Raw genomic sequence first — 67830 nt, 5'->3', positions numbered from 1 at the left:
TTGTTGAACGAAGAGAGAAATAAAGAACAAACGAAATCTTTGATAAGCGACAGTGAATGCTAACAGTGTTGGAACAATTGAGACAATGCAAAAGTGGCTAAAACTTGCAATCAAAACCAACAATGCCCAAGTGAAAAGAGGAATAGAATTGCAAGCACGGAAACAACAATTCAATTTATTGTTTGCAATTGAATTTCAAAAATCAACGTGCTTGCGCATGTGGTGCGAAATAAATAGGAAAATTAAATAAAATAATTAAAACCTAATTTTTATCCTACTTTTAACTTTTAAATATATAAAAGAGTTATCTTAAAATAATTTTAAAAAAATAAATAAAAGTACTAATAAATTAAAAATATTATCCTAATAAAAAATAACAAAAATATGAAATAGGGAGACGTGAGAGAAAACATGGAAAATTTTGAGAATTTTTTTAGGGATTTCTTTATTTTCAACAAAATAAAATAAAATAATTCAAATAACTTTTAACAACAACCAATCAAATATATATATTTAAAAAAACAAAAATAATCCACACTAACGTACACAAGGATTTGAACTTGAGACCCAAGGAAAAGTGTCGCTTAACCACTAAACCATTAGACTCATCATTAACTTTAAAACGTAAAAACTCACTTAAAGGTTCATCTGAATTACTGACCCTAACCAACCAACATTAATTCTTCTAACCCTAAATTTTGAAGTGTTACAACTCACCCCTCCTTAATGAAATTTCGTCCCCGAAATTTTCCACCACATGATAGTTGCTAACGCACACAATTTGCTACCACACTTCTGCTGCGCACTCTAATTTCAAAATGCACTATCAAACAAATACCTAACCTCTTACGAATCTATCTTACTAACATGCAAATACCACACAAACAACCAACAACCCAATCATAACCAAGGCAGTACAACACACAAAATAAAGTATTCTATATCAATACCTATCTCGGTATTGGTTCCAGCTCTTTCATTTCGAATCTTCTTCGAGGCTTGCTTCTAAGCAGGTGTTCGACAAGAGTAATCCTTAATTCGATGCTCTGTCGATCCACATTTAAAACACGCTCCAAACTTCTTCCGACACTCACCCGAAAGGCACTTCTTACAAACCCACATAACAACACGTCTGAACCGCTACTAGAGCCACACGCATTACTATTCCTAGAATTTTGCAGGAATCTAGCCTGCTTCATAGTTTGTGGACCTAAGCTAGATAGACTAATAATACCTCTCTTATTTCGATGCTTACCCTTCCCTTTACCCTTACACTCAACACATTTACTCTTTTCCTCTTCTCTAGACCTCTCCAACATGGTCTTGAAGACCATCTCAAGAACCCTCAAAACTGACTAGGTCAACGAATCAACACCAATCTTCGAATTACTACCTCCAGCAGCTGGTGTAACCACAGTAACCTCCGATTCATGAGCAAACACAGGCCCAAGAGACGCAGAAGACTCATCTAAAGTCCCACTAGACTGATTCTCACGATTTCTCTTACCGTCAGATTCCATTACAGTTTCTAAGTCTAATATCTTAAGGTATCTACAATTTTTCAAAACACAATACCAATAATTATTCAAAAGCTTTACAGATCTAATCTTACAATTTCAAAGTTCCTATGGACCAACACCGGAGTCTCAGACACTTTGTTTAAAGAAAACAATTCCAAACACTGCAGTATGCTTTTGGCAAAAAAAATTTAAAACCATGCACGCAAACACATTAAAAACACAGGCTGAGTTTTTACAAACCTTGCTCTGATACCTCTAAATATAACACCCCAAAATCCAGCCTAAAAGTTTCGACCGAAACCTGGAGGTCACATTGGCCACTAAAGTGGCTCTAAACAAAATATTATTCGTAATTTTAAATTTCTTTTTGAAAATCGTTTTCATCTTATGTTTAACAAAATTTGATTTAAGTTAAATTTCCGTATCGCAATCAATAGTTTAATTATAGTTAAGATTAAAATAAAACCAAATTGATAATTATTATTTGGGTTGCAAATAATTCAAGTTTTTCTGACCGTTAACTAAAATGTCAAAATCAATGCAACAATGAAAAATCCATCATTTATTTTTTTAACAGAAACCATAAAATATCTCTTGAAAATCGAGTGCTTTTTTAAAGAAGATAACTAATAGATCAACTAAAATACATACATGGAAACACAAATTCAGTTTAGAAACAAAAGAAAACCCAAAGTTTTACAAAAATCCCAAAATCAAAAATCATACCACAGCCCATAAAATTTACTTGCAGTTTGAATAAAATCAGTTTATTAAAACTTATGAAAGACTTTATTAATTCAAACCAAATGTGTCGTTTTTGAGACCTCCAGTTTGTCGAGTCCAACACCTAAACTCACGAATTACCTGAAAGGGAAAACTAAGGGAATGAGCTACGAAAGCTTAGTGTGAGTCTAAAACAAACTAAGTGTTGCTTGCTTATTGAAATTGTATCAAGTGTGTGGCGAGAACTTGAGAAATCAGCAATAGGTTAAAGTCAAAATTTGGGCTGTCGACGCCACATGACCGTGTACCAGGCCGTGTGTGACACACGACCATGTGCACAGCTTGTGTAAGTCACTGACTTAAGTTACACGGCCATGTGTCAGGATGTGTAACTCACTGACTTGAGCCACACGGCCTTGTGCCAGGCCGTGTGAGGTACTGGTTTGAGTCCAACACCTACGTCATTCGGATCGAACATAGGCCTTCCATAGGGTCCGTATGGTCTGGATTAAGCTATAAAACTCAATACCTGATGATTTGTTAGTGAATAATCTATTTTTTGTACGTATTTCTGATATGATATATGTCAATTAAGTACTAACTATATTATTCGAATATGATCTGAATCTGTATCACATGTACACTTTTGATATCTGTTAGTTCTGCATCTGCATTAGGATGGAATTTATGTTAAAAGAGGAAGTGTGGGCAGTTTAATTATTTGTCGGTTCTGATGGCTAAGCCATAGACATATCTGATTCTAGCGAATTATCGCACTTTGATCCAACAGCTAGTCTGTAAACATTCTGAAATGTGACATTCAGTCACTATGCGATGTGTAGGGATGGGCAGGTACTTGATACCCTATATGGTGTGTAGGGATGGTCGGAGATAGTGTGTAGTGGATAGGGGTAGGATTTTGGATCTGTATCTAATATACTCCGCATCTGTATTTGATATGCTCTGCATCTGTATCTGATATGCTCTGCATCAGTACTTGATATGCTCTGTTTCTGTTTCTGATTCTAAAATCTTTCTGAATAATAAGAAAACTATAAACATGTCTGATATCATTTCTGCTTATTTGGTTACATGTTATACACTAAGCTCGTAAGCTCATTTTGTCTGTTTGTTTGAATTTCAGGTAACCTTCAGACTTAGGCGGGTCGGTGCGTCCGGAGCTCAGTCATTCTGGTATCTGTAATTCTACCGTTCTATCTAGATTTATACTGTGCAGACTATTTAAAATGTTGTTTTTAAATATTGGATTTTACTGTTTGTTTTTATCTGTTAAAATGATATTGGTTTGTTTGAATTTTAAATTATAAAAAGTTGAACTTCTTAAAATGGATCATAGTAACTCTCTAGATTTGACTATAACATCTAGATCGGGTTTAAGGTGTTACATAAGGCATGAAGTTAAGGTGTATACTACATAACTTCTATATACACGCTTCAATGTTGTTTATGTAATTTCTCACAAATTTGAAGCATTAATATGCTTAAAAAAATGTTACTTTGGTGGAAAATCAATTATATAAAAAGTAAAAACATCAAGGGTCAATTGAGGACGTGAATATTTGTCTGGTCAATTCAAGAAATTGTTATGGAAAAGGGATAAATAGGTAGTAAACCATTCAGAGAACTCCACAACAAGATGGTATTACGGAGAGAAGAAATGGAACACTTCTGGAAATGGTCAAGTCCATGATGGCCCAAGCAAATTTTCCTACCATCTTTTTGGATGATGTTTTATTATTATATGCTTATGTGTTGAACCAAGTACCCTCTAAAGTAATCGCGGAAATATACCTCAATGTTGTTTCGACTTAGAGAGAGAAGCATTCATGATTACCCAAAAAAAAATATAAGGAACTTAGGAATGTGACAAAAGCTCTTTCTTTTGATGCAAAAGATAAATGGATGAAGGCAATGAAAAAAAATGGAGTTATTGTTTTCACCAAAAAAAAAAATATTGGTTGGTCTCCCAAAGGGACGCAACACAATTAGGAACAAATGGGTTCCTAGATTAAAGTGTGAGTCTAATGGGGCGATCAAGAGTGACAAGGCATGACTTGTAGTAAAGGAGTACTGTGTAATTGAAAAAAAATAGTTGTCCTCAATTTGTGAAATGAAGGAGAAGGGAGAAGCAATTTACATTCTTGGAGTAAAACTTATTCAAGATAGCTTTAGGAGGCTAATAACTCTTACACAAGAGTCATACATTAAGAAAAAATCTTGAAATGATTGTAAGTAAATTGATACTCCTGTTACAAAAGGCAAAAGCCTAAGAAAAGGAATACGCAAATTTAGCTAAAAAAACAGAATTAAGATTAAATTGAAAATCTAAACGTTATATTAATGGTTAGTTTTTCTTCTGTTAATTATTCTTATAATAATGAATTCTGTTGGAACTGTTCAGAAAAACAATTATAAACCCAATCAACATTAATTGCACATAATTAAATAAAGATGTTGAATTTAATATTTCATAAAACATCCTATAATTAAAGAGATAAATGTTTTAATTAATATTTACCTATGCCCGTAGTATATTAAGAGCTGAAAATATTTGTAAAGTTCTTCTTATTAAATTAGTACTTTTATTATTAAATAAATCAATTTAATCCATAAATTAATAAAAGGAACCAAATGAGATTAAATTCTAACATTTGTTGTTTAAAAAACGACATGTAAACTACACTGTTAATAAAAGTTTTCAAAATAATTTGTTGAGAGTTAAACTATAAATGAAGAACATATTTTTCATGTTTTTTTTAAACAATAAATGTTAACTCTGTTAAAATTTAACTTATTCAATTCTTTTTACTAATATAAGAACTAAATTAATTTGTTTAATATTAAAGAAATTATATAATCTGGTTCCTATAATAAAAGGGCCTAGTAGAGATTCACTTATACAAGGCTTATATAAAAAGGGGTTTTGAAGTTGAAAATGTGCTAAATAATTTGATTTCAAAAATGAAGAGACAAAAACGACTTTTAGTCTTTTAGTAGATTTAAGTATGAAACAGTAACATGTATTTTTTAGAGGTGTTTATAAGTTAGGTTAGGGGTGAGCGTTCGATCGAATCGAATGAAAATTGGGTTAATCGAGTTAGTGAATCCTATTTTATCATTCTAACTCGATTTGAAATTTTCTTGAATTGAGTCGAGCGATATGGAATTCGAATCGAGTCGAATCGAATATATTTGTTTGAGTTAAATTTTTTTTTAAAAAATGACTTTGGGTCTTTGTAACCACTATCACTCACTGTAATCAAATTTATTATTAACTTTCATCTCCTCATAATTTATTTATTAATATTTTATATATGGGTTAGCTTATTTGCTTGGTTGGTTGTTTTAATTATCTTTTGATTTTCGTCACTATGTATTTTGAAATTTAAAAAAATATTAAATATAAAAATGTAATTTTTTAATAAAAGTTATCTTAAAGATAAAATGTGAAATTGATATTAACATAACATTTTAACACGAATATTTTATGGCATCATCAATAATTCAATTTTAATAGGAATTTATAAAGATTTAATATGATTAAACAATTCAATAATATAAAAAGTAGAAAATGTGAAATTTAATTTAACAATATTAATAATAGATATAAATAAAATTATTACTATTTAGGTTTAGAGTTTTTTGGATGATTTTTTATTTGGGGGTAAAGGGTGAAAAGTAAAAATTTAGGGGGAAAATAAAAAGTTGAGAGATGGGGGAGTAAAATTTTGGGGGAAAGTAAATGGGGGGAAAATATTCAAAAAAAAATTAGGGAGAAAATGGGTTTGGGGTAAATGGGGGGTGAGATGAGAGAGGAGTAAAAATTTTGGGGGGAAAGTGGGAGGGAGTAAAAGTATTGGGGGAAAAGTAAAAAAGCCTGGGGTAAAAATGTAAAATATTATAGTTTAGTATTTAATTTATTTGAATTATTCGAGTTATTTGATTTTGAAAATTAAACTGAATTCGAACTTGAAATTCAAAAAAAAAATTGAGTTGACTCGAATAACTCGATTCGTTTAACTAAAAATTCAAATTCTTTTTCGATTTTTTTGAGTTGAATTGAGTTTTGCTTACCCCTATGTTAGGTTGGGTTGAAGTTTAATTCTAAAATATTTTTCAAATTCAAGTCCATTTTAAAATCGTTTAACCAAAAAGTTTGTTTTATTATTAAAAATTAATAAAATATTATAAACATATTTTAATTGTTATTTATATTTTTATAATTAAAATTTAATTTAAAAATAGTTATTATTTAAATTAAAATTGGACTAAACTGAACCAAATCAAAGTATAAAAATCATTATTCAAATTCTACCCAAATCAAGCTGAACGGACTACCATACTCTTAGGCAGGTCTATCCTTCCCTAATAAAAAATGTATTTTCTTTTCTTGGATATATTTGTATAAAGCAAGTCATCGAAGTATTCAGATGTTCCTTGGACAAGTTTAATACGGGCCAGGTTTGGACCCACCTATAAACTCCAATCACTATTCATAACATATTTGTATCAACTTTTTTTATACATTAGGTTTAACTTTTTATTTAGATTAAGCTAGACTATTGTTTCTTTTTTATTCTTTTTGTCCTCCAAATGCTCCCTTTATCTAAAAAATTCATTCCTAAAAATTCCTTCTTTTTTTCTTTTTTGCCAACCACCTAAAAATATCCAATAAACGTCAAATTTGTAGGAGGAAACAATAAGAGAAAAATTTATAACAAGAATAGAGTAAAAATCAAATAATCCTAAAAGCATTCATCAAACAGGAACAATAATAAAGTAAAAATCAGAGGACATCAATGACTTAAATCAAACTACCTCAAATATATAATCACAAAATGTAAGCCAATGAATAGTGTTTAACTTAAATATATTGCATTTCTTTTATTTATATTTGAAACCTATAAACAGCAAACAACATAATGAAATGCCATTAAAAATGAAACTGTTTAAATCTATTTTTAAAATTATTTCTCATTAAGTAATATGTAAGTTTATATCTTTTTGCATTAATTTACATCAGAATATGGAAATTTACTCCCTTAAATTACCAATAATACAGATGATTCAAAGCTCTCTTTTTTTTCCTGCTCTTAATTATTGATATAATGGGGTTCAGATAGAAGCAAAGAAATCAGCCCAAATCAAATCATTGAGAACCTGATTTCAAAATAATATATATATTTTTCAAACTCCTACGAGTAAATTCAATAAAAATTCTTATATTTACGTGCGAGCTAAGATTTTTCAATACTAGTTAAAATTATATTAAAAACCAATGCCCGGCTAGATCTGCAAACCACCTCGACCAAGGCATTAAGCCCTTTAAACTCAGCTTTCCTCGAGCTTCAACTCGGCTCAACAAAACTAATTCAAATATTTTTCATACCGAACCCCGTAGCTAGTAAGAACCACTGTCTCGTTTACACCCTAACCTACATGGCGCCAATTTCAGAACATCAATTCAGGGTGGAAAATTATTTCTTCAAACATCCGATTATAAAATTTGCTTAATCAAAACTATCATCAATGAAATTAATAATAATAATAATAATAATAATAAAGCAAAGACTCGGCAGAAACTAAACTATATAACTCTGATCAACATTGCCTATGAAATATCCAAATTTTTTTTGTGAAAACAAGATTAAAACAGGGAAAAAAAAAAGAAAAAGAGATGCATCATTAAATTGAATGTTCTTGTATGGTGGAAAAGAATTACCATAATTGTCACCCTCTTAACCAAAATCCCGGAACTGGTATGCTCTGTCTCCTGAGATATCCCTCTGTAAATCAGCTTGAGTCGCTAGCGAACCACAAAAACACCAGGAAGCTATTTTTGTCTCCCCTCAGATTCTTGGAAGCAATTTACTTGATAAAAAAGAATTGGAAGAATAGAATGTCTTGAAAGCTGTTAGATTTTAACTCGCCTTCTCTTGTCTGCAGTCATTTTTCCGGCTTCCCGGGTTGAGAAAAGAAAAAGGGGTTCAGCATTCGTGTTAGGAGTTCAGTGTTTCTAGGTTAGACTTAGAATACGGTCATCTGAATTAGCTTCTAAGTATCCTATAATCCAAGTGGTCTCTGCCTATACCCATTTCTCATCCTTTCCAATAATTTCTCTTTAGTTTTCCTCTTTTTGTCCATCTTCAACCGGTATCTTTCTTCCCTCTCCCTCTCATAAATTCCTTGCCAATGCACTTCCCCGGTCAATGGCCACAACCACACCTTCCTCGGATGGTCAGCATCGTCCGCAGCCTCAGCTAGATCTTCATCCATGGACTTCAATAATGTGAAGTTAAAATATCTAGCCCACATAAATTCTTTCCGTTGTTCAACTGGATGTTGCTCTTCAAGCAAACCAGAGTGTGGCTCAATGTAGACCATCCTCCGCCCACTATGGTAAACCCAAACATTGACCAAGAGTTCCAGTACCCGACAGTAACATTGTTTTTTCTGCCAAATAAACCGAGAAGAGCAACATTAGATTAGACTCTCAATGGAATTTTGGAACCTACAAATGTTATAGGAACAAGGATTTAAATTGCTGCTGTTGCAGGCATAATGAATTATTTACCGTGAATATCAATGGCAGACAGAGCCGAAACAGTAAAATAATGGCCATAATGTCATGTTGCAATGCTATTTAAATCCCTTGTATGAACAAAAGGGCTTACCTCAAGATATGTGGAACCCAACAAACACATATTAGCCTCACTAGAATTGGACTGCAAGGCATCGAGAGAATCAACAAACATCCTGCAGTTGAATCATCTAGATTTCCAGTCATCACTCACAGTACTGTGCTCTAGAAGGATTTTGAGAGATAAGATTAAATAAAATTAGAAAACTCAGTAAATTACCGTGAAAACATAACAAACTCCAAGAAGGACTTGGTTGGCATCACCCAGCTGTGCAAGGAAGACCAGTGACCTTCATCTTGGGGCATGGGAGGAAGAGCTTCCATATCCAATGGTAAGTTGTACATCTTGCGGAAGGCATTTTCAAAAGCAGTTCTGCAGGCATTTAAAGCATCAAAGTCACTCATATACTTTTCATATAGTAACAAGAGTCATCTACTACGCACACAAATCTATTGCAAGTTAAATCACAAAGAAGCAGTTGTTTGTCGAATTAACTAAGTCACTGACCAATGTAGATCCAGCCTCCTTGAATGTACGGGAAATCCATCTAGGGTTTCTACTGACTTGAGCTATCCCATTCTAATATCTAACTTCTAAATTGTGGTTCTCCTAAGGTTCAAATCAATTGACATCAGAGCTATCCATCATATCCCTCAAATGCAATCATGCAATCCACATGGTGATGCCGAAATAGTAGTGTTTGCCTGGGGTTAGAATAAGCAGCACAAAGCCATAGCCCAAATAGGCACCAAGTTACAAGGTATGAGACTTCAATCCCACATAAAAAGTACAGGATTTTCTTGTGAGGTTTATTTGGAACCAGGCTCTCCCATCCTAATAATTAAGCTTCTGAGGTGTGGTTCTCCTAAGGTTCATATCAATGTTCACCTTCAAGCCTATTAAACCTGACTGCCAAGTTCAAAAACAACAAATGTTGAGCTTTGAATAGAACAGGCATGAAGCAAATCCCGGCCAATCCCCTTTGAGCATCTTCTCACCCGTTGAACCTGATCTTGGCCCAACAAACAGAAAACAGTGCTGTCAAGGCGTGCACCTAGCTGTGCCTGCCTTGTGCCTTCGCATTATTCAACAAAATCACCTCAGACCCTTCCAGGGAAGGCCCTTTCCATTAGGTACACTAGGCATGTGCCTAGGCACACTTTTATGTGCACCTGATTGAATTTCCCTTAAATTTCTTTTATTTTTCACAATTCTCCTTTGACATATCTTTACTAGGAAGAAAGGGATCATGTCAAACTATATACTTCTCAATATTTGAGCATTCAGCAACAAACATTGCATATTGATCAATTAAAAGATGGCATGTTCCGTAGAAAAACTAGACCACCTTAAGCTTTATATAGTATAGATATACACACACAGACTTGCAAAATCTCAAACATACAAATATTGTACTTTACTTCACTCGGGCAAGCGCATTTTTTGCGCCTTGCACCTGAGGCAATATAAGGGTTCTAGCATTGTGGCCTTGACAATACTGACAGGAAAAAAAAGGAAATGTTGAACTTTAGTCAGGCCAGGCCTAACAGCTGATAAAATATGCCAAGGATCAGGCCCAAATCACAGCTAATGATTGCCTCTTCACAACCCCATCTATCTTGATGATGCTTTCCTTGGTTTCATATTTATAAGAGAAATAAAAAAGGTACCATGATGGCTTCAGGAAAAAAAATTGACAAATTTGATTCAAACATCATTTTAATAAGAAAAAGAAACCTGGGAGAAAGCAACTTGTTGTAGAAGAGAGAACCTCTATATAGACAACATCAAAAGATAGCAAGCACAAAGACCCTCACTCGACTTGTAGAAAATTGAGGTGCAAATCTTGGCATCAGCAAGGTGTAACAGATAAATCTGTCACCAAGTATGTTTAATAATTATGTAGCCAACCAATATTAGGAAAAACCAACCTGCAGTGTCCGGCATTTAATATGTCACACATCGACCAAAATGTGAGTGCATCACTGCTTCCCTCACCTCCACCATCAGCGTCAAGGTGTGACCAAAAGTACATTGCATCTCCTTTACTTCTTTGTATTGTTTCTTCTAGAACTTTTTCAGCTTTTGTGGACAATGAAACCTATTTCAAGAAAAGACTGGGCAGTCAATAATTGTATACTCTAAACATTGATACTTGTAGCCTTGAAGCAATAGATGGCAAAAATGGTTCTCTTTAGTTTTAGGAACTTTTTCAATTTTTTTGCTTTAAACAGTATATCAGCATTTTAAAGGTAAAAGACGGTAAACAGATGGGAAGATGATAGCATGAGAGTGAACAACTATTTGTATATTTATTTGAGTGTAGTGGAGAAAAAAGCAAGTGAAGTTTAAGCCATCTGCAACTTGAGATGGTATGTTAAATATTGAGGGGTATAAGACGGAAATAATCAATCAGAATACCATCCTCTAAAATCCTCCATGCTTGAAGGGATTAAAAAATGAGATCATTCAAACCATCCCCAAATAACCGCAATAGCCCACATTACCTCTTTCCAAAGGTGAGGCACGCACACACACTTTTAAAAAGGACAGTTACCATTAACTCCCTTCACTACAGTCTGTTGAAACTCCCCCCCCCCAAACCAAAAAGAAAAAAGAAACAATAAGAAAACAGAAAACAAGAATTGGTTCATGAAACTCCAGCTAATATTCAACATATGAACGCCATGTTAAATATCAATATAAGGAATACCTTCCTACCAGCAGCTTGCCACGATTGAAAACCAATCCAAGGTCTCTTGTGAATGCTATCCACCCTATTTGCAATAGAGAACATTCCTCCAACTTCACATAATAAATCCCTATAGTAAGTGCTATTCAAAAGCGGAAGTCGGCCAACTGCATCCACATCATCTGATGTCAACCTCCTTGCTCTTCTAGACTGGCATATAAAATGAACAGTTACAAAAAGTAGAAAGTACGTATTTCACATACGTCATTTTTCAGTAGACAGACAAAGTAAAAGAAAAGCTCCTATAAAATGGGAGAGGAGACTAACATGAAGTACAACAACTACAGGAAGTCAGTCATGAATAGAGAAGTAGACTACATTAAGGAAGCAAAAAGGAAAGAGGTGAGATAATGTTGACGGTGGGGAACTATTATCTGTACATAAGGTTTTCTCCAGTAGCAAAATTGCATGTCAGACTCTTGAACAATCATATGCATCCCACCCTTTTCAAGAAGACTAAAGTTACCCAATAATTACAAAAGAAAACTAGAAGCATTTTCATCAAGAACCATATGAATATATTGTTCATACAATAATTTCTGCAGTGGAAGTTAAAACATAAATTTTCCTCATCACAAATAACAAAACACTTACAAGAAGGTGATGAAGTATAAGAAAGATTGATAAAAAGGTGAAATGTCAAGTATGGATTAGGAGAAACTCACAAGACTTAGCCCACGGTACAACGATCCATGGTGCAAAAATGGCCAGGCCCCAGCTCCACTATAGATCTCATATATGCATACAGGTTGACCTGTCCTTTCTAGCTCTCCTTCATCTCTTTCGTTTGCCTCAAACCTCAGCTTCTCAGATTTCCGAGCATTCCGATATATCTCATCCCATACACCAAGATGTCTCTCTGTTCTTTCATTAATCTATAGATTTAAGGGGAAAAAGAAGCATGTTCACATCACAGTTAATTTTGAGAATGTTCAGTAATTTTATGGGAAAAAGGTGAGTGGGGAGAGATCAAAACAAGGTACTCTAATAGTGAAGTTCGGTATACCTCCTCCATTTCAAGTCTTTCATAATCTTCAAAGTTCTCTATTTCTGTCACAAGGTCCAGATCTTGTCCAGTAAGGGCATCCTGATCCTGAAGCTCAGTCCTATTCTTAGACGTGTCAATAATGTGTTTGGTCAATTCCTCCTCAACGGTATAAACAACACTAGAATCTACAGAAGTATCAAAATTACTGTGTTCTATTTCCTTCCTGAAAAGGTTCCACTCCCAGGATGCCTGCTGAAGTTCAGAAACAGGACCTGGCAGCAAAACATCTGATGGGAAATAGAGTAAATTCACCAGAAGGCTTGCATAACCAGTTATGCATTCAGATGCTAAAATATTCTTAGCAAGCAGTCTTCCAGAAGAAGCAACTGTTTCAGCAAATTTAGATAGTCTGCCATTCGAAATCAGAAGCGAGAAAGCCCTCAATAAAGCATCAGGATCATGTTTTGGGAAAAAAACACAATGTGCTCCATCAACCACCTGCAATATAAGAGCAACTTAAAATGTAATACAAATAGAAAGTCCCTTCCCTTCCCTTCTCTTTTCTTTCTCTCTCTATCTCTCCCTCTCTCTCTCTGACACAAATCAGGAATTATGAACTAGGAGGAAAAAAAATATTAAATGGACCTACATATTTTTTGACGATAGGAAAATCAGGTGTGATGACAGGGATTCCAAAGGTCATGGCTCGGATAATTAAAGGAGGAAAACCCTGTTCTTCTTGGGAAGAACCATATAGAACAATGTCAGCCATTAATATAACTCCATTGGTATCACCATCCAAGCCATAATGCCTAACAGAGCCTTGGGGAAGTCCTAACCTTGATGCAACTTGCTGCACAAAAGCACAAGGTATGACATAACTCTTGAAAATAATACTAAGGCAGCAAATTAACCACAATGCAGTGTGCTGAATACATCATATATGGTAGAATAGAGGACAAAAGGAAAATTACATGACAGCATCTTATGCTATTCTCTCCAGGTTTAGCGGTCTTATTAATATTTCTGAACCTCTATCCTTCCTTCTAGCAATACATAAACTAATTGAAAAGGAAAAAGTTCAGGCCATACTACAATTTATAACTGTGTAACTCAAAAAAGAAGCATCTGAAGTACGAGAGACAAAGTACAACTGAACGACTTAGATATCCAAACTAAATAGCAAAATCAGGTATCCTCATTTAATCCATACAACAAGAGCAAGCATATTTCTTTCTTGTCATTTTAATGTATTATTACCCTTTTCACATTAATTACACAAGTTTAGGCCATAAAGACTTCAGTCAATTCAAAATGGGGGCATCAACAAGCACAAGGGAAAGGTATAAGGAACTTATAAATATACATTATATATGGTGCACCTATCAACAGCTGGCTACCTGTAAAGCATCATTATATCCATCAGTGGAGTTACCACTCAAGAAAATAAATTTAAATGACCCTCCCACATCATTTCTCCTTGTGTATCTCTGGAGGAGAGGTCCAATAGTTTGCAGCGCAACAGCATAATCCCACGATAACTCATCGTAGAAGAAAGAACTTCCAACAACTAGAACCACCATGTCATCCATGCTAAACCCATTGTCTTTCCTTAACTGTTGCTTTTCATGGGTCTTACTGTAACTTTCTGCACCCCACACATCCACCGGTGATCCAGGAATTACATGGAAGTTTCCAGTGTCTAGCATGCTATATAACATCTGATAGGGAAGGAATAGAATGAAAAACACATAAGATGTCTACTAGAATGGCATCTAAAAATTCTGTAGAAGTACAGACAGTGTCTGATTTACCGGTAGGGTAAAATCCGGGAACAGAATTACATTGGCCCTGGTAAAAGCAGTTTTCCAATTCAAAACAAGATGCTGCAACCCTTTCTCCTCATAGACAGGAAGACGTTTTGCCAGAGTATCTTCTTGAACTATCCATATAAGTGGTACTGTATCAAAAGGCTCCTGCATAAGGCTGCATGCATATATAACTCTCGCATCTCAAATGAGGTGTTTGTACTGTTCAAAAAGTATCTTTACACGTGAGATATAATCAGTAAGCTAGATATGAAAGATACCTTGAGATGGCTTCTTTTGCTTCAAGAGAATCAGCAATAACACCTTCAAACCTGAAGAAAATGCAATAAAACATATATAACCAATGCAAATATATAACAAACAAAAACATTAATCACCATAGACTGCAAATATAGATAAAAACCAATATAAACATAAATGAAAAGAGAGAGAGAGAGAACTCATAGTACAGGAATTAGGTATCATACATTGACCAATCAATATGACCAAATTGCTGCGGACCAAAAAATGAAAACTGAGCACTTAGGTTCTCCCACATTCCACGTGCTTCGCCACTGCCTAGTGCATAAATCTGTCAAATTGACATTGTAAGGATCCATAAGATTTTCTGAACTAATCAGTAGAAAAATGCAAAACTTTCATGCCAATGCTGTTATAATGCAGAAACATGTCTACCTAATATTAACACTTCCTCCATACAATGGAAGTTATAGAAGATGCTTGTATCACAGAATCAGATGTATGAGCATACCCAAAAAAACAGGAGCACTAATATTTAAAAATACATATATATATGTTCACCTTAAATACATAACCAAGCCTTTGAAGACTCTTTACTACAGTCACCAGCATCAATGATTGTGAGTTTTTCTTCATGTTCCCCAAAACCTGTCAATTACCAAGGATGCACAATGTAAATGCAAAACTCAAACCACTTAAAATAGAGAAATAACCTGAAGAAATGTGTAAGTGGGCTGAATGACGCTAATTGGTTTAAAACCAATGTTGTCAAGGACATAAGGCACACTCTTGATACTAGAACTCATATTGCCTCGGGCACCAGCAGAAAAAAAAGGCTCACAAGAGTGAAATAAGGTGCAAGACGTATATGTGTGTGTAATAAGCTTAAGATATATAATTATGATAATAGACTCCAAAAGTGTGGCCTGGTTTATCTAGGAAACATGCAATTTCTTTGTTCGCCAATTTGTAGCTGTTTAATATTTAAATATTGGTAGAGGATTTGATACTATCCTCTTACTGGTAAAGGTACATCTAATGGAGAAGCTGAAAATAATATAAATTAATGAAAACTTCAATCAAGTGAATGTTAGTGTGCCCGTTACCTTGCCCAAAAGTGCTTCTAGGCACATTAGAAGTGTGCTTGATAAAATGCGCATTGCCCAAAGTTTTTCTTTCTTCTAAATTCTTATTAGTCTATAACCATTAACTCCCTCTTTTCCCAAAAAAAGTATCAAAACGTATTGAATATTCAACTTTCAACATTGTACAAACCATTTATTAGTGCCAATTTCATATTAAAAACTTCATTTTCTAAAATTCTGTACTTATTTTTCAAAGTTTAAACATCGTGTCAATATAAAGAACAGAAACTATACTTAATGAACCTCAATGGAAACATTACAAAACAATTTTCTGCTTAACTCCGAGTAACACATTAACCAAAAAACAGAAAAAGACAGCTGTAAAGATGTCTTTGAGTTAGCCTTTCAAGATAACCAAATACTAAAGACATTCATTTTCACGAAATAAAAAAGATCCCAGCAATCCATAACGAAGTAACCTAATTTATTCATAAACCATAGAGCTAAAAGAAACACCAAAAAACTGCTAAGTAAATATGCAATTCCATAACATACAAACTTCAATTCAGCTGAGCCACTACTTACAATTTAGAAATCTAAAAAAAAACGAATATAAAACTTCAATATTAACTAATCCAAAATCACAAACTACCAACAGAGAAATGAATAAATATAAGCATCTGAATAACGAACTGAATTAATGAATAATAAACAAACATCGGAATTATGAACTTTAAGTGCATCAACATTCTAATGAAGTATAAACTTCTGAATTACTAATTCCTAATTTAAGATAAGAAATCAATTAATTCATCCAATTGTTAAAAGGAAAATGAATAAAGTGCGACTTACAAGGGCAAGTCTTGGGCCACGAAGTCCGATCCTGTCAGTCGATCTCATCGGATCAAGTCTACCGCCTTCAGCGAGCAGCCTCGAGATCCCAGCCGGCATAAACTTCAAGGAGCTCCCGAACCTCAAACCTTCTCTAATAGACCTCCTCCAACTCCTCTCTCCTCCTTGCCTAAACAACATCGCCGTAATCGAACTCTGCATCACCATTGACGCCACAGCAAAAGCGAACACAGAGAAAAATATCAAAAAATAAAACAAATAAATGCCTCGAAAAGGGAAGTGCAATAATCCTTTCCGGTTGAACCGGGCACGGTTTCGGACTAAAGGCCGTTCGAGGAGAGAATATTGTTTGATTCGGTCCCGGCTATGGCCAGGATTCCTTTTGAAAGGAAACCGATCGCGGATCGAGTAGAATCCTTGATCATTGTTATTGTTGTTGGTGTCGCTGTTGTTGTTAATGGCGTTGTTTTTTCCATTTTCGTTGCCATCGCCGTCTAGTCCCGGAGGAGACGAGCTTCGGCCCATAGGAAGTGGTTCCTTCTTTTCTTTTCTTTCCTTTTTCTTTTTAGTTATTTTCTCGAGAAAGTGATGGAAATTTTCAGAGAGTTTTGTGACAGTTGGCTTTGAAAGAGAAATCAAGAGTAAAGAAGTCGAGTAGTTAATGATATTAAAAGGGATATATGGATTTCTTTTTCAGGGAGAAAACGGTGGTAAAACTTCACGCGCCGTTTATAAAACGCGTCAATTTATTTGCTTTCTATTAGGCTGGCTACGCCTGGACTTGGCCCAAAATTTCTTCTGCCGAGAGCGACTCTCATTTTTCTAATTTTCATAATATATCTATCCTTTTTCTTTCTTTTAGTATTTTACTGTATTGGTGTGAAGCTATTAAAATAATTTTTATATGAGATTATTTTTATCTTTTTATCAAATAATAAATCAATAAAATTTTGATTATAATGATATCTGAATCTATACTAATTTTAGGTGGTGCGGTAATCAGATATCAATTCAATTATGAAATTATTAAAATATTTTCTCCCATAAAAATTAAATTATATTTTTATATGGGCGTATTTTTTCTTTTATATTTATAAGGGTAAAGTTAATTGTTTATTATTTATGGTGTGGTATTTTGAGTTAAAATTGATTTTAAGTTAAATTTTTAATAAATACCACACCATGAATAATAAACAATTAACTTTACCCTTATACCCAAACATTTAATTTTTTATGTGACTTTTTAACAAATATATTTGTTACATAATTATTATGAATATGTCATAAATATAACATATTTAAGATACATAACATTTACAATATATTAAGTCCTTGATTGAGTTAGATAATAATTATAATACCATTGTCTTACAAATAGTCTTTTATCTTTATATATTTTTAAATAAAATTATAATATATATATGTGATGAAATTTAAATCTAAAATATTATTTTCTAACATCTTTATTTTATTATATCAACTAAAGCCTCATTAAAATTATTTTTTATTATTATCTACCTTAAATTCAAAGTATTTAAAATAATATATAAATTTATTGAATATCTAAATTTAGAAAGTAAAAAAAGATTTAAATAAAATATTTAAAAAATAAAGTGATAATGATTTTAGATATTCCAATTATTATATGCAAATTAAATTCAAATATTTGAATTTCTTAACCACAAAAATAAAATATTTTAATTTTTAAATCACAAAATAAAATATATTTAGATAATATAATTGCTTAGATATTTAGTAACTATAATCTCCACTTCATCTAAAGTTAAGTACTTAGAAATTTATAATTTACTAATTTACTAATTTTTAATGTCAGCTCCATGTGGTTTTGTCTTAATTATTTTTTTAAGAATATATTTTAAATTATTGTAATTAGTATAGTATTCTTTATTGGAATTTTTTAATATAGTTAAAATATATTAACTTATTTAACCATTCAAATATTATAGTAGTAATTATAAGTTTTCAATTCATAAATAAAACATTTTTACCATATTTAATGTAGAGAATAGACTTATTTCATATAATTAATACAAAACAACATTATTCAAATAATAACTAATTAACATATATTAATTATTTTGATCATTTAAATAATATATATAATTTTATATAAAAATATAAAAGTACTTTTATATTAATAATTAACATTTATTATATATATTGACTAGCTCAGTTAGCATATTGTTGCCAAGAGGACGTGGGTTCGAGCGTCCTAAAGCACAAGGTAGGGGTTAAATTTTTTTTTTCTTTTTAAATTTTTGGTTAATGGAACATAAAATTTTTTTTAATAAATTCACTTAATAAAAATCTTTAATAAAATTAAAATTCTTATTTATAAGTACGAGAATTTTTTTTCTTATAAATAATACAAAAAAACTTTGGAATGACAAATTGAGTGATATAACGAATAATAAAGATTATATTAGTCAATTCAAAAGTTTTTCTTAACTCGTATTTATATATATTATATATTTATGCACAAATAAAAAAAGCATAAATAAATCTCCCTAGATTTTGTGTATGTTCAATGCGCTTCAACTGAGTTATTCTATTCCACCTTTTAGAATGAAAAGAACTTAAATCAAAATACTTAATAGCATGGTGATACATTTATACAAAACTTCTACCCAGAGCATCGTAATGGAGTCGTAAACAATCAAGTCAAATCCAATCCACAAAATAATTTGATTTATGGGCAACATTGTTGTGGTAAATGTCATAATGCCAAAGGAATCATTATCGTAAGGCATAAAGGGAAAGGTCATAAGCAATATACCATGTAATTGATTTTCAATGAAATGAAAAAGATATATATAGTAGAACTGTAACCATAGAATATGACAACATTCCCAAAGTGTAAAGATCTATGGAGTAACTGACCAGTGTGTATATTTATAGAAAGAAAATATGCAAGAGTTTAATTCTCATTTGGAATCTATCAAAATTGAAGAGTCACAATCCCATAGGAACATATGGTTGGCAACTTTTGAGAGAAAATTGCTCTTAAAATTTTGATTACAACAAATTCATTAACTAGAAAATCTCTTTTACAATGAATTAACTCATGCCCTAAACATTTAATGTGTCTTACGAATTCAAGAAACGAAAAACTTCCCGAACTTCTCAACTTTCCTAAAACACCAAAACACAAGCCTTGGACTTCCAAACTTTAAGATTTGGAACTATCTACTTACAAGAGGGCCTGTTAAGCATGTCTGAGATCAATATTCAAGTTTTTGGAGCAAGACTTCCAAGATTTGAAATCTTGATTCCTTAGTTAGCCAATTTGCATAATCTGCCCAAATTCTTCCAATAATTAATTTATTGATTTTCTCGAAATCAAGATTTGGAATCTTAATTAGTTTGAAAGTCTAATAAACTTATTGTGACAAAGTCTTACACATAAAAATTCAACTTGGCCTTGATTTGCTTGGATCTTGCTCTAGTGATAAGTCTTTCTGGTAAAGAAAAATTAAATTCATGTTCTTGAGCACTTGCAAATGTACCGTTCCTCCTTCCTCAAAAATATTCGTCCACAAATCTAAACATTGAAACATGCCTTCACATTATACTCACTTGGCAAGTTTATCTTGTAGGCGCTATCATTAATCTTCTCTAAGACTTGAAAGGGTTCATCTCCTCTTATAGCTGACTTATTTTCCCGTTTGGAAGGAAACCTCTTTTTGGACATATGAACTCAAACCCAATCACCAAGTTCCAAAGTAATCTTCTTGTAGCCTTTTTTTTTAGATACATTCAATTCGTTCCTTTTATCAATTTAGAACCTTTCTTTACCTCATTTTCACCATCCAAATTAGCTAGTTCATTCATAGGTAAAGACACAATATCTAAAACTATTAGTGGGTTAAACTCTAAACAATCTCAAAAGGAGAAAATCTTACAGAAGAATGTATAAATCTATTATATGCAGACTTAACAAATGGTAAAGATTCTTCCCAATTCTTTAAGTTCTTACCCATAATAGCCCTAACTAAAGTTTTTTAAATTCGACTAATTACCTTTGTTTGGCTATCATTTTGGGGATGACAAGTAGTAGCATAAATAAGTATACTACCAAGACTACCCCATAATTGACTTAGAAACTTCACATCTATATCTGAAACAAAGGACATAGAAACACCATAAAGTCGCGCAACCTCTCTCAAGAATAAGCCTGTCACATATGTTGCATCATTGGTTTTATAGTAAGGAATAAAATGTGTCATCTTGCTAAACCCATCAACAAAAACAAGAACATTATATCTTCCATTTTTAGTCCTAGGTAAACCTAAATTAAAATCCATAGATAAATCAATCCAATGCCAAAAAAGTTTATTGATAAATGGATTTAAGATTAATTCATGTGGAGTTCGATCTTGCTCAGGTAGCCAAGACAAGTTATATCCTAATTAGACTTATGAACAACATAATAGTCCTAACATGAGTCACTTGCTCACCATGACCTTGTAGGCTATGAATTATTTATATTACCTTCTAATATAAGTTGCTTTCTACATTACAAAATAATCTTTGTGATGTGAATTACTATTAATTAAATCTTAGGTAATTAATTAGCCAATATTTGCATAATTATTTACTAGTCATTCAAAACCAGTACATCCATACATAGAATAATGAATAATTATGTAAGAAATTTTATTATTAATCAATTTGAAATATTACAACAATTTATGGTGCATTTACTATACTAAAAGCACACATCCTAACAAAGACTCCTATTAAGACAATGTTGGCTAACATGGAAAAGATGAATTTGATTCTCCTATCCCTTAAAATGATGGTATATGAATTTGTTATACTAAAAGCTAATTATTTTTGGTGAGTGAAAATAAAAATAAACTTATGAAAAATTAATGAATGCATCAAGGCATGTATCAATGTCATTTTTTTAAGGTTCTGTTTGCCCCATCTATATTATAGTGTACAAAAGAGTTACTGGCAAATGAACATTGAGGATACAATGAAACTCAATAATTGTCTACATTTTGCACTAATAGAAACAATCCACTGAGCACTGCTCGGAGCATAGCAAGGATATCAATTTCTATAATAAAAATCTACAGTAATTCTTTATAGAACAATCTAGGAATATAAAAGATAGTGGGAAAAATAGAAGAAATTTTGTTTCTATGCTTTTAGGCGTGTCATGCAAATGAATTTTCACTCCTATTTATGGAAGGCCTCATGTCTCTTCATAGAGGCATAACTACCCAAATGGATAGTCATATCTTTAGCAACAAACATAATTATTCAATAGGTATCTACTTGAATAATTATGACTATTTGTTAATAACCAAGTGGCATAATTTTTGGTTACTTATAAATTTTTATTTGCAACTATTGGAACACTATATATATATTTTGAAAATGTTCCAACAATCTCCCCCATTTTTAAAATATTATAGATTTTGGTAATCTTGTAAATCAATTACATAAATGAAGGTGCCTTACGATTGGACCTTACTTAGTGAAAACATGTTAAATTTAAAGCATGGTAAGCTATGCTTTGAACCAACTATTCCATTTGAGTAATTGAAAACATCTCACACAATGATTTCAACACAAGCCAATGCACAATATCCAGGGACAATATTATGACCATGTGTCTGTAACCTTTTTTCATAAGTGTTGTCAGAGCCAAGCCCTTGAGCTCCTAGAAGTAGTCACACTTCTACTCACATAGGTAGATCCAATCACATAGTGTTATAATTACGGAAACACTCTTGATTGGATCTACCTAACATATTTATGTTATGGGTCTATTAAGAGTATAATACTTTCACCCTTTCCTGATCATTACGGGTACATAACACTTTTTACCTTGGAATGATATATTATATATTATTCTATAGTGTTACTAGTCACATTCTAATTATGTACTTTATCTCATTGAACTCAAGAATTGACATTATACCAAGCATTGAGTTGAGTTTCTATCATGGGTGACTCAAATATTATAGGCTTGTACCTCATCCCTAAATTTCGAAATTTTCAACATAGCTATGTTAATTATCTATACCACATGGTGAAACTTTATATTGTTTTGTATCTTGAAAATTCATAAAACCAACATCCCTACCATGTTCAATTACCCATTCTTTTACAAAAGAATACTATTAAGAATATCATTTCTACTATTGTCAAATTATAGTAATCACTTTATCTTTTCTTATCCTGACAATTTCATATTTGACTATTTTATTTATTTCTTAGTATCCAAGAAATTAATTTCACAATCACCAAATATACGGAATCATACATCATGTCTTTTTCACCAAGTAAGTTGTTGTAAGGAGACCTCGAATCCCCTGGTGAAACTAGACAATATACTTCTATTTGTTATAACTTCTTTCCAAAGTCAATACATGACTTTATTTTTATTTTTATTTTTATTTTTGCATTCATAGTCAAATAATATTATTTTTCTTAACACACCATATATATACAGGGGTGTAACGTATATAGTCATATTAGAGGACCATCAATTGTCCAATCAAGTGACTATAAAATCACACATTTATTCACCTTTAGCAATGGACATTATCAATTATTTTTTGACTATGATCAAAATCATATCCATCACCTAAATGGGTCAAATAGCATTCATATTGCCATTTTCATACTCACGAGATCTTTGATCCACGGCTTCCAAAGATTTTAAAATTTACTACATCTCAAAATTTTATAGAACCACGAGATTATAGATCATTTCCAAGCCATATATAAAAAAAACCATATGCACCATCGTAAATATGCATAGTATGATCTCGATCTCAAATATATGACTCATGTTATATATTCTCATTAGAAAATTTCATGCCAGAATAGTGATATTATTATATAAACCAAGGCTTTCCACTATTCTATGTTAACTAGAAAAATATGCTTATGACTTTTTCATTTCTAGTCAAAACCACTTCTAGTCCAAACTTTATAACATAGAATAAAAAAAAATGCAATCATATATAAAAACCCATTTAGCATATGGTTATTTAACAAAAACAAGCAAAATTATTTATATTATATGATCATCTACAAACTTTCATTTTTAGTAATGAAAATAATGTTTCATCAATATCATCCAAATGCTAGTTACTAATATATTGATTTAAATAAACAAATAAATTCATATATCAAATTAAATATATTGGATAGAAGCCTATTCAACTAATGTTTAAACCATGTCTTCAGCATCCAAAACAAAAATATTATTTTGATCCATTAATAGATCATTTTCCAACCGTGCATTTTCTTTCCATCCATTTTTTTTTTGCATGATATATAATATATTATATAATTTTATATAAATCATAATCATGCATCTTAAAAAGTCATGCATATAATGAACTAGCTTTTGATTTATTTTGTCAAGTAAGTGATGCATGAGACACCCACATCTTTTGCATAATGCAACTCAATAAACACATAACAATTGAAATCTGAATCATGCAATAAAAGTAAAACAATAAGTTTCACATACATTTTTTTCCGATAAAGATTTCTTCTAAATCAAAATTTGACAAGATCATCAACCTTAATGCAACCACATTTGTCGATATCCATCCTCATAGTACCATGCTTGTAGTGGCATGTGAATGCGTGATGAACAAACAAGACTTCTTTAATTTCTTCATAAATTGCGAAATGTGGAGATAAAAATAAACTTATGAGAAATTAACGAAGGCTTCAACGTGTGTATCAATACCACTTTCTTTAAGGTTCTGTTTGCCCCCACCTATATTAAAGTGTGCAAAAGAGTTATTGGAAAATGAACCTCGGGGATACAATGAAGCCCAATGATTGTCTACATTTTGCATTGACGGAAACAATCTACTGAGCACTGCACGGAACATAACAAGGATATCAATTCTATAAAAAAAATCTACAGTAATTCTTTATAGAACAATCTAGGAATATAAAATATGGTAAGAAAACTATGTTTTTAAGTGTGTCACACAAATGAAATTTCTTTCTTATTTATAAGAGATCTCATGTCTCTTCATAGGGACATAACTACTCAAATGGATAGTCATATCTTTAACAATAAACATAATTATTCAATAGATATCTACTTGAATAATTATGACTATCTATTAATAACCAAATGATATAACTTTTGATTACTTATAACTTTTCATTTATAACTATTGAAACACTACGTATATTTTAAAAATATTCAATATATGTCATTAGTTGAATAGGTACATTCTTTGTATTGATGTAATGGGTACCTTCTATGTGCTTGATGTCTTCTTGATATGAACCAGTATTATGTGCCTCTTTATAGCATCATGAACAAAACCAATGTTGTTGCCAACATACCTAAAGGAGGTTAATGATAGTTGGCACTTAGTTTTAAGGGTGTTAACGGTTGAAGTTGGATTGGTTTTGAAAAAAAATTTATAATTAGTATTTTGATTTTTCAAAAATCAAACTGAATTTGAATCAAAATTAATCTTTTTAAGAATATTTTATATAGTATTTTAAAGTTTTTTACTAATTTAAATATAAAAATATTTTTATTTAAAAAAAAGATTATTGCTTAGTTTGGGCCCTAAATTATGCATGTTTTCTCACTTTGGTACATGAAATTTTTTTGTCCCAAATTGGTACTTAATCTACCATTTCGTTGCCTGGTTCTGCCATTTTTCCGTAACAACGTTAAAAAATCGGTCGCCATGTGGTGCCAACCAAAATGTGCTGTGGCACATCCAACCAATCACAATGTGCCACATGGAAATTAAGCTTATTTAAAATAAAAAACATTAAATTAAAATTAAAAACACATTTGGCTTTGACTCACCGTTGATCAGGGTTGACCACCATTGACCATCCACATGGCACTATTAGAGCGCACCTTGTGTCTCTTTTTTTGTTTTTTTAATATTATTCATATTATATTGATTAAAAATATAAAATATCATATATAATAAATAATTAATTAAAAAAATTATAAAATTTATAAATTCTGAAATATATAAATATAAATTTTAAAAAGTCAAAATAATATATAAAAAATTTCAATTTTTATAAAAATAAAAAAAGGTATTTAAATTTTTCAAAAAATTGCAAAAAAAAGCCTTAATTTTCAAATATATATTCTAAACGAATTAAAAAAATTTTCTAAACAAATTAATTTAAACAACATTAAAGCTAAACAAAGTATTATAATTGAAATCTGTTACTAAAATTTTAATCTGATCTCTGTTGTTTTATGATATGTGATTGAGCTCCCAAGCTTTCTCCTTTTATAGCTTTCCTGAGTTAATGAAGTGGTTTGCATGGACAAAGAAAAAAGCTCTTAGATGATTTGATTCTGGGCTCATCAATATGAAAGTGAAGTTTGACAATCATCGGATACTGAACTTTTCTTAAATTCAAGACAATGACAGCCATTAAATATGGCACGAAGAATTTGTCATGTGACAAATCTTTAAATAATTATTGTTTCAAAAGAAAACCAAACACCTTTTTTTTGTGTTTCAAGCATTTATTGCTTTAAAGAATTCGTTGCTAATCAATTATGTCCTTTCTTTTTCTTTTCCTCAAATAAAATACGATTGACATTTGAAAACTTTTACTCAAAATTTAACAATTAGAGTAACATATTCTTTTTTTTTTTCTGTTTCTATCCTATCCAACAAACTTAAGTATTTATGATTTATTTATATAAAGAGAGGAATTTTTTATATAGTTGGCAGTCATTTTATTTTATTTTAAGATTTTGAAATTTAAGTTTAATTATTAATTTTGTTAAAAAAATTTGTTGAATTCTTGGACGTAATATTTTGAAAAAAAAATACCTACTTGATAGTCATGTAACAAAAAATCGGGTCGTAATGAATTTAAATTTAACAAAAAGATTTAATGGTGTTAACAATTGGACTTGCATTTTTAAATCTAAAAAGTATTAAATTCCTTAAAATAAAAGTAAGGAGATTAAATTCTAAATGCATGACAAGTAGTTACATGTATAAAAAAATAAATAATAACAAAAATAATTGTTATCAAACTAAACCTAATTTAAATGTTCTATATGTAGTTCTTTATCCAAACTCAAATCGAATTGATTCAATAATTCAATTCATTGTTTTAAAAATTGTTACACCTTGCTCGAGATCCTCGAGCAATCAAGACAAAACCCCTAGTGGAGGCCCTCCTTGAATAATAACTTGCCCGACAAGCGAGTTCATTCATTATCTATCATAGCAAAAGATTGTAAAGTCAGGTGAGACCACATAGGACATAAGAGGGACCACTTAAGACCATCATAGTGTCAACCTACCTAACCTTATAGCGTCCAACTATTGGCTTTTGGCCTTTAACCCGTTAATACAAACTCTCCGCATAGCACCTCAAGACAATGGATGACTGGTATATATAAGGCTCAGAACATGAGAAGAGGATCAAGCAATTCACTACCTTCCTCCTTTGCAAAACCAAGATTCCCTTCTCTTCCTCTCCTTACAACTTTGACCACCAAGCTCAACTACTCTTCGCCCTATCCTAAAAAAGGTAAACCAACCATCCAAACCACCTTCTCATCCTCGTATCGACAATTGATGAAGTGAGCATGGTTGAACACACAATCAAGGTATGGGTTCAAATCCTTGATCGTCGCCTCAACGTGCGTGCACCAAGGCTATGAATCAACACACAGTTTAAGAATTTAAAGTGGCTTTACAGCAAGTGTAACAGGTCAATTGTAATATTTATAAGTGTTACAATGGAACACTTCGAGTATTCCAAGGATCAAACCTAAAGGATTACCAAATTGGTAAATGTGTTTATCAAGTTAATTAAAAGTTAAGCAATTACTAATCTAATTGAGTCATAAATTATTAATGCAAATTCTAACAAATTGTTTATAAACTAAAATTAAATTATCAATTAAACAAACTAATCTAATTTTCTTCCTATTGCTTTAGACAATGAAAATGATAAAACGATGGTCAATTGTTTCGTTACTCGCTAACTAAGCTAATAAACATATACCGATTATATTGTTTGTCACACTTAACTAAGAATCTCCTTTCGGTCTCATCCTAGGCTAAAAGATACCACCTAGGTTCTCCTCTCAATCTCACTATTCGGCACAATTATATCAAACTATCTAATGATAAACTTTCATCTCAGTCTCGTTTATTTAGATTTTCCACTAGAGGTGTCAACTCTAGCATGCTAAGCATTCAATATAATCGAACAATCAATTAATCAAGAATAAACATTAGCTTAAACTAACAAATAATTAATCAATCAACTGTCAACCAATTTAACACATAACAAATAATATTTTGTTTGTTTCAACTAATTATCCTATTATTATTTGTTTTGAATTTTTAAAAAAGAGAGAGAAAAACAAACAAATTAATTAACCTACCCAAAATCTACTCCTACTTCCTAACCGTTTTGCTTTTTCTCCCACCTTTCTTGCATCTTCTTTGGTTCTTTACTCTTTTGTTTTGTCTTCCATACCTATTCACGTTTTGTTCCTTTTTCTTCTTTTGTTTTTTTTTCTTTGGGATCTGCTCCCTTTCTTTATTTGTTATTTAATTGGCTACATTTAAACTTGGGAGTTTTGTGGATTGGTCTGACGGTGGCATTGTTAGTTTCAATCAAGAGTAAGTGCATTGTTGTGTTTCCTTGCCACTCAATTTGATTTCATTTTGGGTTAAGATAGTTGTTGTTTGGGTGTTGTTGTTGGAAAAACGGATTTAGAAAGTGCAGCGGAAAATAAATTTAAGGAAAATTAGAGTTTTAAACTTTTTTTTTAAAACAAGATCTTAGTTGTGATATATAAAATAATAAACACTTAATGAAAATTGTACATTTTTTATTCGTCTAGAATATACGCTTTGACCGAGTAGTCTTTTCCGCTATCTTCAAGCTCACATCTACCGAATGTGATCTCGCTTTGAATCAAAAAAATTTTTACAAAAATTACTAGTGGGGTAATTTTTAATTTCTTAAAACTTTTGGGTCAAGCTGTAAATCAGAAAAATATCTCTAAAAATTTTCTAGAATAATCTCTTCAGAGAATTTTCTCTCTACAACTTTCTCTTGAATTCAAGTGTGTGTAAATAATAACCCAAGACTCTCTTTATATAGGGAGAGTTTAGAGAGTTCAACTATGATTAAAATTAATAACTTTAATACAAGATAAATATTAGATTAAATTTAATAATAAATTTTATTAAAATAATAGAACATTAAATTAAATTTAATATTAAGATAATCACTTTAATATTAAATTAATAAAATACTATTAAGATAAGTATTTAATTTAATTTAATATTAACCTATTAAAATAATATTATTTTTAGAATAATTAATCTGAAATCAAATTCTCTGGTAAAGTCCTAGTAGGAATGTAACTCTTCCACGGCTCAACCACCAATGAACAATTGCTGCCGGCCACCGGGATGCCGCCGTCGTAGCCACCGGCACTGTCGTGTTCGGTGATGCAAGTGCGACACCCTTACGGCACCCCAAGTCGGTTCGGTCCGAGTCAATGATGACCTGACCGATCTGATCTAGTCATCGGTTGGACCACCGGCCTAGTTTCACATATCGGACCCGGTTTGACTAGTTTTTGGGTCTTGGTCTCGGTTTTGGGCTCCCGGTCCAATTTACAATCTTAGGTTCAATTTTCCAGTTCAATTACCCATTGAGCCAATTGTCTGACTTGAAAATTAACTTCTAAAAATATCATATTAATATGAATTAATTTGATTAATTTAATTTTACTTAATCAAAATTAATTTTTCCAAAAATCACTTAGATTTTCCAAATTAATTTTTCAAAAAAAATAATAATAAAACTCTCTAATTGAACAATTCTGGTGAGCACCTAATTTAATTCCACATCAAATAAATCGACTCAATTAAATTATTCCCGAAGTCATAGAAATTTCTTCTTATTCAAATCCAGTCAAATCAAGCTTTTGTTGAGCTAGCGAAGGGACTAATCGAACATATACAATTAGGCTCTAGTGATTGCAATTATGTCAATAAGCATCGTTCAAATAATTCGCAAGTACTTAATCATGAAGTCAGTCCACAAGAAGTACCATGATTGAAAACTCCTTATTGTATACTCTTTACGAAAGCAATTCATCCAATTGCTTTGTCTAATGACCTTATCATTTGTGTGTTACCCCCATATTATATCCTTGATTCGTTTGAGTTAAATCCATTCACTCAATACAATTTTATTTTATCTCATTGTCATCATTGTTGTCGAAACCGTTTTTTGAAAACAAAAATTTAGTTGTCGACTTTAAAAACAAAACTGGAGTCGCCACCGATCCTTTATTAAGGTGTGATCGGCCCACCTTAAAAATAATTTTGGTTTGCGAAATTTGAGAAAACAGGTTCGGGAGTCAGTTACGCACGAGGAAGGATTAGCACCCTCGTAACGCCCAAAATTGGTACCAAATTGATTTTTTTTAATGCCTTGGTGTCGAAAATTTGAAAAGATTTTAAAAGGAAACTTTTTTATTTCATGAATGAATTAAAAAAATAAGGCATTCTTATTTCAAAGAAATAAAACACCACACCCAGTGAGTTAGGGCACAATATTTTCAAGTCTTCAAAATACCCGAATATTGCCTTTTTCTTTTGAAAATTCTTATCTCGAGAAGTTAAAATATCAGGACCAGTAAGTTAGGACCCAACATTTTTGAATTCCCGAGAATAAGCTTTTATTTGAAATTTGCGAATTTAATGCAAAATGAATACTTGCGTTCTAAATTCATCAAAAAATAACCGCAATCCTGTAAGTTAAGACACGGTCTTTCTCGAGAATCATGTACACCAAGTATCTTGAAAATTCATAAAATATGATGATTTTAATGTTTTGACGAAACCAAAATACATATTTTCTAAAAGGTATGCTAAAAAAATTAATGTATAACATGAAACAAATCCTTTAATTTAAATATATATGTACATGTATTTACAATATATATACAGGCACAATATACAAGTAAATTTGAGAATCTGTATATGCATATATTTAATACACATATACAAGTATACATATAAAAAGAAGGAATGGAATATATCAAACAAAAAAAAACTAATAAAAAATGCATGTATATATGTGTTTGAAAATCGTGAAAATAAGATAAAAATATAAAAATATGTATTTGTGTATATATTTAAAAAAATAATAAAAATGTGTAAGTATATATACATATAAAATATAAGGTATACAAAAGTTAAAAAGATAAAAGATAAAATAAAAAAGAAATAAAAAGATTTATGAAGGATAATACAAAAAGGTATACGTATACATATTTACAAAAGTAAAAAAAAAAATTTGAAATTAAAATATAATATATATGTATATATAGAAGTTTAAAAAAAATGTGTATAAAGTATAGGTAGACGTGTAACCTAAAACATGCATATATAAATATATATATTATAGAAGAAAACATTATGCGAATACTATAAATATATATATTATATATTAAAAACCATGCAAGTATACTAAAAATGTGCGTATGTATACGTATTATATAAAACTATGCATGTATGTTATAAAATAATAATAATAATAATAATAATAAAATCATAGCACAACATAAATAAAAAATAAAAAAAGGTTAAATTAAACTAAAAAAAACAAAAAGGGAAAAAAAACTAAATTCGAAAGTAAATCTGAAAATAGGACCACATTGAATGCGCGCGCAAGAGTGGAGGACCAAAAGGGAGATTATTCCCTCCCTCCAAAAACGCTACGCAGTAGTGGGCTAAATTGAAAAACAAATAAAAATTGAGGCTCAATTTAAAAAGAAACAAAGCAGGTTTAATTGCAACGCGCCACGAACAGGAGGGACTCAATGCGCAATTTACCCTTTAAAGCCCAACGCGCGGATCCTCCCCTCTGGATCAGGTCACCGCGCGGGTCACGGCCCAATACGGCGCCGTTTTGCAGCCGTTATAAAAAATTTCTCTTCAAAATTCATTTTTCCCTTTTCAATTCTAAATAGCAGAGAAACCCTCTGCTAGGGTTTCATTATTCCATACCGTCGCCGTCGCCAGTCCTGCGCCAAGGCTCCGACCGTGACGGAGGTGGCGCCGATTCGATGACTCCGGCGACTAGGTAAGTTTCCCTTCTTCCTTTTTATATTTTAAGCGAAAAAAATAAAATAAAAATAAAAAACGAATCACCAAGAATGATGAACCAAAAAGAAATAAAAAAAAGACCTTTTTATTCCAAAAATTTTCGGATCTGTTCTCTTCCCCTATTTTCGTATGCTTTTTACACTGAAATCCCCCTCATTTACAGATTTTCCTCGGCTTTATATAGCCGAAAAATGAAGAAAAAATCAAAGAAATAACACAACACCTTTGTATTTCCGTTATTCTCTCATTTTTTGCATTTTTCTCTTTCATTTACTTGTTCTTTGCGTCTGTTTTGCCGTTTGTTGCGCAGATTCGGCCAACTGGGGATGTACGTGGGACACGCACGTGCGCAAAGGGTGGTGGTGTAGGGCTGATGTGCGGCGGCTAGGGTTGAAGGTTGTATGCTGCTAGGGTTGCTGCTGGAATTTAGTTAGTGGGATGTTTAGTTTGGGTCAGGTGTTGGGCCATTCTAGGTTTAGTTGGGCCTGGGCATTATTGGGTTTGTACAATTGTGTCTTCTTAATGATTAATTCACAAACGTCACAAGTGAATTAATTCACACCATAAACGTCACAAGTGAATTAATTCACAAACGGATTCAAAATTAATTCATCTTGGGTCCAATCCAATGTATCATTATACCAATGAATACATCTATGTCTCTACCCGTGGAGTCAACTGCTCTGATAGATAAGACCAGCCATCTCCCCAATTAGAATTGTAAACGACATAATAATCCTTCTCAGTATTTGAATCAAATGCTTACTTTGATTCTTTTACAAGATTACGAAATCATTTAGATTATCTACTGAAGTAAGTTATCTTTCTCGCAATGTAAATGTTCTTTACAATGTCACTTATCTTCAGTTTGAACTTTAGACAATCAATGAGCTAATATTTGCTCGTCACAATTTTGCTACGCATGCAAAATATAAAAAAACATAAATACGAAAGACATAATAGTGAAATGTAAAATTAACTTTATTTAATTATTCATCGTTCAAATAAATAGAAAAAAATTACATGTTTACTACAATATGGGTACATTTCCCAACAGTTGTGGATTTTGTTGTGATTAAACATTTCATGGTTCGTGGTTAGGTGAATGAGTTAAAAATCGTGCCCCACCAGTAGAGTAAATTTCATTGTAGACGCTAATTTTGAGTGGTATGTACTCGAATATTTCGCTATAAGGTTTTAATTGTTGCTATAGAGAAAGTGGTTTTTATTAGGGAATTTGATGATTAATCGATTTAATTGAATGGATGTTTTTAGGATTCTGGAGTTTTTGGTTGCGAGGCTAGTCAGAACATCAATCAGGTGTGTGAAAACAACTAAAAAATCCTTTAAAATTTTGACTGAAATCACGAAATAGAAGCTTTTACAAAATTGCCCAGTTTCCATACGGCCTGACACATAGCCGTGTGGTGGGCTGTGTGTGGCACACGACCGTGTGGGGTTTTGCAGATTGTGTGGTATGACCGTGTGTGACACACAACCATGTGAGATTAAGCAACCCATGTGGTTGGACCGTGTAAGGCACACGACCATGTGAAAATGTTCAGACCATGTGAGTGGCCCGTGTGGACCACATGGGTTAGGCTTTTGGGCCGTGTGGACCTTTTTGGTCAATTTTAGTGCCCAATTAAGGGTCATTTAGGGGACTTGATATTTAGGTCCGAGGACGTTGTAAGGGCTAGAAAACTGTAAGTCTAGTACTTAAATCATACAAGCAACATTAAAAGCTTGATAAATATGATAAGCCAAAACTAAATTATAAGTTATGTTATGCGTAAAATGAATTATGAGTAAGCATGTCATGTAACGTATGATATATGTATGTATGCCGTGTGTTTATGATTATGATATGAATAATATATGAATCTGATATGCATATGTTTGAGGTGGGATATTTTATAATGGATGAAGTGTATATGGAAGTATTTACTGCAAATATGGCGACTAGACCATAAAACTAAATGTATGCCAGCTCAGCTGCAAATATATGAATGGCACATCGCCACATATTGGTGTGATTGGATGGATGGACTTGTGTAGTCCAATATGGTGTGATTGGTTGGACGGAGTTGGTGTGAAGCGGATGGGGGTAGGATATGTTATGCAAGTTATAATTTGATATGATATGTGGATATAACTAGCATGATGTGCTATGGTATGATAAGCTATAAATCGTATGAATTCTGTTATGATATGAAATATGTGAAAAATAAGTTATGTGATATTCTATTTAAAGTATTCTTTTATGTACCACGAGTGTGGGTCAGATTGCACATTGGGCTTTAAGCTCACGGTATTATTTGTTTGTCTTGTCTCAAATAACCCTTCGAACAAGGATTGAACGGTAGCTTGGAGCTCGAAATTTCATGTTTTTTTTAAAACTAAGAATTGTTGTGTTGATTTATTTATTTGATTTGGATTTTTTTTTACATTTTTATTGGGTTTGTAAGGCCTTGAAAATAGGTTTAGTAGTTTCGAGTAAGTTTAACGGGTTTCGAGTGAAAATTAAGAGTTAATCGAGTTTATTAGTGATTTTTTTAATTTTAGTTAGCTTAATTTCATTTAAAAATCGGTAAATAATATTCCGAAAAATTAAAAAATTAGAAAAATTAATTTTATGGTTTTAAATAACTTTTGGGTAAAATAAATATTTTGGTCTAATTAGAATTGAAAAATAAATTAAAATGGGGTTTGATTGAAAGAATTTAAAATATTTACTAAATAGGACCATTTTGCCAAACAAGGGAAATGTTAGAGTGGTTTTATAGCAAATTATCCTTATTTTCAGAATTTTGGAGGGAAAGGAGTATTTTGTAAAACAAGGGAAATGTGGGAGTGGCCTGATGGCAATTTCCCCAATTTTTGAAAATCAGGTGGGGGTTTTCAATTTTAAAAACAATGCAACTACCTTACTTTGCACACCATTTTAACCCGAATTAAGAGTTTTTTTCTCTCTTTTTTTTTCTCATCCTCATAGACTATGTAACACCCCAAACCTGACCTAGACGTTATGGTCAAATCTGGAAATGTTACGAAGAGAAGTTATAAATCTGACTTTTTCACTATAAAACCATCGTATATCTTTGTTACTAAAAGAGTTCACTTTATTTAAAAAAGTGTTGTTTACTTATTAATTAAAATCGTCAATTGTTTACATTTCCAAAATAAATAGGATAATTTGTAGCGGAAGTTCTTAAGACATTCTATTTTGGAAAATAGAGTTTGTTTTCTCAAAAATGGTTGATTGCATAAAATAGTTGTTTTCGTAAAGTCATTTTATCAAACGTCATGCTACAAATCCCAAATCAAAATCAAAATCAAAATTAAAACCCAAAAGTCTAGAGAGTCCAAAATTTATAGAACTCTTAACCCAGAATTTTAATTAAGTTTAATAAAGTAGTTTATGGAAGAATGGACGTAATCGGGCTCCCATCGCACCGACCCGTCTAAGTCTGAGGGTTACCTAAATGTGACAAACAAACAGATAGTGAGTTTTATAACTCAATGTATAACTAACAGAAACAGAACCACAAACTGAATACATAACAGAACAGTTACTGACGAATGTCTCATGCAGAATCAGTGCCATATGTAAATTACAATCCTACCCCCATCCATTACACACCATCTCCGACCATCCGAACATACCATGTGGGGTATAAAACACCCACCCAGCCCTGCACACCACTTAATGTTCTTACGACACTTTTCAAATAAACCGCAGCCAGTGCTGCCAGTATAATGGTGAGTTAATGCCTCACACAGAACACTTCCTCCACATAATACATAACCTGCCCCATAACCAGATACAAACGAAATACCAGATATAACAGATTAACAGATACCAGAATATATATAAATATCAAGCATGCTCGAATAACAGATATTGAACATGCTTATACATAACAGATCACTCATATCGCATCACATACATGCATTTAGGCGTTATTTACGTAGAATTCATACTAACAGAATACAGATTTTATGCTTTAAGGTTTATATAACACATATCGACCCTACGGAAGGCCCACAGTCAATCAGGATGATATGCACGACCCTAGGGAAAACTTCAAAAATTTAGGCCCACACGCCTAAGTGGCCCACACGACCTAAAATGGCCTAGACCGTGTGTTACACGACCGTGTGTTGCTCACAGCCGTGTGACGTTGACAGGCCCTAATTTCAACTTTCGCCGTTCACTATTTTTCGAGTTTCTCATTACACACTTGGTTCGTTTTTGACGCGAATACCACCACGAAACTTAGAAATACTATTCAAACAATCACTTTTTAGTATCGAATCGCCAATTTACCAAAACCCCAAATGACATACTCGAAAGTATTAACCTTAACAAACCGAAATTAACCTTTCAAATGCTCAATCACTTATCGAAACAAATACATAAGTCCAAACACACTACAAGGAAGAAGACAAGTTTTGACCCCCTTGATTAACACCTAACACGAGAGTTCACACGAATCACACCCAAAGAACAAATTCACCATTACAGGAATCTAAAGAACTCTTACTTATGATCACCCGAATAAACGGACCACCAAAAGAGAAGAGGACTTTTGAGAGCAAAATGAAGCAAGAACCACGAAAAATTGCAGGAACAACAAAGGACGAAAAAGAAAAACAAATAAAAGGGAAAAAGAACAAGAAAGAGGAACAGAACGTCAAAAAAATTAGGATTTTGGGAAAATAATAAAATTAAAATTAAAATTAAGAAATAATTTAAACTCTCCACTACCCAACTAACAATCAAATCCCACCAAAACTGACACCTGAATACTCATTCAACTACTTTAGAATTTCAATTCCACAAAACATCTAGTACACAACTGACACGCACACACAGAAGCAAAAATTATTGCCATTAGCTCTCACGAGGAATCGAACACAAGTCCTTGGGATAAGTAACACTTACCACATGAAAAAACAAGCTCTTTCTAATATGAGTTAACTGATAATATAATATAAGCCAACAATTAAGGATAAGGCTAGGAACCATTATTGAATTCCAAAAGAAGTGCAACTTGAACCCAAGACCTCAAACACAAATTAAGACACTTAACCATTGATACAGATACTTAATTGTAATAAAATTTAATAAATCAGGACGTTACAAACCACAAATCAGAGAATAGATCTAAACTTTTACTTTCTCAAAATTCTCTCCAAAATCTCCACAAAATTTTTCCAAAGTTGAGAAAAAGTCATTCGAAATTTCTTCAAAGATCTTGATTCAATCTTTTAAATTGATGATTCAAGATCAATTGAAGGAATGAAGTTTAGAAGTGGTTTGTGGTGCTAAGAAGGTTGTTTAGTTGATGAATTTTATGTTTCGGCTTAATTGTGCAATTTCGGTTCACACTGAGATGGTGATGATGCTAATTAGATTTGAGGCTCAAACTTACCTACTTGAACACACTTTTGTTTTAAAAACAAAGTGTGGAGGTGAGTGATTTTAAAGGATATTGGTAAATTTTCCTGGTTATGTGTTAGATTGAAGTTTCGAATTATGTTTTTAGTGACTTAATCGCATCTTCTTTAGTTGGATTTACAAAAATTAATTTTATTTTACAAGAGCATTATTGCAATTGGCTTTTGGAAAATTGTGTGTTAAGCTTTTGGCATGAATAATTTGGATTGAATGGATTAAGTTACTGAATTTTTTAGCACGTAATGTTGGTGTTATGATTGGTATAAGATTCATGGACAAAGCCATTTGTTGAGCTTAATTATATTGATATTGAAATTTTTAAGTTACATGCTTTTAATGGAATTTTCATATTTTAAATTAAGTGCTTAAACATCAAATTTTATGCCTTGTATATATGATTATATTGGCAACATTGCATGGTGGATCCATTGGATATAGTTGGCATGCCATAGGATTTGTGAGTACTCAACATTATTTATGTTATTTGTGAGCATATGGCTCAAGAAGTTCTGATTTTTGGAGTAAATAAGGGAGTGTTGAGCTTGTGTCTCCACTCAACGGGACTGTGAAGCGATATAAGGGAGCGTGTGGCTTCGGCTCACTCAACCCGGGATTGTTTCTGATATGTAGGAGTTTGAAGATTCCTTTATCCAATGTAGGTTCACATGTTTAAATATTGCCATGGATGTATTATGGCAATATAAGTGTATGTTTATAAGTTAAATTATGATTTCATATACCATATTAAATTGGAATTTTATTCATGGAATAACATATGTTATCATGATTATAATATGTGATATTGTGACTGAAATTTTAATGCTTAATTTTTCTAGATTTATGCATGAATTGGGTGTGATTTACTTATTGTTTTTACGATCATTCACTGAGCTTTTTAGGCTCACACCCTCACACCTTTGTGCAAAGACTTTTCCGGCTTAAGGAGTTGAAGAGCGAGCACAAGGCCGATCAAAGATTAAGGCTCGGTAGTAGCTTTAGCATTCTTCTTTGGAAACAATATGGGGCATTGTGGCACTTATTGGGACTAGTTTTAATTCAATTGTAATGGACATTAGGCATTTATTTGGACTCTTATTTTGGTGATGTTATAATTACTATAATGCTTGATTTTTATGCTTAATTGTTGTGTGGTTTATGGTATGTTGATGGGAGTTCATATGGTGATTGAAAACATGGTGTTTAACGCATGTATTTTATACTAACATAGTTTAATTGTAGCTTGCCAAGTAGTGGAATGCTTGTGGCTAAGGTATGTACCTTGTGTGATATAATTGATGGTTGCTAAGCATGATTTGGGTAATTAAAACGAATTTTTGAAAAAAAAAATGCAATGGTCTGTACACGAGTGTGTGCCATTAGACACGGATGTGTTGGTGGTTGAACATAAGCATGTTGAAATGGAACACGGGCATGCAGAGGCTAGTGGTGGTCACACATGGGCATGTATGAACATCTTGAAAGTTTTTCGCAATTTGAACACGGGCATTTAAGGACACACGGGCACTGGACATGGCCGTGTGGTTCTTTTGGGATTTTATTTAGTTTTTGTAATTTAGTATCCTAGTTTGTTTAAATTATAATTTAGTCCTAAAACTTGATTAGATTAATTGAAGCCTTTAACGATAGGGAAACTCGATAATATTTTAGAATTAGATTGGTGAATGTTAGAATTTGGTAGAAATATTCTTAGATAATATTTTGGGTAATGTATTAGAAGTTTATAAAATTTACATTTTAGTTCCTATTAATAAAATAATAATTAGACTTAGTAAATTAACTCAATTGAAACTAAAATTTTTAGGGTTTCCATAAATTGACTAAAAAAAGGTTGGTAATCATTTAGAACAAAAAATGGGACTGTTTAACTTTAGATGGTAAAAAAACCAAAATACCCTTAGGGTTAAATAATTAGAAATAGTTTTAAAATGGTTCACAAAATCGCTTCCGCATTAATCTTAGATAGTTAATTAGCTAGAATTGAGGTGTTATAAGGTTGGGGTGTGTTTTGGCTGGTTTTGAGCCGAAGAGCCACTTCGGTGGCTATTGTGTCACTTCGAATTCGGGCCCGTCCGTCCCGGTCAGGTTTGGAGTGGCATAGGGTTGTTATTTTTGGACATTTAATGCTCGATAGATTATTAGAACTATATATATAAGTTTTTATCAAGCTAAGGCTTTAGCCGATAACGACACCTAAATCAAGATAAATAAAATAAATTCCAGTTTTCCAAACAATGACAACATAAGGTTTTTCTGCTGCAAAACAAATTTGAGAGATTTCATGAAAACGGGTTTTGGTACAATAATGTGATAAGTAAATTTTAGACTCAATTTCTAGAACACTACTAAGCTTTGACATTTTTGTTGAAAAATTTGAACGTTTTTATTTGTTATAAACTCGTTGAATTGTTGAACGTTGTTGTTTTAGAATAAATGTTGTAACCTCCACAATCCGACCATAATGTCTAGGCCTCGTCTAGGGTGTTACAATAGGCATAAAATAAAGGTAAAGAGTTTAAGGAAATGCTCATTCAATTGATGGAAATTCAATGAAGCCCAAGAGTTCGATCATCTTTCTTTTGCATAGTGTTCAACAATAAAAGAAGAAATATAAAACAAAAAATTAAAATATATTCTAAACCTAATCTAAAAAATGAAAAGAAAAGAAAACCTAACCTAAAAACTATGAAAAAATAAGGAGAAATGTTCAACCAACAAAATTTAAAATAAAAAACTTATAATGTAGTATTTATAGTATACTAACATTTAACCAAACATTGACCATTATGCCCTTAAATAAAAAAAAGACTTAAGATTGTTTGGACACAAAATTGCCCCTGCATTTTTTCAACTGTCAAGATGCGATATCGCGATACCCAAGCTTCGGTATCGCGATACCCAAAATAGTGGCTAAATTGGAGTCTTGGAAGCCTCAATATCGCGCTACTCATCCTTGGTATCTCAATATCACTGGAGTTGCCCTCAATTTCCTTCACTTTAGCATTGGAAGGGGTATCACGACTTTCATGCCTCAATATTGAGATACCCCCTTTGAATGATGATTTCTTTAAGTTCGGGTCATTATCGACTCCCTACACCACTTAATCATATTGTTAGGTCCCCTATAATGCGTTTGACCAATTTGGGTCTCAAAATGGCATAAAACTAACAAAAACAATTTATTAATGACAAAATTAAAAATAAAAAAAACATATAAAATACAACTAAATTGTGCAAGAATAAGCTCATTAAGTGTAACGGAAAGCCTAATTTGACATATCAAATTACGACATATCAACCCTACCAAGAGAAAATGCTCATATTTCGTTTGTGGGTGAGGTGCTCCCACTCCGTGAACCATTTGAGGCTTTCGGTGGAGGGAGATAAAACCCAAGCATGGGGACAATACCCAACCATTATTGGGGGCCAGCTGGGTATTCGAAAGATGACAACTAGAAGACTTCTTCAAAAGGAGCCAACCCCTCAACAAGCATAACTCTTGTATTTTTTTGGCTTAATGTACACATTAGTCCCTGAAGTATATTGTTTTTCCCACTTTGGTCTTAAAGTTTTTTTTTGGTGTGCTTCAGTCCTAACGTTATCAGACGTTCTCAATTCAATCCTTTGGATGTTAAAAACTAACGGATGTGATACCCAACTAGTCATATGCTGCGATATATCATACAATGATGTCATAATGATGTCATCATAAAAAACCTTTAAAATCTTTAAAAAAACAATTACAAAATTATTATAATCACTAAAAATAGAAAAAATATAAAATTACAAAGATATATATAAATATAAAAAAACTTACTAAAACTTTAAAAAAAATTAGAAACTTTAATATTTTTAAAATTTAATAAATCACATTTACTCTTGAAATGAAATCGTTGTCTTTAGAAGGATATTACATATGATAATTGCTTTATAATTTAATTAATTGAAATTTATAATTGATAGATCTTTTTAGGTGATAAATTTAGATAAAGATTTTTTTTCAAAATTTTTAAATAATGACAAATAATTTTATTTTAATTAAATAACATTTTTAATTATTTCAAATACTTTTTAATATCTCATGTGTTTGACAGTTCTAAAGAGCTTTGGTGCAAAATAAAAAGAACATCTACACGATGGTGGATGGTGGATGAAAGAAACTTACTCTAGAAATTAAATAGGGAGCCAAGTCAAATAAACATGCTACTAATAGCACTGATAAAGTAATAAAAATTAATGTATTTTAAAACTTAAAATTTGATATAAAAAATTATTCAATTTTTATTAAAATATTTTTTTATAAAACTTGATTGTATTATGATATACAATATTTATATTATTTTTTAAATATTTTTATACAATATTTTTTTTTAATTTTAATACTTTTTTTTACAACATCTTACAATTTCTAATAAATTATATTTTTTATATTTTAACTTTTTACAATTTTAAAAAAAATTCTAACATATTTTTAATTTTTCTTTATATATATTTATATTTTTAATTATTTATAATTTCTAGGTAACCTTTTTATAATTTTAATGATTTTTTAGGTTTTTCAAGTGATGATGTCATCATAGCATCATAGTATGCCACGTGGCAATTTATAATTGTTGGATATCTCATCATAGCATCAGTGTATGCCACGTGGCAATTTATAATTGTTGGATATCTTACCCTATTTTTTTAACGCCTAAAGGATTAAACTAGGAACATCTGATAATATTAGGGACTAAATTAAAATTCGGGGTGGTTATAGTTTGGTTAAAATCGAATTAACTGACCGAACCGATCTAATTCGGCTAACCGGACGGTGGTCCAATTTAGTTCGGTCGGAGATCAATTAAAGGTTTTCTGAAATTTCGATTATCAATTAATTCGGTTCGAAATCGAACAATTAACTGAATTACCCAAATTAGCTGAAATAGTTTCCAATTGGCCAACTTCCCTTTCTCTTTTTATTTTTATTTTATTTCTTTTTTCTGCCTTTTCTCTAATCTTCCTTTCTTTCTTCTGCCCTTTCTCTAATAGTTCGTTTCTTCTACCAATTCCATCAGATCCTAAATGATTGATTCCTCTCTTTCATTTCTTCCCAATAAACGTTACATTTTGAGGTACGATTTCTTTCAATCTTTTCTTTTTGGCTCACTATTTTCCTTTTATATTTTGTGTTTTCTTTTATGGTTTTCCCCCCTTTTATTTTTTGGGTAATTTAAGTTTCCTTTTAAAATTGCAGGATCTGGGTTGTTCCTTTTGTTGGAATTCATTCCAATCTGCTTTCAAGTAATTTATTTTTTATTTTTTGGGTTTTTCCATGCTTTGATGATGTTTTACTCCCTTTTTTGCCTAAAAAAAATATTCCCTCTTTTATTTTTTGTTTACGTTTTTATTTTATCATTTTTATTGGTTTTAACAAGGGAATGTAGGGAGTATAGTTAGCTTAAATTTTGGTTAATTCAATGAATTAACTGAATTAACAGATAATATTTTGATTCAGTTAATGTAGTTGAAAAAAAATTTCGGTTCGATTAACGGTTAAAGATTTTATTTTTTGGTTAATGATAATTTGATTTGATTAATAACCAAACCAACAGTTTAAACATCCCTAATTGGAATGTCTGATAAATGTAGGGATTGAAGTGGGCCAAAAAAAATTTTAGGACCAAAGTGGGAAAAACCATATACTTCATGGACTAAAGTTTGCATTAAGCCTACTTTTTTCTCTATATATATGTACATAGGGGTGTATAAATTAAGGTATGTGTGGGGAAATTTTTATTTGAGTTATTTTTCTTGAACTCAAATCAATTCTAATTTTATTGAGTTGCTCTTATTCTAAATTTGTGAAATTATAGTTTCATTCTTATTGAAAATTATAATTCAAATTTAGAAAATTAAATTTCGTTTTTAGATTTCTCCTTTGAGAAAGTCAAGTTTCATCCCTTAGGAAGTTTCATTTTCCACCTCTGGGAAGTATCAGTTTCCACTTTCAGGGAAGTATCAGTTTTTGTCTATGTCCGATTCTTTGACTTGGAGCCCACTCTCTAAGCATCATAGAGTTTGATAATAGTAGAGAAGATTATTTAGTTGAAAGCTTCAAAGATTCAAGCTACAATTGGAGCGTTCAATAAATTCAACCCCTCAATTTGCACATTTGACCCCTCCTTAAGTTGGGAAACCCATGTATTTAATTTGACCTAATTTATCACTATAGATATCACTATAGAGAGATATCTCTTAGTTTTGAAACACACTTTGAATCACCTTATTTCGAGTTCAAAAGCTTAAGTTATGTCCGTTTTAGTGAAGACTATGCAAGCAAAAATGTTTGGACGAGATTATTACGAGAATTACAAATTTCGGGCTTTGATTCATGTTTAAATCATGCGTTCAATTTTAATACTTAATTTTTATTATATATAAGTCCAATAATGTATTTATGAATTTTTATATTTTAGGGATTTATTTATTATGAATGTTTAAGTATTTTAGACTAATTTAACTTAAAGAGTAATATTATGACTAAATCAATTGCTTGGAGACAAATGAATGGTCGTTTCCTTGTTTTCCAAGTAATTTAGGTCTACATATATGATATTATGTTTCCTATAGCCAAACATATATTGTTTTTGATTATTTGATTAATAAAAGCACTCTTTGGAGTATTATATTTTGCAGTATTCAATTATTGTTTTTATTTAAAAGATTCTTTTTACTTAATCTTGTTCAAGATTTTGGGGGAAGTTCTTCAAGCTTTGGGTTGCCAAGGATTCGTTCTTGGAGGGTCGATTAGAGTCATTGATTGAGTTTATTGAAAAATCTTTCTCAAAATGTTCAATCAGACACTTATCCTTCCATTCATCTTCATCAATTTATCTTATATATTTATAATTTTAAAAGGACTAAATCAAAATTTTATCATTTTAAGATGCCAAAGTGTAATTATACCATTTACTAAATTAAAATCTTATAAATTTTAAAAAGACAAAAGTGACAATTTTTTTTTAGGGTGGTCGGGCCCCTTGTAATAGCCCAATTTTAGGCCTAGTCGGAACAGTGGTTTCGGGACCACAAATCCGACGAGAAAAAAAATGTAATGGCCTGAATTTTCAGAGGTGTCGGAACGGTGATTCGAGATCACTAAATTCGACAAATGGGTAGAAAATATTATTAATTTAGTAAGTATAAGTTAAATGTGAAGTTAGGAAAATTTTTGAAATAGTGAATAGTGCACTAGAAATAAATATTAAAATAATTAGAATTGAAATGAGGTATCAAGACCTCGGGGATTTTAAACCAAGCCATAAATATTTTTATAAATATTTATGGAGTGTTAAAAAGTTAGTATTAAAGTTTCGTTAAGAAATTTTAAAGTTCCGATAATTAATTGAGCAAAAAGGACTAAATTGTAACAAATGCAAAATTTTAGGAAATGATTAAATAGCTTAAATGATAAAAGGAAGAGGGCTTAAAAGGAAAATAGACCCAAGGTCTATTTGGGCTGGACGGCAAAGGCATGAAATCAGCAAGAAAGTGAGAAGAATTAAGGGCAAAATTGGAATAATGCAAAATTTGCTTAATAAAGTTAGGACCAAAGAGGAATTATCTAGATTTCTCTTCATTTTTCTGAATTCTCATCAGCTAAAACACCATGGAAGGGCTTCTTCAAGCTGGTTCTTCATATTTTTATTACAAGTAAGTTCAATTCTTGACTATTTCTTGAAATTTTTGTATTTGTATGACTTTTACAACTAGGCCCACTTGTTAAATTCATTAGTTTTTGATTTTATGAAAGAAGTTGAAAGTTGATATGAATATGTGCTGGAATTATATGATGATTTATCATGAAATTAGAGCTTTAAATTGTTCATATGCTGATTTTATTGAAAGAATTGAATAGAAAGTGAATGTTTGGGACCTAATAGTAAAAGAGTTTGAAGATAGAGTTATATGTGGAAATTCTGGATTTCAATAGTTGAGTAACAACTTATAATGTCTAGGTAAAGTATTAATTGAGAAAATTAGATTAATTGAGGGGTTAATTGAGAAAGGACCGAATTGTATAAACTGTGAAATTTGGGGCAAAATGGAAATCAACATTTTGCACTAAAGCAGTTTTGGACAGCAGCAGTAGTGTAACTTTGAAAAATCACAAAAAATTGTAGAGATTGAATTAGAGGAGGAATAAAATATGAAACTAAAGCTTATTGAGTCTAGTTTCTTATAAAAGAAATGGTGTGAGCAATGGAATTGTAAATCATGAGATATAATAGATTTTGTGAGACAAGGTCAGAATGAATTCGGGTTCCCCTGTTCTGACTTTGGAAAATCATTAAAAATCGTAAAAAAATTATTATGAGTTATAATTTATATGGTTAGAATCCTTAATGAGTCTATTTTTATAAGAAACAAACAAAAACATCATCAAAATTCTTTACAATGCGATAATTAGTTTTTAATGAAGAGTGGTCGGAACTGTCAGACAACGAAACAGGGGAAACTTTAAAGAATAAACTGTACTATTTGGCTGAACCAAAAATTCTGAAAATTTTATGATATGAAGATATGTGAGTCTAGTTTCAGGAAAAATTAACGGATCTTAATTTGGAGCTCTGTAGCTCCAGATAAAAATAATTTAGTGACTCTGACCGGATAAACAGTTTTGAATATACATGTGAGTGAATAGTGAAATTATAGCTAATGTTATTTAAGTGTGTTATACACATTAAGGATGTGGAATGGAGAGGAGGAGGAGGAAAATTGGGAAATATGTGAATGATTTGTGTATAATTGGTCATATGCTTGATTTTAATTGATAAACGATGAAATATGAATTATACTTATATTTGTGCATTATTGGTCATGGTTTAAACTCGTGTGAAAATAAAGTTTCATAGTATGTGTGTATGGTATATTCAATATATGATGTGGCATGAAATAATGTCATGAATGGTTTATGAATTAACACATGTTGGTAAGCCTGATATATGAATAAATGATCAAATTGAGCGGAACGCCGGATTTGAGTACTTCTGATCAAGTGATAAAGTGATAAGTGGTAGCATTAGCTACACTTATCTGATCAAGTGAGAAAGTGATAAGTGGTAGCATTAGCTACACTTATCTACACTTATCTGATCAAGTGAGAAAGTGATAAGTGGTAGCATTAGCTACACTTATCTGATCAAGTGAAAAAGTGATAAGTGCTACACTTATCTGATCAAGAGACAAAGTGATAAGTGGTAGCTTTAGCTACACTTATCTGATCAAGTGAAAAAGTGATAAGTGCTATACTTATCTGATCAAGTGACAAAGTGATAAGTGTTAGCCTCAAAGTGATAAGTGTTAGCCTTAGCTACACTTATCTGGTCAAGTGAGAAAGTGATAAGTGGTAGCCTTAGCTACTCTTATCTGATCAAGTGACAAAGTGATAAGTGGTAGCCTAGCTACACTTATTTGATCAGGGACAAGTGATAAGTGATCATATGTAAGACCATAGTTATACTACGGCAAAGTGAAAGTGAAGTACTCAATTTTCCGTAATCGTTCCCTAATTTGATTAAGGATGGTAAGTGACAAATGGGCCCAAAAGAATTAAAGTAAATGGATAAGTGGTAGTGTATTTATATCAGGACGATGTTGTTATTCAAGCTAAAATGATATTTTCGTTGCAAAATTGAGAATTTCATAAATGTGTTATTGAATGGTATAATCAATAAACATTGAGTTAAATGGTAAATACGTATTAGTGTTGAACTTGATGTCATTGAATTGTACGTGAATTAAATGGAAATTGCTAGTGATATGATCTAAAGCGTGAGCATGAGAAATTGCGAATTGAGGGAAATGGAAATGAAGCATTGAATTGCATGAGTATGTATCGGGTCTCGTAAACCCTAATTATTATGATTATAACATTTTGAGGATATACTGTGAAAAGTTATAGAAGCATGTTAATTATTTTGAAAGTTTTAATTTAAATGAAATTTTATAACTCGGTTAAATACGTTTACAAGTGCATGTGTTTTGGTAATGCCTCGTACCCTATTCCGGTATTGAATACGGGTAAGGGGTGTTACACCCTACCAATCTCCCCCTCTCCTGACACCACCCCCTACTTAGGGGTGTTCAAACAATTAATCGATTGGTTAACCGAACCAAACTAGTATTTACTGAATTAATCGGGCTTTTTAATCTTTTAACTGTTAACTGAACCAAAATTTTTTCAAAAAAAATTAACTGAACCAAAATATTTTAGTTAATCGGATTAATCAAAATTTATATGGTTTTTTTTGTTAAAACAAGTATAAAACATATAAAAAAATGATAATGTTCATTTGACCGAATTAACTGAATTAGTAATAGCCTAATACATATAATATAATATATAATATTATTTATTAAATTTGGTTAATTACCCGGTTTCAAACTGAATTAACCATTAACCAAAATTCCAAAAAATCTTTAACCGACCTCCAACCGAACTAGATCGACTAACCAACCAATTAACCGAATTAGACTGGTTCGGTTGATTAATTCAAGTTTAACCGAAATTTGAACACCCCTACCCCTACATATGGTTTTAGGTTTAAATTTATCCTTTAAGTTGAAATTGAAAATAATTTAATTTGTGTAATAATACAATATTTATATTTTTATATAATAATTGTTGTAAAATCAATTAGCATATTAGTGAAATATGCTGTTTTAATTATTTAAACAATTATTTTTTAATTATATAAAATTATTATCATATTAATAAAAATATAAGTATATGTCTATAAACAACTCAATTTTTATAAAATTAAAAGGAATATTGAAAAGAAAGATAAAGACACAACTTCCCCCTTAACTGGGTGGTTCTATTATGTTAGACATACATTCCAAATGCACCATTATAACATTTCTAACTTAACTATAAGACAAAACACTTATACATAATTTTGTAATGCGTATGCTTAAATCATATATTTTTAGTTTTTTTCCTTTTTTTTATTAATCACTTTTCTTTTTCAAACTGTACTCTATTTTAATTATTTTTATTAATAATTTTGTTGGTAAGATTTAAAGTAGAGGTGCTTATGGTATTGTTATTATTATTATTATTATTATTATTATATTTGAGTCAGTCAATTTTATTATCTAAACTAAAATATTGAAAAAATTTATTTTATATTTATAATTAAATTTTAATAAATGTATTAATTTTAGTGTTAAAATTTTAATTCAAGGCAGACCGATACAAAATGAAAATCAATTTATCCAAGGCCAATCCGAATGGGCTAGGCCTACTGGAATAGGCGGTGTTGAGAAAAACGTTGACTTACTTACCTTTCTCTCTATAATTTACTCTCTTTCAAATTTCTTCCCACATAAAATAATAAATTTGACAATTCATGTATTCTTGGTGTTATAATCAGGCCCAGCCTTGGGGTCTCTGCCCAGGATCTAAGGTTGAAATGGGTCTAAAATATTATTTTTTTAGTTTTTAAGGGGTTCTTTTTTTAATTTTTAAGGGTTCAAAAACCTTTTTTACTAACTTTTAAAGGATCTAAAAAAAATTTTCTCTAACTTTTAAGGAATCTAAAACCCATTTTATTGTTTTACCTAGGGCCCAAAAATATTAAGAACGAACCTGATTATAACCAGGAGTTGAGAGATTTTATATTAATATAACTTTTTACACAACATTAAAATGTTAGTTTCATATTGAGTTTTAAAAAATTTGTGTAATCCTAGAACTGTTTAAAGGTTAGTTATTTCTCAGTTTGAAATATACGAGAGTTTGGATAAAAATATGATATGCAAACATTAGGTTTACGTAAAAATTGTAACATTTTTATTCGGGCCAGCTTTGAATAAAATAATTTCAATCTAGGTCCATTCCAACTTGGTTATATATATTGATTTTCAGTGTAGTAAAAGAGTTACACAAGTATGAAGTCATTTGTTTTTAACGTATAATAAAATAATTGAAAATAACATTTGGTTTCATCTTAAATCCAATTTTAATTTTTTTAATAGATAAAAGAGCGGTGAATAACACTCGATTCGATTCGAAAAAATCGAAATTTCTTTTTAAATTTTGAGTTAATTGAATTGAGTTATTTAATTTATTTGATTTTTTCGAGTCAATTTGAATAAGTAATTTGAGTTTTGATTTCGAGTTGAGTTGATTTTTACAATTCGAATAACAGATTGGTGTAAATACCCCTTTGGTCATTGTCAATTTTGAAAATTAGCCAATTGGTCTCTATCTCAACAAAAATTACAAAAAAGTAAAATAAAAATAATTTTTAAAAATCAAAATATTTATAAAATTCCAAAATTTATATATTTTTTAAAAAATCATTAAAATTTAAAAAAAATTCTAAAGAATATTAAGAAAGTTAAAAATTTTAAAATTTTTTAAAATAATAATTTTGGGACCTAAATAAGTTAATTAATAATTTAAGTTTATCATACTAAAGTATCTTATTTTTTATTATTATTTTGCTTTGAAAAGGTTTTCAAATATATATAGTTTCAAATTTATGTACTCTAACATGGAATTAGTTATACTGTAACAAAAATTTAATTTTAAAAAAAATTCAAATTGAGTTAAATGATAAAATAGGACTTGTCAACTCAATTAACTCAAAATTTTTTCACTCCATTCGATCGAACGCTCCTAAGATAAAATATTAATTTTTAAATATATCAATATAGTTAAAGAATTATAAATAAAAACTAACTCTATTATCTTTAAATCAAAACCTTAATGGGCTGTTTGGTTCACCTGAATTGCTAAGTCATTCCAAGTGTATTCAACCCGCCACAACGAAGCAAGTGTTTGGTTGATTGAATGGACATTTAACCAAATAGCTTAATTCGGGGCCAAGCGGTAGACTCTTGTAGTCACCATTCAATACACCCACCTCTAAATGGGTTATTCAGTAATTCCCAGAATAGATTTTTTTTTACCCAATTTACTCATGCAGAAAATCATCTAAAACTCTAAAATAAAACAAAGAAAATCAATTAACATATCCCAAGTGATCATCCAACAAAACAACGTTTTAATTTGAACATTGCAGCAAGTAAGCCATAGTAGAAAAAAATAACAAAATTTTATAACATTTATCTTTAAGAAAGGAGACTCAATCATGTCAATCTCAAACACTCAAACAAAATAGAAAGAAAAGAAACAAGAACCCATCTATAGAAATACCTAAAGGAACTAAATCTGCTTAAATTTTCAAAGTAAGTACCTTGCATCTTTCTTCATCTTTGTTATTGTTTGGTCTTTTTAAGGCAAAAAAGAAAACTATGGTTAGTTGCTCTCTGTGAATTTTTTTGGAATCCAAAATTTCCAAGCATAACAAGTAGATAAGAATTGAAGGGTAAATATTTTATCATTTTAGATAAAATAAAAATGTTGGAATGAAGCAATTTTAAGAACAATTATTGATGAGAAATTTGGGTGAAAGGAAAAGAATTATCGTGAACTGCAAATGGGAAAGAAAGTGATGATGGCTGGTAGGTTTTGGGATTTTGGTGTGCGAGTGGGCTTGGGTATTTGGTGGGTTTTTATAGGTAAACTACACCCAAATTCATTAAACTATTAGTAAATTTATATTTTGGTCATTTAATTTTAAAAAATTATAAAATAATCACTAAATTTAATTAAAGGGTATATTTGTCATTTTAGCATTTAACGTTGTTGGGTTTTTAATATTTTTACAAAAATAAAAACACAATTTAATTTATTAAATGGCATATTCATCATTTAAGTTTTTTTTTTTTGCTATTTTATATCCATTTCCTCTCAACAAAACACATGAATACTATTACAATATTCATTCCATCCTATACAACCAAACCATTGTTATACCTATTCAATTCTATTACAGTCCTATTTCATTCTTATAGAATAACTATTTTATTATAATTATATTCCATTCCAATGAACCAAACGTGCCAGAAGTCCATTGACTTAAAAACCCAAACTCAAACTCAAATCCCAATACTTAAAACTTTAATATCACGTTTGCTTCACTAAATGGGTTAAACGGTAGAATAATTATTACTGCCTTATTATTTAACAGCCTATTTAGTTGAATGGAATGAGCTATTCATTTAGGCCCGAGTCAGTGGGCCCACTACAATGCACATGTTTGGTTCATTGTAATATGTTATTACAACCCAGTCTATTTAGCTTATTATTCCCCAAAAGCATCGAATGTCATTTGTAATAACTAATTTTTATCCGGGCCCAACAACCAGAGACCAAAAACCCAAACAGCAAACCCAAACTATTACCCAGCCCAAATGTAATTACAATAGCCCAAAACTTAGCCCAATACCCAACTAAACCCTACAGCAGCCCAACACCAAATCAAAAAAAAAAGAAAAAAAGAAAAAGAAGAAACCCTAGCCACCTAGGTCTTCTGCCGCCATCGCATCTTCTGACCCTTCTGCTGCCACCACCTCTGGCAATCACCAACTCTGCCACCTACTCCATCAACATCAATCCCTCTGCAAATAAGAAGAAAACACGCAAGAGCAAAAAAGCAAACAGTGTATGGCTAAAAAAAGAAAAAGAGAAAGAAAGGATTGTCATATTGGCTATAAAGCCACAACCGAATGTAATTTTTGGGGAGGATGGAAATAAAAAAAAAGGTTCAAACAGATTAAAAAAAAGAGGTGTTTTCCTTATTTTATTTTATTTTTTATTTCGAAATAAATAAACAAATAGTATAAAAAATGAATAAAGGGGCGAACTTTATTGCCTTGGAAGCCATAGTCGGAGGTTTTCTCCGGTCTTAAGGGCGGTTGAGCCAATGGGTTCACTGAAAGCCCTACCGGCGGCAGTGGAAAATCAGAAAGTCCCTAACTTTTTCTTTTTTTTCTTCATTGTTTTTGAATTCAGAGGGTCTTTGGACTTTTTTAACCCCAAATCGGGGCTTTACTCAGAAAAATGAGCAAAAAGGGGTATTTTTATTTTTTCCGGCCACCGCACACGGCGGCGCCGTCGCCGGCGACCAAAGGCCGGCACGGTGGCCATCGGCCGGAGCAAAGATCGGAAGGAGGAGGGCTTGAGAGAGTTTTTAGTGTTTTTTTTAGGAATGGTTGAAGAATGAAATTTTTAAAAAAAAATTTAACTTATATATATAATTTTTATATTTTATAATTTTTTATATATATATCTTTTTATATTTTTACATTTTATTTATTTATTTATTTACATTTTCATTATTATTTTGAGAGAATGTTTTAATTTTAGTTGTTTATATACTTGTTATCTTGCACGATATTGATTTGTCCTTTTATTTATTTTATTTTATTTTATTGCTACTGCTCGTATTATTTATGCTCACATTATCGTATCCATAATTGTCATTTATTAATGCGACATTTATTCATATATCAAATTTAACATTGCATTAATTTTTACCGAAATTCATAAAAAAGAGAAAATTTTGAAAAATAAAGGCAATACTTGATATTGGGATTTTCGAGAGGATTGAGCCCTAACGTATTGGGTTCCAATTTTCTTCGTTGAATCTAAATAATTGAGAATGCTCTTTAATAAAAAAACATAAATAAAAAGCTTATTATCGGGAATTCAATACGTTATGTCCTAACGTATTGGATATGACACGTTTTCTCGAGATGATGATTTTTCTAAAAAATAATAAAGGCAATATTCAATGTTTAGAATTTTGAGAAATTGTGCCCTAACGTATTGGGCTGCGATTTCTTCATCTGACTTAAACAGTTGAATATTCTTTTGAATTTTATTGCATGAGTTTTTTAAAGACAAGCTCATTTTTGAAGATGTAAAATATCATGCCTTAACTCATTGGGTATGACATTTTCTCGCTCTGAAATGAGATGGTCTTAACATATAATTTGATTTATACAAGTTTTTAATACAAGGACCGTATTTCGATTCTCTTTAAAGTTTTCAATGCTCGACACTAAGACATTAATTAATCAACTAGGTACCAATTTTGGGCGTTACGAGGGTGCTAATCCTTCCTCGTACGTAACCGACTCCCGAACCCGTTTTTCTAAATTTCGTGGACCAAAATCGTCAATTTAATAAAGCTAAATTGTTTATTAAAAACAACCACTTTTCAAGGTGGCCCGATCACACCTTATCAAAAAGGATTGGTGGCGATTCTTGTGTTCGTTTTCGTTTTTAAAATCCAAGTCGACCCCGTTTTATCAAAAAAATGGTGTCAACAGCTTGGCGACTCCACTGGAGACCAAAATAAGAGAGTCAAGTCGTAAAGTGATTAATTTTTGTCTTTTTTTGTCGAAAGTTGAAATTTTGGTTTTTAACATATAATCCTCTCATTGCTTTTGGGTATTGTTTTTTTAGCCATTTTTATTGCATTTGAATTTGTTTTGAGGGAAAAATGTAGTTTTTGAGTGACTGTTTAAGCTTGAAAATATCTACTTGTTAATGTAGATCTTTTCTTGGTTTTTTGGTACTTCAATTTTAGTAAAACAAAAATAGGAATTAACTGGTTTCTATTTGATTATTTGGTGACAAATTAGTCCTTTTTAATATCTAATTTCATTGTTTTAAGCTTGAAAGTATCTAATTGTTTGTATAGATTTTTTTTTCCTTTTTAATCTATTTTTAGTAAAATAAAATGGGGGTTTACTTTTTTTTTTCCCTTCTGATTAGGCTTTTCAGTTTGTTTCTTTGGTGACAAAATAGCCTTTTTTGAAAAGGAAAAAAAAGCTTGAAAATGTTGAAATCAACATTAGTTGAGCCTTTGTTTCAATTTATGATCTGGGTTTTGCTTAGCTCATTCTGGGTGATTAACTTGAAATTTCCTTGTTATTGATCTTTTTAATGTTCTCTTGTAGAATTTGAGTTGTTTAACTTAGCTTTATCCTATAAGTTATTACTCTGACATGCACATTGCACAAAATAAATTTTCAATCCATGCTTCATAGTGTTTTGCATCAATGTGCTAAAGATATCATCGAATGGATTTTTTTTTATTCAGGCTAATGGTTGGCATAAATATATTTATCTTCGAATTTGGCATGAAGTGCAAATTTACTGGTTTTAGTTACTTTTGAAGTTTTCATAACATACTAGTTTTCTGTTTCTTTCTTTCATAGGGCTTCTCAGTTTGCTGCAAGATTAAGTTATTATGTATCAAATCTGTAATCGTAATTATGTTTGTCTCGTCTAAGACTAAACAAGTCCTTTGTGATCTTTAGATGTTTGTTGGATCTAAGACTAAAATAACCGAATAATTAATGTTATCTTCCTATGCATGTTCTTTTTAACATGGATTTATGTTTAATGTTTAAAGCTTACACCATGTTTAATGTTTCCTATACTATCAACTATTGTCAAATCTTAGCTCAAATAAGTTCTCTGCTCTTTTTCTGAAGCCAAATTGATTTATGCATAAAGTTTCAAGGCTAATTGCATTTTTAAGCAAAACATATACAAAAGTTCATGTACTACTAATGTTTTGATCTACCTCCTTTATTAGCATTTATGGATGAATTTATTATTTTACTTTAATTGCTTTGCTGAAATAGTTGTCTCATGTTTAGAGACATATATCATATCTTCCTTTGGCACACATTTGTGAACGAGGTTATCAGGTTACTTTATCAAGCAAAAAAATCATAATTATACTTAACAATAAAATATTGGGAAAAGCCCACATACGACGAAGATTTTTTGCTACTGTCGAAAAAAGTAGGAGTCCCATTCCTATTAATATTTTAATAGGAATGGGGGTTGGATTCTACCAGGGGTATGAGAATAAACCTAAACATCTTCCCGCTTATATAAGATCTTTGATTGGTTCTATGTTTTTCCTTAAAATGTTTTTGGCCCACTTTTGGATTGCATACTTTAAGCTGCTGAGTCAATGAAACCCTATACTTCTTGCTTAATGTAAATTCTAGAAAAAAAACTTTATCTACGATTATTTAGATGTTCATCATTAATTTTGTGAATCCTACTTTCTCCTGTTTGGAACTTTAAACTGGATGAGGGTCAACTTCTATTTAAGAGCTAACTGGTCTTAACAAAATCTATTGAAGCTTTTTCTTATTTCTTTGTTGAAGATGTCATGTTTACAAATCCACATTACTTATAACTGTTCTAATTTATCTAAGAACTCCGTCTTATCAAAGGCATTAGTCTTACCAATTTTCTCCTCTCTCTATCCTTGGCTGAAATTTTTTTACAGAGCACTCCTTTTTCTCTTTGGTTGAAATGTAATAAATTTTGAACTTAAAGATTAAGACATATTGCAGTCAATACCTTTTATTTATTTGCAGTCATGGAAGTAAAAATGTGAAAATGGGCCATCTTAATCTAGTTTATACAAACATACACTAGTTATAAGTTGAAAATCAGTAACTCTTTTTGACATTTTTCTTTTCAGAGTCGAGGCTATGCACTTTTGGGTATTTATGCTACGCCAACTTAATCTAGTTTTGTTCTTCTAATGGGCCATCTTGCTCATTTTTTGTAATGTACAATGACCATTTTGTTTATTTTTCAAACAGAGAGATTGAAATGCAATTCAATATATAAGACAATAACTTGTATAATATTTTTACCATTGGTAATTCATTTTACAACTAGTGGGTTTAATTTGTTAATAATTATATGGTAATTTCCTGGGTATATATTTTGTGAAAGAAATATTAATTTACATTTATCTTGTCTTTTTTCTTCTTTTTATATAGTAATATGTATCTTAGTTGCTAAGTTTTAAATCTTAAATAAAAATTGAATCTTTTAATTAGCCCTAAGACTGAAGGCCATTCCCGGCGCTGATAATTAACGTAACCCAATCAATTTCATGGGCTATTGGAACGTTGGAGTTTATAATTTTTGGTTATTTTAATTTTTTTTTATTTATTTACATTATCTTTAAATATTTTAAAGTAATTTAGTATCTTTAAATATAATTTTTAATACAGCTGTAATTTTTTTCAAGACATTATTATTTGCTAAATAAAGAGTCGGTTTTGTTGAATGAAATTTGATAAAGAAATGAATTTAATGTTTTTTACTTGAAAAGATATTTGTAATTTCTATTTTGTGCTTTGCAAAGATTCTTAATATGTATTGTTCATTTTTCTTTGGTAGTATACTATTGCTTCCTCTTCTTCTTTGGCTTGCTTGATTGTTTCTGTCACTCACAGCTGAGCCTCTTGTATTCACTGAATCGCTGTAAGTTCTTTTGCAATTAAATTCTTTGATTTTGTTTTACTGTTATTAAGATTGGTATTGAAGAAATGTGACTCTTTTACTATGATTTGAAGATATGTGACACTTTAATATCTTGTAGTAATGACTCGTCTGCGTTTAACAGTACAAAGTGCGAGGCGTAAAAGAATTGGTCTTGCATTGACAATATGGTTGCAAATGTGTACAATTGCGAGTTGGTTCTTAGTTACATTAGGTGTTGTCCATAGCCTACATACTTATAGACCAAGGATTAGATAATATAGTTTAGAATTTTATGTAAAATGAGATTATGTGAAAAGATTTGCATATGCTAGTGACAAGACCTATATTGAACAAGTTAGGATGAATAGAATTATTTTTTTAAAAAACTATGTGAGATGTTACAAATTTTAGGAGGATTGAAGTCGTCAAGGAATATGCTTGTTGATGAACAAGTGACAATTTTTTACATATCATTTTTCACCACCTTAAAAACCGAGTTATCAAGCATCACTTTAATAAGTTCGGGGAAACTATTAACAGATCATTTCACAATGTTTTAAATGATGTCAAACGCTTACAAGACGTGCTATTTAAAAAGGTAGAGCCAATTACAACTAATTCTACAGACCCAAGGTGGAACTGGTTCAAGGTATTGGAGTAAGTTCCATATATAGCTCATACATAATTTAGTTTATTTAGATTTAAATATATTATCCCAACCCGAGGTTTTATACATGTGATGTAGAATTGCTTAGCCGCGTTAGATGGAACCAACATCAATATTTAGGTTCCAAAAGTTGATAAACCTAGATATCGAACGCGAAAAAGTGACATAGCAACAAATATGTTAGGTGTTTGTACACTTGATATGCATTTTGTTTATGTCCTTCCTGGTTAAAAAGATTCTATTGTTGATGGACGGGTTCTTTGAGATGCCATTAGTAGGAGACATGGACTAAAAGTTCATCATGGTAAAGTGCAGAACTAGAGGAATTTGAATTAATTTTTAAGATCGTACTTTTTTGGGAAAATTAACCTTGATAAATAGTTTTTTTTCTTTTTTATAAGTTGTTATTATTTGGTTGATGTTGGTTACACAAACTGTGAGTGATTTCTTGCACCTTTTAAAGGAAAAATATATTATTTGAATAAGGGGTGTCAGGGTTACCAACCAAGTACTCCAGAAGAATTTTTTAATATGAAACATGTTTCAGCGTACAATGTTAGTGAAAGATGATTTGGGTTATTAAAACTTATATGGGGAATACTTGGGAGTTCATCATTCTATCCTATGAGGCTGCACAATAGAATCATTATGGCAAGTTGTTTGCTCCATAATTTTATTCGATCCTATATGAGTCTTGATCCTATTGAAGCGGAGTTAGGAGAAGGATTACCTAGTAATGTGATAGATGACGATGAACCAAATATCATAAATATTCGTCCATCGAATACATGGGCTACTTGGAGGATGAAACTAGCAAATCAAATGTTCAATAAATGGCAAGCATCTAGAAATATTTTAGGTTTATTAAAACATAGTAGAAGGTTAATTTGTTTATGTTATTTCATGTATCTAGTTTACGAAACTTTGGTGTTGTTTGAATTGTCTTTATGTATTGTACTAGACTTGTTGAATTACAACTTCAATTTATTTTCTTTTGATTCGTCGTGTGTTATAATTTTATAAAGTGTCAACCTTCTAATTCATAATATCGTACCTAGTTTTAATTTACGTTTTTTCTTAAGATAGTTATGTTAGGCATTTCACAATCAAGTTCTTCTTCCCAAAATTCTCGAGGAACCAAAAGGAAATAGGTTCCAAAAGAAGATGTTGAGTTGGTTGCCTGTATGGTTGACTTGTACAATGTTGGAACCTATAACGCAGATATGAGATTCAAGGTCGGTTATTTAAATGAGCTGAAAAGAATGTTAGAAAAAGTTTTACCTCATGCTACGTTGAAGGCTAAACCTAATCTTGAATCAAGGATTAGGACATTTAAAAGAGATTGGGAAATCGTTTACAACATGTTCAGTGGAAAAGACAATAGCGAATTTGGTTGGGACAAGCATAGGCAGATGGTTGTTGCTAAAGATGCTGTGTGGAAGTCATATATAAATGTAAGAATTATTTCCTGTCTTTATTATCTTTTTTTGACCAAACTTATATCTAATGTGGATTCATTCTTTTTTTATAGAGTCATAAAGCAGCCGATCAATTTAGACATCGCAATTCCCCTTATTGTAGACCAACTTACTTCCATATATGCAAAAGATCGAGTCACTAAGAAAAATGCTCAAATAGCTGTAAATATTGTTGAGGAAATAGATGCTGAGGATGTAGCTACTGCAAATAACCTTGAAGAAGGAAACAATTACCATGGATGCGAAGATGATGTTTCTTTAGATTAAATGGATGTCTCGGCTACACAATCTCAACCATCGAAGTGCTAAAAAATTGCCTAAGAGAAAGTGCTTTAAAAAAGTGCTAAAAAATTATATCCGATCTTATGTGAAGTAGAAGGCTTAGCTGAGGATGAGCGCTATCGTGTGTTGAGCAAAATTCCAGACCATCCAACACAAATGCTCATTTTCTTTAGTCTTCCTTCTTCTGTAATATTATCCTTTAAATATTATATATATATATATTCTTTCCAAATTTTTGTCTAATTTTTTGTTTATCTTCACTAGCTACGCAAAGCTTGTAATTTCTTATTCTATTTTCTTTTAAAATTTTATTTGTTCAAACATCTTGGATTTCTATTCAGCTGGTGCATAGTAGAACCTAGCCTCCCAAGTGTTATTTATCATATTTTTGCCTTTGTTCAAACATTCGGTTTGGCTTCCCATCGTCTCCCATCGTCCATATGTCCACATTCATTCAAGACGATTTTTGTACATTAGATAAAGTTAAAAAATATTAAAAAAAATAATTTTTTTTAAAAATTTGATATGTGTATCGATGTTTTAATTCTATACTATAGATACCTTTTAGGATTTATAAAAAATAAAACAATTATAAAATAAATATGAATAATTTTAATTCTATTAATCGTATGTGTAAAGGTGCCTTTTTTTAAATGTATGGATATATTCAACTATTTAAAACCTTTAGGCTATAGAATAATTGATACACCTTTTTAATTGGATATATTCGTACATTTGAAAAAACAAGCTTTATACATATGATTAATAAAATTAAAATTATTTTTATTTATTTTATAAAATATTTTTTATTTTGTATTCATCCTAAAAGGTACCGATAGTATTAAAAAATTAATATGCATATCAATTTTTTAAATAAAATTAATTTTTAATATTTTTTAAACTTTATATAGTTTAGAAAAATCATCTTGAATGTATATGGACAATCATCTGTCTAGATTCATTTTGGACTTAACTTTTAAATTATTTTTTTAGTTTTTAATTTTTTGAACTTTATTTAATATTTTATGAATTTTAATAATGTTTTACAAATTTATTATTTTTTATAAAATATATATTTTTTATTTTTTTAAAAAAATTAAGCTTTGAAATGAATGAACCTAAACAATTCTAGTAGAAAAATTAAATATTCCTTTTAATATTTTTTTCAAAAAATTTGATTTTTTGCTGACATGACAGTTGATGTGGCATTGCCACATCAACAATTGTTGTTGACATGGAGCACTACAACAATGTTGTTAACGATCATACCAACACCGTAACGATCAACGTTGGTCAAATGGCTTATTTGGCCCATTTTGTTAGTTCAAGGGCTCAATTGGGTGCAAAAAGATAACAGGGGCCTAATTGGTTTTTTTTTTTAAAGTTTGAGGCTTTTTATACCATTATTTTTAATATTTTTATAATGAATTTCAAATAAAATTAAAATTAAAAGTAATACGATATACTAAATTGAAGAAATAAGATAATTACGTGAAAACATTTTAAAGGAAATAAAGTTATAAGTACCTTAATTTGAATTTTTTTTTCCAACTAAATTGCCTCTACCACTTGATTTCACCCCTCTCGATGATCTCATAATCAGCAACATTCACCCAATTCCATATTAAGTATTGGTTCCTACACTGTATTGCTAATACTTGTCATACTACAACTCTCGACAACTTGGTCAATAATTCCACATTTGTAGCAGAAAATAAGAGGTCTCTCATATTTTATAATCACCACTCAATGAGAGCCATCATGGTTCATGCCCTTCAAAATAGCTTTCCTCAAAGGCTTCGAGATGTTAATCACCACCCTAAGCTGAATATACTCACTCCATCCCCTTGGAACTGTTGCTGCCAATTAATTGCCAAATTCATCCAATGCCTCTCCCAGTTTATTGCTACCTCCTTACTCATCCAACCCAATGGAATCTCAAATATGAATCCAAAAAGCAGCTTTAGTAAAAATCATAGTCATTAGGACCAAACACTACATTGAATTTGTTGGGAACTTTAATTGTTTGTGTGTTTCTGTGATGTTGGAAAAATTCGATTTGGAAACAATTTTTTTGCACAACAAAAAATTAATTTTTTTGAAAACCAAATCAGTTTGTAATATTTATAGTGATAAACTTCTTACCAAAATCGCACTTGTGTTTTTAGCTAGACGGATCCTTGTCATTCTTGGCTTTCAATCGAATGACCTTCTCCTCTATCGTCGTACCACGAACTGTTTCAAGTGTGGGCTCGAACGATTCGAATCAAACACAGAATAAGAAATAATTTTCTTTTCTTTCAATGTAAAAATGAAATATCTCTTCTCAATAGAAACCGATAGAATTGTCATTCGAAAAAATAGGTTTAATACTTAGAGAATAAAACTCTCTCTATTTTCAGGCAAAGTAACAATATCTTAAAGTTCTGTATTTTGCCTTACTAGTGCCATCTATTTATAGGAAGAAGAAGTAAAACCCTTGTTGAATTATAGAAGGTTATTTCAACTAGAAAAACGAACTCCTAATCTAAGTAGAAGTATAGGGGGCGACAACCCTAATTAATAACACTAGGGTTTATCGTCTTTCCCTTTAACCTGAAGGGCTTTTGAACCTCTCCATATCGGTTCCAATTACAAGTACTTCATGGACTTTTAACCTAATACTTTATAATTCGATAAAACCTAATATTTGTTTTTCTATTTCCCAAAATAAACATATCAATTTATTTTTAATTAAATAATCTTCTCAACCCAATTCTAATTTTGTTAAAATCATGACAACTTTATAGTAAAAGAACATATGAAAAAATATATTTAATATTTCTACATTCAACGGGTTTACTATGACTACATGATTTATTTCTATTTTCGAATTTCATTTAAATCGAAAAACATAAATTCTTTCCAGGTCCTTTTCATTTTTTATTTTCATTTTGGAGAAAAATATATTCATTTCCAAATAATTTCATTTCTCCATTTTCATTTTCACCATTTCTATCCATTTTTGTTCGTTTGATTCAACATACAATTCATTTCTGGGTTCAATGAGCTAGCAGAGGGACCAGTTGGACATATGCGATTAGGGCTCAAATGATTTGTAATTAAGTTTTAAATTTTCGCCTAGTAATTATAAACTCATTTTGTCACAAAGTCATTCCATTATAGTATCGTGACTAAGCTCTCCCTAACAACATACCATTATGAAAGCAACCCGATCAGTGCTCGTCCAATGAGCTTGTCATAAGTGTGTTACCCTCATAGGATATCTTTAATCTCTTTGGGATAATATTTGTTCTCCTAATATGATCTTATTTTATCTCATTGTAATCATTACATCTTCCTTCATGAAAAGTAAGTTACTATCAAATAGTAATCAAGTCATTCATCACAAAGACGAACGACTCGTGGCCATGTTTACTTTTCATCAACCATGTAATGCCAATGAAAGGATATCATTCACCCATGTTTCGGGCTATGAATTTCACTGTTGTGAACGACACTACATACTCAAGAATTCGTATACCCAACGCACTAACTTTCAGTTCCTTGTCTATTTGAACTCAGGATTTTACTTATGTAACGTCTTTAACTTGACCCGATTCATCATGTTCAGATATCAGGTGTTACTACACAATATACTTAATAAAATTAAAAACAGTAGACAAACACTCTTTACTTCAAACCTTATTCTTATCACTTCTTTTAAAGACTTAATTTCAAATAAACAAAAGTAAGTATTTAGAATTGAATTATTACATCACATTTAGTACAACACATAGATTTACTAAAGACAGACTCTTAGGACGTAACCCTACAATATGCCACTTTTGCACTGTATGCATGATAATCCGCTTCGTCGCTACCTTGGTGAACTCTTGGCATAGTCCCTCTTAGCGCATTCTCTTAACACATCACTTGAAACAATAACAAGCATTGTAAGCTCAAGAGAACTTAGTGAGAGTTAATACAAAATACCTTGGCAAATAATATTTGAAGAGCATCTGTATGCCAACTACCCTTTTTAACCACTCACTTTTGTTTGGGCGGATACTATCGCAATTTCAAGCTTACACTTACACGCCAACTACTATTCTCTTAATAGTACCTATTCTCTCTTAACTACCTAACTAACTTAAAATCCTTCTAGGCATTACCTTAATCTCTTCTGTTTCTTAGAACCATACAAGTACTTTTCAAAGAATATCTCTTTAGAACCTGCTACATACAGACCATCTCTTCATACGTACATTGATTTCAAAATGGTTGATCACATATATTGTTCACTGGCTGATACATACACATTTGACGGATACTCACACAGATTAAAATACTATCAGCTTACTAGTCAAATCATTTTCTCGTTTGATACCATACAAGATCACACTGATAAGGAATTATATATATCATCCAAATGAATTTCACACAATTTTATTTCAGAACCCTAGATACTCAGAAATACGATGATTCAGATTCCATAAGATTTCAGAAGAATACATGATATTGTTCAGATATGGCAGATACCAGATAACTCTGATTTGACCCTGTAGAGTATAGACAAACTTAGACTAAGGGATACTTATCTCATTCACAACTACAAACACGCCCAAATTCCAAACTAACTTGTTATTATGGCGGATACCCTTTCCGAACATACAGATACGCACTTCTTTTCAAGAAATTCCCTTAAAATTTATTCAATTATATCACATATCTTATTCAACTACCTTAGCTCCAGACGTATCTTAACCTTATCATAGCAGTACAGAGCAATCAAAATTTATCCAGAACTTACCATAAGAGCAAAAATCATATTCTACCAGACAGACTTCACAAAGTATGCCACAAGGGCAACATACAAAATCACGTGTTTAATGTCCCGACAGACTTTCACAGAATGTGCCATGGGTTTCTCCCTTATGGACTTATGCATAAATTCATGTATTGTGATTTGTCCGTTCGATCTACACATTATCGAAGGCTACACCATGAACATTCATACATTCACATATTACAAGGGCTTCGACAAAAAATTAAATTACAAGGGTTCAATCAATTGCACTTTTCAACTATGAGTTCAATTGATTTTTTTAATTATTTTACATGGACATTTTTAGTACTTAAGCCGAAATTTTAACAAACAATTTTATTTTATTTTTTACTTTTTAGTATTTTTATTTTAAAATTATTATGATTCAAAATAAAATCAAGTTATATTATTAAGAAGTCAATAAAGCCCAACTTGTTTGGGGTATCATTTTTATCTTGCGTGAATATTATGTGGAGGTCGTATTTCTGATAATGAAACTTAAAAAAACAAGATATGCTACCAAGAAAATTTAAATTTAAAGTCACTTATATAAAAACAAACCACTTAATAAAAGAAGTTAAACTTAGAACCAATACATTAATTAATTAAAAATTGCTTTTTAATAATTATATCTAGTACAATCATTTAAATAGATTTATTTCTGTATTATCTTATATGAATTTTTATAATTTAAAATAATTATTATTACATATAATTTAATAATAATATATAATTTCATAAAATTCTTGATAATAAATTTTCTTATATAAATTTATACAATTTAAAATAATTAATATTAAATATAATTTAATAATGATATATAATTTCATAAAATTCTTGATAATAAATTTTTTATATGAATTTATACAATAGATATTTAATTGAGCTTGAACTGAGAATCAAGCTACAAATTTAAAGTTTAACTCAGGCCTGCTCGGTTACACCCTAAAAAATATCAGTATAACATATAAAGCTTACTTTCAAGCACAAAATTAAAAGAGTGAATTAAAAAAGCCTAGAAATAAATTCTTGGATAACAAAATAAAAATAGCGTTTACGAGGTTGAATTCACATGAACAAAATTCATAAAAGCATAGTCCTTAACAAAAGGACACAAATTTAAAGCATGCCCCATTCATGCATCAGTGAGTAGTTAAGTGACAACATCATCATCACCATTTAAGGACGGGCATTGCAGTTACCCAATTCTTGGACCACTTCCTCCATTGATGGTCTTTCTATAGGACATTCATGAGCGCAAAGCCATGCTATTCTTGCTAGTTTAGCCGCTTCGTGTTCAAAGAACCGACTGTGAAGGTTCGAGTCTATGAAATCTTGGTACTTACGAGTTTCAGCTCCTAAACGTACCGAGCTGGTCACCTTTGTTTACCCGAAAGGAGTTGGAGAACGAGTGTCCCGAACGCGTAAACGTCGCTCTTCTCGGTGAAACGACCCGTGTTGGCATATTCGGGTGCAAGATAACCCATGGCAGCACTGGCTTTGAGTGAACCAAAGACAATGTCAATGGTGAGGATGTTGTGTAAGCCGGAATCTGAAAGTAGGGGATTAAACCGGTGGTCGACGAGCACTTTCTCGGCTGATATGTTTTGGTGAACGAGAGTCGGTTTGTTTATTTTGTATTCATGCAAGTATGCTATCCCTGTTGCAACAAACATGTCTAGTTAGCTAATAGGAACCACTTAAAACAAGGCAAAAAAACATAACTAGAGACCAACCTTTGGCTATGCCTTTAACAATGGAAACTCTAGTAGACCAATCTAGGACTGTGCCGTCACCATCCTTTACGTCAAGATACTGTAGCAAATTTCCGTTAGGGATGAAATCATAAACGAGGAAGCACCCACCACGTGCTTTTGAGCAACAAAATCCTCTTAACCGGACTACATTCTCGTGTTTCAACGATGCTAAAACATTCAATCCTTTCAAGAACTCGGAATCATCTGATTTACAACTAGTTTTGCTAATACTTTTAATCACAACAGCTGATCCATCTCTAAGGAACCCTTTATATGTAGCAGCAAAGTTACTTTTTCCCAACAAATTCGACTCCGAAAAGTACTGAGTTGCAGTCTCTATTTCTTCTAAATTGAACCTAAAACTTTGCCAAATTCCACTGTCCATCTAGAGCACAACGAGGAATGCCAAATTCCACTGTCCAAACATTGTATTTTCTTAGCACAACTTGATCAGTATATAAATACAGTAGTTTCAAAATCTTGTGTATCATTCAATAAAATACATCTATGGTATCAATAAAGGAAGGAAGAAAACATCATGAAATACAAACAATATCTTACATGGATCAAATGAGAACTTCTCAATTTTTTCTAGAGTGACATCAAGGACTCGCCCTGGCCCTGTATGGATGGATATATGTTGTGAGATTGTAATGATTTAGATATATGGAACAGCAAACAAAGATGACATGAGCCGATGATTGAGCCGAAGGAAATGAGTAATAAAATGAAGCTTACCAAGGGGACTCATTTCATCTAAACCCTCTGAGTGCACAACTAATGCTCTTTTCATGCCAAACCGTTGTAGTGCTTTGGCCATTTTGAAGACCTACAGTCACAACGCATCTCAGTGATGAATTCAAAGGAGCAAACTATCAAATTACATAACAATGCAAGTACTTTAACATATGTCTTTAACTCTTTCGAGCAACATAGTTAAACATAAGATCACATGTATAGCACCACTCCAGTTTTAATGTGCTCAAGCAACTATGCATGTATTACTATTTTTCCTTAGTAATATCAACAATTACTTTTATTATCAGGGAGGTTAATGGACACAATCGTGGTTACAATATCTACTACTCAACTTCCAAAAGAAAGCATGAGTCGTAATTCTAATAAAATCCTTTTACTACTTCAACGAAAAACTTAAAAGAGAAAAGGCAGAATTGTTTCGACATAAATTCGCCACAAGCATGGGGATGCAAATCATATAAACCAAAGTATGAAGTTTATGCTGTAAATTGGTATAGCCTCAAGACTTTGTATTACATCTCAATTTCGTAATGGACTCAACTAATATGATGCCAAGAGGAGCACCATTGAAAACCTAGCTTGAAGGGCTAGTCTATTCCCAGATATGTAAATAATAAAATTATCTTGGTAAGAGAAAATGAATGAAACAAAGGATCAAGGCCTGGGAATATAAAAGCATGTAGATATCCATATATGTAAATAATAAAATTAAACTATACCCAGATGCATCTCTTTGAAGACGATCTGCACCCCAAGCCAACAACATACGAATGCAATCAAGAGAGCCCCCTCTAGCAGCCAAATGAAGAGGAGTGCTTCCTGGGAAACTGAAAAAAGCAACAAATTTTCAGTCATTTTTCCAAGCAATCATTCTATCCATCTGACAAAAAAAAAACAAAATAAATACAGATACTCATGAATTATCAACTTAACATGAATTATTATTACCCATATCGACCAGTTGATGCACAAACAAGAGCACCATTGTATAACAGGATATGTACGCATTCAAGCTGCTTCCGGCGTGCTGCTAAGTGCAATGGAGTGGCTCCTCTACCATCTCTTATATTCACAAACCGTGCATATCCCCTGATATCAAATCCAACAAAAGATATACATATAAGAACAAATGAAAACAGAGATCTCTATCCAAATGAATCAAAAAAAAGTCAAGCAATCTTGAAAGAAACAAAAGACCACCATGAAACAGCAACAGGGCTGAGCGGATGAAGAAGAAGAAGCAGTCTGCTAATGAGTGATGAAGAAGAAGCAGTAGGAGGGTAAAACTGGGTAGAAGAAATCGGGAGAACTTAATACGCAGCAAAACTGAGCTTTCCTTCCGGAATAGAAATCGGTGGATTTTGAGGATTAGGGTCTGTAATGTATTAGACCCATAATAGTAATACACTGAACCAAAGGATTAAAGGGGATTAAGTGGGGCCACCGATTAAGGGTGTAATGGCTATGCCAATAGATCCAACCAAACATGCTGTAAAAAGTAGAGGAGTTGAAGTTAGGGTAAGGAAAACTCAATTTGATTCGAAAAAAATTAAAT

General features: G+C 31.3%; 2 protein-coding genes across 4 annotated transcripts; both read right to left on the bottom strand.

The window, feature by feature from the left end:
- Window positions 1-7220: 7220 nt before the first annotated feature.
- Window positions 7221-17362, bottom strand: LOC107904174 (uncharacterized). Of its 3 annotated transcripts, XR_001686148.2 has the most exons (15): window positions 16652-17362; window positions 15276-15362; window positions 14942-15045; window positions 14735-14785; window positions 14460-14631; window positions 14046-14366; window positions 13295-13498; window positions 12664-13143; window positions 12323-12532; window positions 11619-11807; window positions 10837-11006; window positions 9125-9277; window positions 8939-9020; window positions 7987-8717; window positions 7221-7699 (listed from the first exon to the last, which is right to left on the bottom strand). XR_001686148.2 is itself a non-coding variant. In XM_016830447.2 (14 exons), the coding sequence occupies exons 1-14, from the start codon at window positions 17174-17176 to the stop codon at window positions 8328-8330; spliced, it is 3138 nt and encodes a 1045-aa protein (XP_016685936.1). In that variant the 5' UTR covers window positions 17177-17362; the 3' UTR covers window positions 7221-8327. The 3 variants fall into 3 exon arrangements, 2 of the variants coding, with proteins under 2 accessions (XP_016685936.1, XP_016685937.1); XM_016830447.2 differs by having other exon boundaries at window positions 7221-8717; XM_016830448.2 differs by lacking the exons at window positions 7221-7699; window positions 7987-8717 and having other exon boundaries at window positions 8939-9035.
- Window positions 17363-64751: 47389 nt separating this feature from the next.
- On the bottom strand, window positions 64752-67298 carry LOC107935283 (probable serine/threonine-protein kinase At1g01540). The gene is made up of 6 exons (XM_041094673.1): window positions 67224-67298; window positions 66995-67102; window positions 66255-66345; window positions 66078-66137; window positions 65496-65931; window positions 64752-65419 (listed from the first exon to the last, which is right to left on the bottom strand). Exons 5-6 carry the CDS (start codon window positions 65899-65901, stop codon window positions 65136-65138), a joined length of 690 nt encoding a protein of 229 aa, XP_040950607.1. The 5' UTR covers window positions 65902-65931; window positions 66078-66137; window positions 66255-66345; window positions 66995-67102; window positions 67224-67298; the 3' UTR covers window positions 64752-65135.
- Between the last annotated feature and the right edge of the window lie 532 nt (window positions 67299-67830).

The sequence above is a fragment of the Gossypium hirsutum genome, chromosome D05 (genome assembly GCF_007990345.1).
Source record: "Gossypium hirsutum isolate 1008001.06 chromosome D05, Gossypium_hirsutum_v2.1, whole genome shotgun sequence".
Lineage (NCBI taxonomy): Eukaryota > Viridiplantae > Streptophyta > Magnoliopsida > Malvales > Malvaceae > Gossypium > Gossypium hirsutum.
This window is presented reverse-complemented; position numbering and strand designations above follow the sequence as displayed.

Bases quoted from the DNA above. Each gene is read 5' to 3' on its own strand.
- LOC107935283 (XM_041094673.1), bottom strand. From the start codon at position 65,901: ATGGACAGTGGAATTTGGCAAAGTTTTAGGTTCAATTTAGAAGAAATA. The intron at 65,420-65,495 runs GTTGGTCTCTAG...TTGTTGCAACAG, and splicing joins TGTTAAAGGCATAGCCAAAG to GGATAGCATACTTGCATGAA.
- LOC107904174 (XM_016830447.2), bottom strand. From the start codon at position 17,176: ATGGGCCGAAGCTCGTCTCCTCCGGGACTAGACGGCGATGGCAACGAA. The intron at 11,808-12,322 runs GTGAGTTTCTCC...TTTATATGCCAG, and splicing joins TGTACCGTGGGCTAAGTCTT to TCTAGAAGAGCAAGGAGGTT. The intron at 9,021-9,124 runs GTAATTTACTGA...ATTCAACTGCAG, and splicing joins GAGTTTGTTATGTTTTCACG to GATGTTTGTTGATTCTCTCG.